The sequence below is a fragment of the Copadichromis virginalis genome, linkage group LG6 (genome assembly GCF_057382275.1).
Source record: "Copadichromis virginalis isolate Kocher_CV1m ecotype Utaka linkage group LG6, C_Virginalis_male_GT1.1, whole genome shotgun sequence".
Lineage (NCBI taxonomy): Eukaryota > Metazoa > Chordata > Actinopteri > Cichliformes > Cichlidae > Copadichromis > Copadichromis virginalis.
The window spans coordinates 79,130-151,218 of NC_140623.1; the positions used below are offsets into that span (position 1 = coordinate 79,130).

The 72,089-nt window shown below is 41.9% G+C and overlaps 3 protein-coding genes across 5 annotated transcripts; 2 read left to right on the forward strand and 1 right to left on the reverse strand.

The window, feature by feature from the left end:
• The first annotated feature begins 8,310 nt into the window (after nt 1-8,310).
• On the forward strand, nt 8,311-10,369 carry LOC146706837 (UDP-sugar transporter protein SLC35A5-like). The gene is made up of 2 exons (XM_085458132.1): nt 8,311-8,876; nt 9,500-10,369. The coding sequence occupies exons 1-2, from the start codon at nt 8,655-8,657 to the stop codon at nt 9,566-9,568; spliced, it is 291 nt and encodes a 96-aa protein (XP_085314258.1). The 5' UTR covers nt 8,311-8,654; the 3' UTR covers nt 9,569-10,369.
• Nucleotides 10,370-12,263: 1,894 nt separating this feature from the next.
• On the reverse strand, nt 12,264-22,438 carry LOC146706838 (UDP-sugar transporter protein SLC35A5-like). 2 transcript variants are annotated; one of them, XM_085458131.1, is made up of 4 exons: nt 22,399-22,438; nt 17,536-17,804; nt 16,706-16,912; nt 12,264-16,163 (listed from the first exon to the last, which is right to left on the reverse strand). In XM_085458131.1, the coding sequence occupies exons 2-3, from the start codon at nt 17,755-17,757 to the stop codon at nt 16,844-16,846; spliced, it is 291 nt and encodes a 96-aa protein (XP_085314257.1). In that variant the 5' UTR covers nt 17,758-17,804; nt 22,399-22,438; the 3' UTR covers nt 12,264-16,163; nt 16,706-16,843. The 2 variants fall into 2 exon arrangements, with proteins under 2 accessions (XP_085314257.1, XP_085314256.1); XM_085458130.1 differs by lacking the exon at nt 22,399-22,438 and having other exon boundaries at nt 17,536-18,101.
• Nucleotides 22,439-41,458: 19,020 nt separating this feature from the next.
• LOC146706839 (UDP-sugar transporter protein SLC35A5-like) lies at nt 41,459-49,658 on the forward strand. Of its 2 annotated transcripts, XM_085460819.1 has the most exons (3): nt 41,459-41,498; nt 47,897-48,165; nt 48,789-49,658. In XM_085460819.1, the coding sequence occupies exons 2-3, from the start codon at nt 47,944-47,946 to the stop codon at nt 48,855-48,857; spliced, it is 291 nt and encodes a 96-aa protein (XP_085316945.1). In that variant the 5' UTR covers nt 41,459-41,498; nt 47,897-47,943; the 3' UTR covers nt 48,858-49,658. The 2 variants fall into 2 exon arrangements, with proteins under 2 accessions (XP_085316945.1, XP_085316944.1); XM_085460818.1 differs by lacking the exon at nt 41,459-41,498 and having other exon boundaries at nt 47,600-48,165.
• Nucleotides 49,659-72,089: the final 22,431 nt, after the last annotated feature.

Here is a 72,089-nt window from a genome sequence, read left to right on the forward strand (position 1 = left end):
GAAAAAATATCGAACCGTGACACCAAAGTATCGAACCGAACCGTGAATTTTGTGTATCATTGCACCCCTAGTAACCATATATCAAAACTGTCAGTATTTTACTTATTTGGGCATCCTTCATGTTTTTATCTATGCACACAACATGCTTTCTAGAGCTCGAGGAACATTATATAAATGCAGCATACGGACAAAGAAAGAACCACCGTATTCTTCTATAGAAACTGGAAGACTTTCATTTCACCAGAGTAACAAATATGTAAAATGCAAGGTGCTAAATGTAAGTCCCTTTAACATAAACATCTGATTCCAGAGATCAAGGCTGCCTCACCAACACACAAAAACCACACAGAAACACCACAAAGTCAATAACATACCTGTAATTTGTGGACCTTTTCCAGGTGCTTGTCAAGCCGATTAAGATGTTTTGACTGACATAAGCGGACTGGACAGTCCAGATTTGTAGAAAAGCTGTAAAAATAGTAAAAAAAATTCTGAGTAGGAGGAAATAGAAATTGGATGTGTAAGATAATTGTATCAAATCAGTGGTTCTTAACCTTGTTGGAGGTACCGAACCCCACCAGCTTCATATGCGCATTCACTGAACCCCTCTTTAGTGAAAAATAAAATGTGATTTTTTTACTGGTGCACAAAATGAGCCATGCATGTCATGGCGGAGGCTCCGCCGAACCCCTGAGACCGACTCACCGAACCCCTAGGGTTCGATCGAACCCAGGTTAAAAACCACTGTATCAAATAAATGCAGTGCTTAGAACAAATGTGTAGGGACAGTAAATATAAATTTATCTTTCAGAATTTATTAAGACACTTACTGCCGATGAGAAAATTGGCTCAAAAGAGTCAGCTCAGTTTTATTTACAACCTGCTCTGTGACTCTTAGGTGCTGAACAATATCAGTATATACATGTCCACATATGGGACACTTGTGTCCATTTCTGACATAGTGATGCCTTTGAGTCTTTGAGGCGACAGCAACCTGTTGCCGTTCCTCTGTCCTCTGTGGCAACTCACTGCTCACGAACGCCCCCTGTACACAAAAAGAAGACGCATACAACTACTAAAAAAGTTTTATTTTTTGTCTTACTCTTACTTAATATTTACAAATGCCAATGAAAATAAATTATCTGCAGTACTGTTAGTAATTCTGACTACTTTTGATTTGACCTTTATATTTCTTTGAACATATATATACTGTCTTTGAATTAATCTTGTGTACGAAACCCACTACTACTCCTCCTCATGACCTCACTAAAATGGACTGGAGCTAACTCACCTCTTCCTTAAACTCATCTTTTCTCAATTGTCTTTGAATTTATCTGGTGGAGGTTTCCCATCATCTGTTCCATCCTCTTCAAATGAGCTAAGTTCTTCTCCTTCTTCTGGCTCCTCCCTTTAGGGGTCACTACAGTGGATCATCTGCCTCCATCTTATTCTATCCATAGCCGCCTCCTCGTTCATACCAACCCTATCTATATCCTCCATCACTATATCCTTGAACTCCCTCTAAGGGCTTGCTCTTTCCCTCCTGCCTGGCAGCTCCATATGGAACAATATATTCACTATGCCTCTTCTACATATGTCCAAATCATGTCAGCTTTGCCTCTCTAACTTTGTCTCCAAACCGCTCAACATGAGCTGTCTCTCTGATGCACTCATTTCTAATCTTCTCCATTCTGGTCACTCCCAAACAAAATCTTAGCATCTTGAGCCCTGCCATCCCCTGCCTGGCCTTTTGCACTGCTTGTTGCTTTGGATGCTTGACTCCAGGTATTTAAACTCATGTACCTTCAATACCTTTACTCCTTGCATATTTCATATGAGCTGACCATCTGACGCAGAAGAATACAAAGACATATTTTGTTGAATGCATTGAAACTGAGAACAAATTTTACCTTTTCCATGGCCACTTTGTGAATCATTTGTCCCAAATGTTCTGCTTCATCCTTTGAATCATCTTTAGATTCATCCTGTGTGGGTCTGCTGTCATCTGTCCCATCCTCTTCAGATGCTGCCACCATCTGTTTTAAGAGAAGACAACAATATGTTTGGCTCATTTTTGATGGATAGATTGTGGAAGCAGTGAAACTGAGGATGAATTTCACATCTCTTTGTGGCATAGGACACCCAGTTTTGTTTTTCATGGCTACCTTAGGAATCCTTTTACGTTCTTGTTCTTCCTCCTCTTCTGAATAGCCTTCAGATTCATCCTGTGTGGGTTTCCAGTCATCTGTCCCATCATCTTCAGATGAGCTCACAGACTGTTATTAGAGCAGAAAAATATATATTTTGCTCATTTTCCATGGATGTGTGGAAACAACATATTTACATCATTAACTACAGGAGAAGAAACTTTGCTGGATTTTTCTTGCCCACCTTAGGAACCCATTCTCTTGCTTCACTCTCCTCCACACCTGTCCTATCGCTTTTAGAAAAGATCACCATCTGTTTTAAGAAACGTAACAAAACAAAACATAGAAAATAAAATAATTTCCAACAGTGCATTTTGAGGTCTAAGCATCCCAGAAACTGCACAGACATATGTCAGACATAACTTAAAACCACCAGTATAGGTTCATCAAGGCCCTGAGGGGAAAAACTACGTTTCCCACGAAATATTATGTTACTTCCGGTTTTGGCAGGTAATGGCAGACATGCATCCTTTTTTTTTTTTTTAATTTTGTTTTTAAAATTTTGGTCGCCAACGGAGAGTGTTTGGTAGCGCTGTCCTCAGAAAACACCGTTTGTACTGTTTCGAATCATAACTCTGGTTTTACGTGACCTATTAACACAATTAAGAGAATATCATTTGAAGTCCGCACTTTCAACACAAGTTGAAATGGAGACTGGGGCTGTGTCCCAATTCAGAGACCGCACGCTTGAAGTACGCATTTTGAGTGTGATTACGTCACCGCCACGTGACGACTGTCCCAACTCGAAGTGTACTCCAAATGCGCCGTCGATTTCCCCAAATATCAAGCGTGGTCCGGTGCACGCTTCGTGGTCCCATATATCCCGCAATTCATAGCGCGGCCATGGGTGTGGATAATTTTGCCGCATAATACGGCAGAAGGCAGCAGCTGAAGAGTAAACTGTCAAAAGTAAGTACTGAATATTATGTCACTTATTTATGTGCGAATGTTTTATAATGAAGAACATTGAAACATTAGTGTTGGCCGCATGTCGGCAAAGTTGTGTGACATTAGTGATGTTTGTACTTTCAGCGTTAACTTGGTTTTAAAGCTTCTACTTCTAAATATATATATAGTTGACCTTAATCTTACAGAGAATGTGATGATTTGATAGATAATTAAAATCAGTCGTATATCCACAAACACAACAAGCTGAAAGTCAGTGATGCTGCTCGGTTTGCAGTCCTGAATATCACGGCACAAGCAGGATTCACTGCACTGTTAATGTTAGCTATGTTATATTGCTGCCTCTGTTCGGTGGTGTCGAGCCAAACGGACTTTAACGTGTGTTTGAACGAGCTGACGGTTCACTCGTTAAGCTGAAAGAAAGATGCTTTAATCACAGGAGTCACACATGTGTCCACTGTACCATCTGGGAACTCTTCTTGTTTAGCACTCGTAATAACACAAACACTAAATCCTCCTTCTCTGGTGCTGTTTTGTAGCAGTGTATACACCTGAGACTGTCACCTGTCTGTCTGTCCTGCACTCTCTCTCTCTGATTGTGTAATAAAAGTCTGAACATGTATTTATAAGTTACACTTGTAGAGGAGGAGGAGGAAGAGCCAGCAGCAGCTGACAGATGGAGAGAATAGACAGCCTGTTCCCTGTTTGTGGTTGACTGCTAGAAAAGTTTACAATAACTAACCGTCTGTCCTGAATCAGTCTTATTAGGTAATGTTAAAATAATTTTATAATAATTTGTGGGAGAAAGTACTCAGGGTCTTCAAGTTAAACACTGTGAAAGGCAGCAACAAGTTTAATATTCAGAAACCTAAAGTATGTATCAGCAGCAGAATGGACCTAAAAATAAATGTTTGTTTCAGTTCTATGAAGCTTTGAGTATTGAGTATGAGGATTAGATTTTTTTTTATTTTTTTTTTTAGATTTAAGTATTTATTGTCATTGTCAGGAACAATGAAATTGTGTTTGGGGCTTCCATACAACCCATAAATACAATAATGAAGAAAATAATAAATACCCCTTAAAACCCAAGTGTAAAAATTTAACCCAGTGTGACTCCAGTGCAATAAGACAATCCTTAGCAACAACATAAGAACATGACAAGTAATGTTCATAAGAAATTCAGACAAAGACCTGAGAAACATGACAAGGTACAACAATGCAACCCATTCAATATTATTGTACTGTGAGATATGATGTCAGATATGATAGTTATCTATTTAAGAAAGAGGGGGGGGGGCGCTCAACTCTTTCTCTATCTTCTTAAAAAACTTTAGAGCACTTATGGAAATATGTGATGTCTTGATGAATCAAGCAGATATTTGAAGTTTACACAGCACAATTCTCGCATGAAAATATCTTAAAAGTTTATTTTGTGACCCAGAAAGAGTAATATTTCAAACTCTGCCACTCTGTGGTCCTCCGCCACTGCCTCGTTTGAGTTTTAACTGAAATGGATTCTGGGATATTGCATTTCGTCACTTCGAGCTGATTGGAGACCAGAACAGCCAATCAGATTTTTTTGCATCCAAGTCTGTGATTGGCTGTTTTTGTGGCACAAATATAACGGTGTAGAGAAAGAGTTGAGCGCGCACAGGCAGAAATGTTGAGAGCGCCAGCAACACATTGCGAGCGAGCGCAAATGGAAAAACCGAGGGAGAGGGGCTGCTGTTGTGTGTATGGATAATAGCAAACACTGAAATACATTTTTTGCACGCATGAATGAATTTTGTTCACTCAAATTCAGCTTTTCTTCATTCAAAATAAATTTCCCCTCAAAATGCAACATTTGCACTTGCAAACCTTTTTTTCGTGCGCTCAGAAAACTGGCACAAAAATAACGCCATAAGCCTGGGTCGCTCCATCTTTTTGTTCTGACGCCTTAAATTGGTCATGTGATTTCGGGCACGTCTGTCAACCGCAGAGGTTATTGTGTTAATTCAAATTCACTAAGAACACAATGACTATGCATTCAGATCACAAGTCTGATTGCAATACCTGCCAGACAGGACAGGGTTAAAAAACAACAAAAAAAAGCAAAAGAAACAACAACCAAAAACACAAAAACAAACAAACGAAAAAAAACCCGACAAGGTACCTGTTTGTATTCATGTAACTTTTGAAGGTTAGCTTCATACCTGAGAGCTGGTACCTTCAAATTCGTCATCCATGGTGCTTCGAAACTCTCACCAGAAATATCCGCTGCCGTACTCATGATCACATGACATAGATGATTCTGATTGGCTGCTCAAATGCTCATTAGAGGCGGAGCATTTTTATAACATTAGTTACCATAGGGCTTTGGAGCGTGATGTAACGGGGTGGGCGTGGAAAGGATTTTGGCCTGATGCGCCATTTTCGTGGTCAAAATAAAGCGCAAGCGAAAAAAGCCCCCCCCCCCCCCCCCCCCCCCCACAAGAGCGGAGCGAAGGCACACACAACAGCCATGGTTCCTATTTGCTGTGTGGTCGGCTGCAATGTTCGATCGCACGACCGGCAAGAGAATAAGCTTGAAAGTGGTTTATCTTTTCATTCTTTCCCAACCTGGAAGCAACATGAGGCAGCTTGTGTATCGGATATTACCAAACGAAGGCATCTATCCTGGATAGTAGCTAGGGTTGCCAACCGTCCCTTAAAAAACGGAATCGTCCCGTATTTAGAAACAAAAGCACACGTCCCGTATTGAGCTAATAAGGGACGCACTTTGTCCCGTAATACAGTGATAATCAAAAGTAGTCTATAACTTTTAATGGAATTAACGCTTTGTTTGAAAACATAATTCCCAGCCCCTCTCCTGCTTTGTGACCAATGAGCTGACAGCACACTTATGACAATTCGAGTATGACAATTCAGATTACCGCTTATCTCATTGGTCGAGGAAAGGTCGCTTACGGAGAAAATACCGGAAGACAACAGATGACCACAACAAGAAGCATGGCCAACAGGGAAACAAACGCCGACACTGCGGTGCAAGTCTCGGACGACAGTACACCTAAAGCTGGGCAGACACTGTGCGATTTCTTCAGTCACGTTATTCAGCTCCTGCTCAAACTGCACGATTGACTCGCAGGGGTTAGAAGTTGGTAGGTCACGATGCAGAGTCTCACACTATACCGCCCGATGCTCTGATGCGACCTGAGTGCTCACACTGTGCCTCCATAACATGAAGGTTATAACAGAAAATCTGTCGCTCGCTCTCCCTCTCTGTCTTTCACTCACACAGACACACCACCACCATCAACTTTGCTAAATTGCTAATGAAAAACATGATCAGGCAGCTGTGATTGAGCAGCAGTGTAAATCCAACTATTTTCACGGTTGTTGTGGTCATGATAATTTTGTGATGCCACATCAAAAAGGCTCGGATGAGGTTTCCAAAGTTCTACAAGTTGTGCCTCCATCGCTTGTGTCCAGATCACACGCTGCACAGCCGTGCTGCTCCATTTTTTTCACCGACGTTTACGTGTTTGCGCGTGAGCAGTGTGAATAGCTACGGTGACACCCTCACGAGCGATTGATGGTCGGGAGCTGGTCGTGAGGTGTTAATCACTTCTCGTTACCCCACGTATACTACACGATGCACGATGAAGGCCAAAATCGGTTCGATCACTTAAAAAACGGCTCAAAATGGGCCTAAAACTGCACAGTGTAAGCCCAGCATTAGAGCAGCAATGTTTGTTCCCCTCAGAGAAAGGGAAGAATGGGAAAAGGAAAACACCTGGCTGGAAAAAGTTAATATGGGCATGTGCAGTGAATATCAGTGCTATGTGGCCAGAAGTGATAATATAACTTATTTTGTGTAATAAACAACTGCAAGGATAGATGATTACAACAAATAGATCACTAATACATAAAAGTAATACATATTTTAATAATGATGATGAGTTAAGATGCGTAATCATGGGAACAAGCGGGTTTACAAACGGGAGCAGCTGATTAGCATTAGAAAAGCTGAAATAATACCTCAACTGAAGCCAATTGTACTAAATGCACTAAATGTGCACTGTTACAAGAATATTTTTCTTTCTATTGTTTTCTATTATTTTAAGTTTTCTGCATTTTCATCAGCGTACGAGACTCAGCAGCAGATTAGAATAACAGTTACACATTTAATAAATCACCAAATGAATACACGCAAGAAACGAGCAAACCTGTTCAATCCGAGAATTTGAGTTTGTGTTCCCTCAGCTGCAGACTCGCTGCTGTTTAAATGTTTGAGAGGAAGATTAGATATAAAGAAAACGTCAAACATAGACTCAGTCTGCGTTCACATTTGATATGAGGCCAGGACGGATAATGGCTGTGTCCTGTTTGAAGATCATATATGTAAAATTGTTGTCTGACCTCCGTCGATCCAGCCGCTCAGAGTCCGTGGTTACCATGGTTACTGCATAAGCACCTATAATGTAAACAGCTGACACAGCGGAAACCTACCGGGAGCATGGGTGTTTATGTTTTTCATTGCAAAAGAACTGTCTGTCTATGTTTCAGTGCCCTGGTCTGCCGCAGTTTCCACCAGCCCCACTCCAGTCTCAGCAGTTTAGTGACCTGACTGTTCCATTTTTAACTTTTGGTGTTTCTGCCTATCACAAGATTGATAACTTCAGTCAGCACTGTAGTGCATCATTCTCACATCAGAGGGACATTTGAATACTGTTTTATACAGCATATGACTGGAAGATGAATATCAAGCAGGCATAAGTGTGATGTTTATTGAACTGAGATCTCCTACTGTCATTTCTGTTGCTGGAGATGTCCACTCTAATTTAATTTAATTTAATTTAATTTAATTTAATTAGTTTGCTGCTTTGAATTATATGCAAACATGTCCATGTGGATTATATAAGTTGCTTGAGGAAGAGAAAATATGTTCATCAAAAGAAGACAGTTGAGGTACTCGGGGCATCTAACCAGGATTCCTCCTGGACTCCTAGGTAGGTGAGGTGTTTTTGGCCATGTCCTACTGGGAGGAGGTCTCAGCGGGCTTGGGGAATACTGTGTCCTCCAGGATGAGCTGGAAGGCATGGCTGGGTTGAAGGAAGTCTGTCAAATTGATAAGCAGAGGAAGTGGTGCAGCACCTGGTTCTGTTTGTAGAAGCTCAGATGTAGGGGCAGCCAATCAGATGAAAGCTGGCGTAAATAGAGGAGGGGTTGGGGTGGGGGCTCCAAAAGACTGTAGCATGCAAAACCACTACTTTGTACAATTTCTGTCGTCTACAGACAAAATCATCTTAACTTGTGATCTTGTAAGCTGCTGGTACTTGAGTTGTTTTATGCCTTTGAACAGAGCCTGGTGGGTATTTGGTCCTGCTTCTGGCATCAGTGCTAAGTTACACTAATCCAGCTGCTGGGTGTAATTTGTTATTAACTGGACTAGTTCATTTATCTATCTCTAGTATGCATTTGAAGAACTCATAATCTTCTGTGTTCTCCCTAGCTGCCCTGGGCTTATCCGTGGCCTTCATCTTAAAATTCAGAGACAACATGTTCCATGTGCTGACTGGCCAGTTCACTACTGTTCTGGTCACAGGCCTCTCCCTCTTCCTCTTTGACTTCCACCCTTCGCTGGACTTCTTCCTCCAGGCACCCACGGTCCTGCTGGCCATCTTTATCTACAATGCCAGCTGGCCCAAGGACCTGGAATATAGCCTGCAGCGGGAGAAACTACGGGTCATCAACGGGGAGGTGTTTGAGAGGTCAAGAGGGGTAGGAGACAAACCACAAATCCTCAGTAGTCACGCACACAAGCCCACACACTCCTTTTCCTCACACAACTTCGCTCACCTAACCCCGATGTATATCCACTTCCTCTACTCCCGCCCACATACCAAGTGCTCTGCAGGAAACTTGGCTCTTGTTTCTCTGTAATGTCATTTCTTGAGTGCAAGAGGAAACCTGATTCCCAGCTATGAAAATAGCATCCAGGCTCATGCTGGAGCCTTACTTCATAGAATTCCTTTAGTAGTCAAGTGTTTTTTGATGGAAGAAGCTATTTAACAATACAGTAGTCTGTGGGGATACTATCCTGGAATTCTTTTCATCCCCAGCGTCCTGTTCTGTATTGAAGAAACCCTGTAAATCAGGTGAAATGCCAGGTTTCAGGTGTTTGTTTCTTTGCTAGAGCACTAACAAAAATACCCTCTCCATTGGCAGCCGTGGCTTTAAAATGCACGGTACTTCCCCGGTGTTTTTCGGGGAGTAAATACTGCCCTCCACTTTCTGAAGACAGAAAAAAGATGTGCACAGTGCCTCAATGTCTGCAGATTTGTCCACTGGATTTGATCACTTGTTCATTCATTCTGATGCCTTGTCTCTTTTTTGTGTTGCAGGACAGTGAGGAGCTCGAGCTCCTGACAAAGGCAAATGCAGACAGTGTTTCTGATGAAGAGTCCTTGTAGTAATGATAGAGCTCACTCCCAAGTATCCAGAGGATACTCTGCATCTTTCCTGCTGCTGATATCGAACTGGACAATTGACTGGATGGAACATGGTCACAGATTGTCTGTGAAAGCATTTATTTGAACAGTGATAAGCAGGTAAACGGTGAAAGATACTGTTGATAGATTATATGATAGACTCCTAGAATTAAAAACAAAGTGTTTAATAACAGAATTAGCGAAATGTGTATATTTTGGAAACGTGCCTGTCTGTGGATGACTGCTGTCATTCATATGGGGGAAAGTACCAGCAACGCTGTTTGTTGGAAAATAAGTGATACTTTTGGATTCATTATGGATTCCTTTTATGGACAGTGTATTTCTTTACATGATTCCTGTTGTACATGCTGCTATTTGACTGCTTGCTGGTGCTGGACGTCTAAGGACCAGAAACTGCAGTTTCAGGATTGTTTTGATAATAGATTTGTTTGAAATTGTGGTGATTTTGAATCTTTATCCACACTATGATGAATTCAGTTTGTATTGTACTGTGGAAGAGGCAGTTTATTTTTTTATTTGTTTATTTTCTGAGCCAGAATAAGTGGCATTGACATAATTGCCACTAATGCCTGACTTTCTGTCAGCACCACAAACTCCCTGCCTCTCTTACTTGGGGCTTGAATATTTTCTTGTTAAACTGTAAAATAACATTGTCTAAAGATTGTTGTTTGTGCCATTAAAATCCTCACGTGTGAATGCATTTTCTTGTAAAATAAATGGCAAGTTGTTTTACTTCTGTGCAAGTAATGCAATTTAATACAATTGCTGATGTCTTGTCATAAATTTGTGCATTTATTTAAATACTGAGGTTTTCTGGAGGAAGACCTAAAGGGTACTAGCTGCTCTAACTCCATGTTTTTCTTCTATTACTTTGCACATGCTTGATAGCTGTTTTAGCTCCCTATCAGTTCCTTTAAGCCAACTCTTAGATATTTTACCCACCTGCTAAGTGACTTAGCATTCAGCATGTAGTTTCTTTTGGGTTTGTCTTTGAATGCATGCTTGTCTTGTTCAGTTGGCTTTATTGCAGGCAGAGAAGTGATAGGATTACATGCAATTCTTGCTTCTTTATTCAGGAATTTGACAAAATGACTAAAATCTGGGAACATTCTGTGTTCATCTTGAAACTCTGTCACCGTTCTGTTCCACCGTGCACTTAGCCAATCAGGCAGCTTTGCAGCTATCCTCTGATTTTCCACACAGTCATGCAAAACTTGTAAACCTTGAACATAAGGTATGGCTGACTCAACACTGCTTAGAAAATCTGCAAACTCACGTAGATCTTTAGTGTCTTTGTTGTTAATTTTTGGCCACGACTGAATCTTGTCACGATATGATTTGCCTATCACAAAGGGATCTCCAAACCTGTCGTTGAGTATCTCCCAGGCAGCATGATAAGCGGTGTCTGTTCCAACCAGAAAATGTCCTTCAATAGCCTTCTTCGCTGAACCTCCAACATACTTTCTCAGGAAGAATAGCTTTTCTTGAATTGGCAGATTCTTGCGGTCGACTAATGTTTGAAAAGACAACTTCCAGTCATTATACTGCAGCGGATCACCTGTGAAGACTGGAGGCTCTGGCATTGGGATTCTGTTTGCAGTGATAGCTTCAGCGAGCATCCTTACAAGATCAGTGGAGGGCGTTTCATTTGCACTACGAATTGCTGTTTGAGGGACAGAGGCTTGGAGAGGGGCAGTTTTTTGCGGAGCTCTAACTTGAGATGGGATGAATGGTTTTGAGTTCACATTTGGAAAGCTTGGTTGCGGGAAGTTACTATCTTGTCTTACTTGAGAATGAACAGGAGATTTGTCTTCATCCTCACTGTACACACTTTCAGCATACACCTTCAGTCTTGCTTGTGCTGCATTACGCTTTTGCAATTCTCTCAAAAGTTCCACTTCCTTTCTCTTTTCATCTAACCTTGTCTTTATTGAGGTGCTCTCATTTAGAAATTGAGCTCTTTTCCTTGCATCCTCAACTTCGAGTTCTCTGATTTCTTCCTCACACTGATGCTGTGTTTTCATTATTTTAATGACTTCTTCTGTAGCTGCTACTTCAGCTGCAGCTTCTTGTCTTTGTTGTAGTGTGATCAAAGATGATTGCTTTGACATCCCAGAGATAGACCTTGACTTATATGTGATCCTTGAAGAAGCACTGGATGAACTGCTGTCATACACGGACTCTGAATCAGGCCAGGGTATACTATTTGGATCACCATCTTCTTCTAAAAGGCACCGAGCCTTTGCTCTGGCAGTTTCACTGATAGCCATGCACACATCACATCTTCTGCGGATTTCAATATCAGGACTTTGTATTTTTCTGATCTCATCATGAATGTTACAGATCTCAGTCATACTAGTGTCTATAACACTTACAGCTTCAGGTATTAACTCAATGTCTTTACTCTTCACCATTCTTTTAAATAAGTTTATGTGGTATTTCCACTTCTTGTAAACTCGCTCAAAATTGTTTGTCAAGTCATTTAACTTGGCTTCTTGTAAGGATTGTCCCTTTTCAGTGAGAGTGCGTGTGCGCTGGCTCCTGCGTAAGCTTTCTGACTGTGTGCCTTCAGTAAACATGGAGCACTGTGGGGTTTGTTGAAAACACGCAGTTCTTTGAATCTTTGGGCTGAAGGAAGGACAATACTCGGTGTATATATGCTCAATCAACAATCATTTATTTCGGTACAATTCACAATAAGAGCATTACAACGTCCGGACGGGAGAGATGCCTGCAGAGGTTCGACAGCATGTCTCAAAATGGTGGCAACTTTCACAGACTTTTATAGCTAATCCCAGCCCCCCTCTTTGTCATAAAAGCTGCATCTTCACATGTTTTTCTAATTCTTAGTGAGCCTGGCTCCTGACCTTGCCTCCCTGTCTTTCTGTGTGAAAGTGGAAGGGGGGTAAAGAATGTGGTTTTATCTCTTCTGCCCAGACACCTAGTCTCCCTCTTATGGCCTTCTTCACATGATTCAGCAGTAAAACATTCTCAAGAAAACAGTGTCAGACATTCACAGCTGATCAAGGATACAGAGTAATGCACATTTTGTCTAATGAACTACAAATGATTATGTTTCTTTTATTCAAGAGTATAATAGAGACTAAACTACATACATAGCACACCATTAGAACTAAAGGATAATATATGGCCTGCAGCTGTTAAGCTAATTTACTACCTTGACTACTGGTCATAAAATGGCATATGTTTAACTACTAGTCTTTAACATTCCCTCTTTGATCTCTTATCTTAAGAGATCACTTACAACACGCACTCCAGGGTCACAAGGTCCACGTCTCTCCATTCCTCAGGATCATCCTTTAACAGAGGCATCATTACCCCCCGGCCCTCCGGCCCTGAGGTTACGGCCCTGTCAATAAGACGAACTACTAGTGCTCTGAGGCATGGGATCAAACAACAACCACATGTGGTTAAGACAGCAGTGAAAACAGACAGTGAGACCAAGATTGACATAACAAATCCCTTCCATTGCCCAAAAACAGAAGTCATCCATTCCTCCAGCGGTATGTCGATACCTGAATGTTCATGCATATTATGGGCCAGAGTCCGTAGCCCCTCCAGTGCTCGAGTTACAGAGCCATCCGGAGCTGTATTATTGGGAATAAAAGTACAACACATTTGTCCAAACATTTCACAAACCCCTCCTTTTTCAGCCAGAACCATATCCAGCGCCATCCGGTTCTGCACTGCCATCAGAGAGGTTGGACCTACTTGTTCTGCTAAGCCCTGAATTGCATCACGGGTCAAATTTGACAGTCGGAGAACGTTATAGTGCACATAGTTAATTCTATCTACGTTTTTGTTGGGGGTGACGGGAAACAAGGCAGAAAGTACTGGAATGTTTTCAAAACCGGCTGCTATCTGATCTACTAATTTAAACTCATTTGGAACGCCACGCGGAACACCGATAGAATCTATATATGTGGGTGAATTAACAGTTAAATCAAACGACCAAGATGATCCTTTAGGCCACCCTTGACGTCTGCGCCTAGGTGGTCGTCGCGCATGTCCCTCTACCCTCTCAGAATTATCCTTACCCCCTATTATCAGCAGAGGCGCTCCTAGTCTGACCATGGCACAAACACCAACCGCTTCATTTGGTATTCGCACATGCAGACTCCCACCTCCACAATAATAGTACAAACCGGCTCGAGCCCAAGTACCCACGACCGTGGCGCCCGCACGCGCTGCCTCTCCTCTTCCTGGAAATGTGGCCTCACACCAATCAGCCGGGATCTCTCCAGCGTCATACTCCTGCTCTCCGGGATCATCTGCAGTAAAATTGAAACAAGTATAATTAGCTTTCCTAGGTGTGAATGGTCCGGGAATGGTGTTATTATCTATTGGGGGAAATAAAGCAGATAATGGAGCACATTTTCCTGAATTTACTGCTCTCCGAGTAAGTCGGAGCATGCAATCAAAACCCCAGGGGTCCTCTGGATACAGAGGTGCCGGTTCAATAAATAAACGTGGGCGTGCTGTAGCGCATGCCACACAATCAGACACCTTTTGCTCTTTTGTAGTTTCAATCAGCCAGTCCAACCACAGGTTGCTGTCCACATAGCCTGTGGCACGAGACATCAGCTGTCGGGGTTTCCACTTTGTGTAGTCCATTTTTGTTACCTTAGACACGGAAGGTGGGGCTTTGGTTGATGCGGTGTCGCTGCTAGATAAATTACAGCTTAATGTGGCGTTGTGGCTGGGTAATTTACAGGGTGGATCTTTAAAGTTTATCTTTATTACGCCCCTCGGGTCTTTCCCAAATACATCTACCCCTAACACTAAATAAAACACTTTATCTTCTTTCCGGTACCGCTGCGGTGTAACCTGCCACCCACCAATAGACATTGTAAGTGGATTTTGTGTGTTACTGAAATCACGCTGGATTGCAAACCCCTCCCAACGGCCCCGTGTATCCCATCCTGGGAGGGTGTAACCGGTCACCATGTCCCACTCCTCACACGGGGTGTACCCCGTGGCGGTGGGTTTACCTATAAGACAAGCATTTGTGAATCTTATGTCATGACATGTCCACACTTCGTACCCGCGCCAACTGGTCTGATCCTTTCCACAGTCTATCACGGAACACAGATCAAAAGTGAAGGCTGTGGTGGATCCTCTAACGTAATCCACCTCTATGCCTCCATAATACTCCAAACAAGGATCTGGTTTCTCACCTACATCACGTTCAGAGCTGGTCGCCTCAGGGTCCGCGAGAGGAAGAGGAGGTGGATGAGTTCTGTAACTGGGCAACTCACACAACAGAAAAACAGTAGTTAGCACACCAATAGTGATCATAGCTAACACTCCCATCAGTTTCCAATTCTCCAGAAGCTTCATTTTTGCATTAGACTTTTCCTCCCCCATTTTAATACTTGCTAATAACTTCTAAACTAGAGCTTTAGGCCTACGGCACTTTTTAAATTTTAATTTTGCTGTAGCTAATACTATCTTCTCGTCGGGTGATTCTCGACTTCTTTCTTCAACCTCAGGGGTGGACTACCCTTTGGTCGTTACACAGATCAGGGTATTATTCTGCCCCTTCTATACTAAGATCTGTGTTTTTTGGGGTCACAGCCGTGTCCCCCTTTTTCGCCAAGAGCCTCTCCGATCGCCTAGGCCCCTCCGCCGCTGCACACTGGCTCCAGTGGTACCAGGTGTCGCCTTTGCCCTTCAGCTGGACCGCGTGAGAGGTTCGAGTGGTCACCTCGAAAGGTCCTGTCCACCTGGGCTCCTCCCACTTTCGCTTATACACCTTCAGCCACACCCACTTCGCCTCTGGCGTGGTCACCTCCTTTCCTGTTGGATCTCCCACCTGCGTAGTGAAACTAGAGACAAGAGCTTTTAGTGCTTTAAACTGTTTCACATGTTCAGACACTTTTACTTCCTCTCTTAATTCTCTTACACCTGCTGCAGGGCCTGGAAATTGTCTTCCTGTCAGCAGCTCATATGGAGTGAACCCAGTGCGCTGATTAACGGCGCACCTTACACTCATTAAGGCTATGGGAAGAGCATCAACCCAATTCATGTTAGTCTGTGCACAGATTTTTGCCAATTTGTTTTTAAGATTTTGGTTCATTCTCTCCACTTTTCCCTGAGACTGTGGATGGTAAACTGTACCATATCTATGTTGCAACCCCAACATACATTCCACCTCAGCGAGATCTCGATTTTTAAAGTGAGTGCCATTATCTGATCTTACCTTCTCTGGGAATCCATGCCAAGGGACATAATAATTCACCAGACATTTGATCACTGTTTTGCTATCCTCTCTGCGGGTAAGCCACGCCTCTGGCCAACCAGTCAGTCCATCCACACACACCAACAGATATCTACACCCTCGAACAGCGGTTATCATGTCAGTGTAATCAATCACAATTTCCTGGCCTGGTCTTTCTGGCAAAGGAAACTTACCCATTTCTGGTTTCACGGTGGGCTTCGGATTGTGTTGTCCACAAATCAGGCAGGCTCTCACATGTTCCCCTACCAGGTTTTTCATGTAGGGATGCCACCAATGACACAAATCCCTTTCCATCTGGGCCAACAAGAAAATATTCAAGCCCCAAGTAAGAGAGGCAGGGAGTTTGTGGTGCTGACAGAAAGTCAGGCATTAGTGGCAATTATGTCAATGCCACTTATTCTGGCTCAGAAAATAAACAAATAAAAAAATAAACTGCCTCTTCCACAGTACAATACAAACTGAATTCATCATAGTGTGGATAAAGATTCAAAATCACCACAATTTCAAACAAATCTATTATCAAAACAATCCTGAAACTGCAGTTTCTGGTCCTTAGACGTCCAGCACCAGCAAGCAGTCAAATAGCAGCATGTACAACAGGAATCATGTAAAGAAATACACTGTCCATAAAAGGAATCCATAATGAATCCAAAAGTATCACTTATTTTCCAACAAACAGCGTTGCTGGTACTTTCCCCCATATGAATGACAGCAGTCATCCACAGACAGGCACGTTTCCAAAATATACACATTTCGCTAATTCTGTTATTAAACACTTTGTTTTTAATTCTAGGAGTCTATCATATAATCTATCAACAGTATCTTTCACCGTTTACCTGCTTATCACTGTTCAAATAAATGCTTTCACAGACAATCTGTGACCATGTTCCATCCAGTCAATTGTCCAGTTCGATATCAGCAGCAGGAAAGATGCAGAGTATCCTCTGGATACTTGGGAGTGAGCTCTATCATTACTACAAGGACTCTTCATCAGAAACACTGTCTGCATTTGCCTTTGTCAGGAGCTCGAGCTCCTCACTGTCCTGCAACACAAAAAAGAGACAAGGCATCAGAATGAATGAACAAGTGATCAAATCCAGTGGACAAATCTGCAGACATTGAGGCACTGTGCACATCTTTTTTCTGTCTTCAGAAAGTGGAGGGCAGTATTTACTCCCCGAAAAACACCGGGGAAGTACCGTGCATTTTAAAGCCACGGCTGCCAATGGAGAGGGTATTTTTGTTAGTGCTCTAGCAAAGAAACAAACACCTGAAACCTGGCATTTCACCTGATTTACAGGGTTTCTTCAATACAGAACAGGACGCTGGGGATGAAAAGAATTCCAGGATAGTATCCCCACAGACTACTGTATTGTTAAATAGCTTCTTCCATCAAAAAACACTTGACTACTAAAGGAATTCTATGAAGTAAGGCTCCAGCATGAGCCTGGATGCTATTTTCATAGCTGGGAATCAGGTTTCCTCTTGCACTCAAGAAATGACATTACAGAGAAACAAGAGCCAAGTTTCCTGCAGAGCACTTGGTATGTGGGCGGGAGTAGAGGAAGTGGATATACATCGGGGTTAGGTGAGCGAAGTTGTGTGAGGAAAAGGAGTGTGTGGGCTTGTGTGCGTGACTACTGAGGATTTGTGGTTTGTCTCCTACCCCTCTTGACCTCTCAAACACCTCCCCGTTGATGACCCGTAGTTTCTCCCGCTGCAGGCTATATTCCAGGTCCTTGGGCCAGCTGGCATTGTAGATAAAGATGGCCAGCAGGACCGTGGGTGCCTGGAGGAAGAAGTCCAGCGAAGGGTGGAAGTCAAAGAGGAAGAGGGAGAGGCCTGTGACCAGAACAGTAGTGAACTGGCCAGTCAGCACATGGAACATGTTGTCTCTGAATTTTAAGATGAAGGCCACGGATAAGCCCAGGGCAGCTAGGGAGAACACAGAAGATTATGAGTTCTTCAAATGCATACTAGAGATAGATAAATGAACTAGTCCAGTTAATAACAAATTACACCCAGCAGCTGGATTAGTGTAACTTAGCACTGATGCCAGAAGCAGGACCAAATACCCACCAGGCTCTGTTCAAAGGCATAAAACAACTCAAGTACCAGCAGCTTACAAGATCACAAGTTAAGATGATTTTGTCTGTAGACGACAGAAATTGTACAAAGTAGTGGTTTTGCATGCTACAGTCTTTTGGAGCCCCCACCCCAACCCCTCCTCTATTTACGCCAGCTTTCATCTGATTGGCTGCCCCTACATCTGAGCTTCTACAAACAGAACCAGGTGCTGCACCACTTCCTCTGCTTATCAATTTGACAGACTTCCTTCAACCCAGCCATGCCTTCCAGCTCATCCTGGAGGACACAGTATTCCCCAAGCCCGCTGAGACCTCCTCCCAGTAGGACATGGCCAAAAACACCTCACCTACCTAGGAGTCCAGGAGGAATCCTGGTTAGATGCCCCGAGTACCTCAACTGTCTTCTTTTGATGAACATATTTTCTCTTCCTCAAGCAACTTATATAATCCACATGGACATGTTTGCATATAATTCAAAGCAGCAAACAATTAAATTAAATTAAATTAAATTAAATTAAATTAAATTAAATTAAATTAAATTAAATTAAATTAAATTAAATTAAATTAATGAGTGGACATCTCCAGCAACAGAAATGACAGTAGGAGATCTCAGTTCAATAAACATCACACTTATGCCTGCTTGATATTCATCTTCCAGTCATATGCTGTATAAAACAGTATTCAAATGTCCCTCTGATGTGAGAATGATGCACTACAGTGCTGACTGAAGTTATCAATCTTGTGATAGGCAGAAACACCAAAAGTTAAAAATGGAACAGTCAGGTCACTAAACTGCTGAGACTGGAGTGGGGCTGGTGGAAACTGCGGCAGACCAGGGCACTGAAACATAGACAGACAGTTCTTTTGCAATGAAAAACATAAACACCCATGCTCCCGGTAGGTTTCCGCTGTGTCAGCTGTTTACATTATAGGTGCTTATGCAGTAACCATGGTAACCACGGACTCTGAGCGGCTGGATCGACGGAGGTCAGACAACAATTTTACATATATGATCTTCAAACAGGACACAGCCATTATCCGTCCTGGCCTCATATCAAATGTGAACGCAGACTGAGTCTATGTTTGACGTTTTCTTTATATCTAATCTTCCTCTCAAACATTTAAACAGCAGCGAGTCTGCAGCTGAGGGAACACAAACTCAAATTCTCGGATTGAACAGGTTTGCTCGTTTCTTGCGTGTATTCATTTGGTGATTTATTAAATGTGTAACTGTTATTCTAATCTGCTGCTGAGTCTCGTACGCTGATGAAAATGCAGAAAACACAGATCACGAACACCTGTTCAACCAATCACTTTCATTCCACTTTGATCTGCGACAAACTGACGGTTCATCTCTGTTACAGTGTTGCGTTAGACTGCTATATTTTTTTGTTCTTTATGCTGTAGATTTTCATGTCTCTGGAATAGTTGGCAGTAATAAGGATGATCTTCTGTAAAATCATATTGATATGACCCGTGACATATTCGTACATGTCAGTTAGACTAGTCAGCTGGGAAACTGTTAACTCATAGAGCTGACGATATCGTGGATATGCTGACCTCGCTCCGTGGTGTACAGGTCCGTTTACCCTCATGATTACTATTCACAATAAAAATATTAGCCAAACATCATGAAGTCTGTATGTGTTTCATAGTGTCGAACAACCTTTGTACAGTTAAAGCCAGCAGTTACTACATGACGGAAACACCAACGTTATCTCTTTTATACGTTTATACGCAGGTCACGCTGATTACTGAACAAAAACCCAAAGATCAGCTGTTAATCGAATTTATTTGCTCTCTCTCCTCCTTAAACATGTTTTTAATGTTAGTTATAATTCAGAATTGGCGACTGAAACACGTAGGACACATAAGAACATCAGGAAATAAAACCCCGATAAATATAACCTCAGTAAAAGAAGTCAGTGTCAGCGGGGGTTATTACAGCTGTGTACCAGGGCCTGCGCTTTGTCAGTGGTAATAACAACTTGATTGCTTGCGAGGCGAACGGGTCTATCCTGGGCAGACATCTCCAAAATCATCGAAGCACTTTTGCAAAGAGGCTGTATCTTGACAAACCGACCAGACATATGAAGATTAAATCACTACATTCTCGCTAAAAAAAATATTAAAACAGTATTTGGTGACACACAAACAGGGTTTTTCAAAGTTCAGTTCTGTTAGTTTCCACATGCCGGTTGTTGTGTGCTAAAAACAATGGCCACCAGGCCAAAGCAATGGTTTTGACTCGATCAGTGTTAACCCCGCCTCCTGAGTTTGATGGGTGAGGTTGACAGATAAAATTATTTCATGGTGAGACCTGAAGGAGTCAACTGTGCCAAAATGAATTAATTAAATACACAATTAAATAATTATTTAAATGTGGCAATAATTAATTAAAATGTGAAATAAATAAATAAATAAATAATTAAATGTGTCAATAATTAATTAAATGTGTCATTAATTAATTAAATGTGTCAATAATTAATTAATTAATTACATTTGTTGTAAATATTTATGTAATTAATTATTTCCGATAATTAATTAATTTGTGCATGTAAATGGAGAGTCCTCTTCACACACTGAGGTTAATTATGGAGTTCCACAGGGTTCAGTGCTAGGACCAATTCTGTTTACATTATACATGCTTCCCTTAGGCAGTATCATTAGAAGACATAGCATTCATTTTCACTGCTATGCTGATGACACCCAGCTCTATCTGTCCATGAAGCCAGATAACACACACCAATTAGTTAAACTGCAGGAATGTCTTAAAGACATAAAGACCTGGATGGCCGCTAACTTTCTGCTTCTTAATTCAGATAAAACTGAGGTTATTGTACTCGGCCCTGAAAATCTTAGAAATATGGTATCTAACCAGATTCTTACTCTGGATGGCATTACCTTGGCCTCCAGTAACGCTGTGAGGAACCTTGGAGTCATTTTTGACCAGGATATGTCCTTCAATGCACATATTAAACAAATATGTAAGACTGCGTTCTTCCATTTGCGCAACATCTCTAAAATTAGAAATATCCTGTCTCAGAGTGACGCTGAAAAACTAGTTCATGCATTTATTACTTCCAGGCTGGACTACTGTAATTCATTATTATCAGGATGTCCAAAAAACTCACTGAAAAGCCTTCAGCTAATCCAAAATGCTGCAGCAAGAGTCCTGACAGGGACTAGAAAGAGAGAGCATATTTCTCCTGTTTTGGCTTCCCTTCATTGGCTTCCTGTTAAATCCAGAATTGAATTCAAAATCCTGCTCCTCACATACAAGGTCTTAAATAATCAGGCCCCATCTTATCTTAATGACCTTGTAGTACCATATCACCCTATTAGAGCACTTCGCTCTCGCTCTGCAGGCCTACTTGTTGTTCCTAGAGTATTTAAAAGTAGAATGGGAGGCAGAGCCTTCAGTTTTCAGGCCCCTCTTCTGTGGAACCAGCTTCCAGTTTGGATTCGGGAGACAGACACTATCTCTACTTTTAAGATTAGGCTTAAAACTTTCCTTTTTGCTAAAGCATATAGTTAGGGCTGGACCAGGTGACCCTGAATCCTCCCTTAGTTATGCTGCAATAGATGTAGGCTGCCGGGGGATTCCCATGATGCATTGAGTTTTTCCTTTCCAGTCACCTTTCTCACTCACTATGTATTAATAGACCTCTCTGCATTCAATCATATCTGTTATTAACCTCTGTCTCTCTTCTACAGCATGTCTTTTATCCTGTCTTCCTTCTTTCTCCCCAACCGGTCGTGGCAGAAGGCCGCCCCTCCCTGAGCCTGGTTCTGCCGGAGGTTTCTTCCTGTTAAAAGGGAGTTTTTCCTTCCCACTGTTGCCAAAGTGCTTGCTCATAGGGGGTCATATGATTGTTGGGCTTTTCTCTGTATCTATGAAGCGCCTTGAGGTGACTTTTGTTGTGATTTGGCGCTATATAAATAAAATTGAATTGAATTGAAAATTGAATTGAATCAAGACGTGAGTGTGTGTGGTTCATTTAGGGGACATCTTTACATTTTAGAGTGAAAAAACAGCTTGACTTACATGCTTTCCAAATTCACACCGCATTAATTTAAGTATTCAACAAGTTAATTGATCTACACAGCACGGCCATTCTGTTATGGGGCTGCCCATCACATACTAGCTACTTTTGGCTGCCCCTTTATTATCAATTTTACATGCCTTGATGTGACTGTGGTCTGGCCCTATTTACCTAAACCTGAATTAAATTATTCACAAGTCACTACAACAGGTATACTTGTGTTTAATTTGGCGTATTTGATGCTCTTCCCGACACAGCTGTCAAGGGATTTTTTTTCCTCCTCCTGGTACTTAAATAGGGATCTTTCACTGTTAGGCAAATGTGCAAACCACTACACTATAGAGCCACAGCCTTCACATAATCCTCCTATATTGCTTAGAAAGAGTAAGTCTCTACCTTGACTCTCATGTCAGTGTCTGTGAGGACCATGTAGAACTCCTCGTAGGTCATGCCAAACTCTTTCCTCAGCTCTGTGATCAGATCCTGGTTTACCAGGTCTTCCTGACGAAAGCCCTTCATAGGCTTGTCATTCCCTGGAGAAATAAAGGCACATTAGAAGGATTCAATATCTACTTTCCTACTTTAAAGGGGGTACTAATTTCCCCTTTAAAGAATATCAATTAACTGTTAAAATCAAAGGAACATAACATTTATTGTATTTGGAATCTTAGTGAAATGGTCCAAAAGTCAAATGTAAATCTAATATATTGCCCGGAATATCAGATTGGGAAAATTGGGGAAAGAAGGAAAACTGCACACTATTGGTTAATCTGTCTTCTGTCATGTCTCCCTCCCCTCACTGCCAGTCGGTTGCGGCAGATGGCTGCCTCTCACTGAACCTGAGGTTTCTTCCTGTTCAAAAGGAGTTTTTTCTTTTTCTTCTTCTCACTGTCACCAAGTGATTGCTTGGTGACAGTGAGTCTTCTGAATGTTGTTTTGTTTTTTTGTTTTTTTCCTGACAATTATTCAAATGGTTATGGCTTCAAAAGGCTAGAAAAGTACAGGGCAGATACAAAAACAGCTTAAGGCATGTTACAGTCATATTTCTTAACGTAAAATGAAGAGCAATTGTTTCCCAGTTAATATGCTTACTCCTCTTTTAGTTTAGTTATCTATGCTGATTTCAAAAAACTGCTCCTTTAACAAATTTGTCTGAGAAGTTTAAGAATTAGACTCTTGAGTGAAGAGCAGAACTGAAGCATGCAGGACAAACTGGACAGACAGCAGCTGAGATCTAAAAGGGTTGGATGTCTCAGAAGTCTAATGGAGCTGGTGTTTATGCAGACCAAAGCCTTTAATCATAGCTCCTTCCGTGTGTGTGTGTATGACATACGGACCACAGAACAGTGTGTTCTTGGTGGCTGGTTTGCCCACTCTCTGCTGTGTAATGTGTATGAGCAATCAAGTCAGGAAACCCCCAGTACATGTAGGTGGCAGAAGACAGACTGCACACACAGATATGTACAGCAAACATTCTTTAATATGGTCTATATGCAAAACATACACTTGGCCAGCTAGGCTACAACCCAAAGATGAAGTCACTGTAACCAGAGGAGGGGCAATGCTGAAAGGACCAGCTGTTTGTACATGACCACCCACAGTGCGTTTCTCTCACTTCCAAGGACTCTTATGTTGACTTCCATTTACTTTCTTGAGATTCATTTACATACTGTTGCTTACCTTAACCTAAACTTAAATCAAGCCTTCATAATTAATATGAATGAAGACTTACCAACAGAGGTGGGTCACAACAATGTGACTACATAAAAACATGATGTCTGGATAAAACCTCATCTGCACATTGAGTGACAGACTTAAAAAGCTTAACAAAGAGCAGTTAACACACATCAACCGCAGCCTCTGGTTTGAGACAGCTATAAAATGTCTCAAAATAGAAGCCAAGCACAAATGACGCAGTGCGTCTCACAAAAACAGCAGCAGTTTTGTTGCATTTGAACAAGTAGGTTTTCAAGCACTGTTATAACTGCTCTCTGTGTGCATGTGGGTGTGATGAATTAAATGTCTCCAGCTTACACATCAACTCCGCAGGAGATGATGCACAGGAAAGGTATGCACTCTGGTTTGCTCTCCTGGTACATGTTATACAGACTCCTGTACTTCATAGCTGCTGAACTCATCACATTTTGGATTGGAAGCTGGAGGCATTCCTACCTCTAGCTACAAATAAAGTGTAATTACTAAAATAAGCAACGGTATTATGGTAAATGAGCCGAATCACTGAATTCAGAGGTCAACACTGTTTAGTATCACCTGCACAGAGAAGCACAAAACACTGTGGCTTTGGCAGAGTCGGTGCGCATTCTGGATGTGACTGTGGGAGCAGAGATCTCTGTTGAACACATCTAGTTTGACATAATGTGAGGAAGGTACAAGGACAGGACAGCAGACATGGCAGGAGACACTTTTCCTTGCCAGAGTCTCAGTATGGACAGCACTCACACAACAACATTTCCCTGAAAAATGGTATTTTAAGGCAAATCACATCTACTGTATTCCTAAAAACATTCAAACTTACTTACATTTATGACAGAATGCCTGAGTCTGTTTATTTCAGTACTAAGTAGAGAGCAAGCTTGAGTAGACAACGTGTTAAAGTCAAACTCTCTTGTATTGCAGGGTCTTTAGTATATAAAACAACTTGGGATGGCTGTTGTTGTAAATCGGGGCAATAAAAATAAACCTGGACTAACTGCTTTGTTGTTCTGTGTTTCTAGTTAACTTGTTTGGGTTTTTTTGTTTGTTTTTGTGTGGTGCACAGAAGTTCCCACTGTTGTGTTACTGGTTTAATATTGTTTTCCTCATAGTACATGTGAGTATTCTGTGTTTTCACAAAGTTGAACAGAAAAGCAGCAGCTCTTAAAATGACAGGAAAAGCATTTAGCTGGATCTACGATGACTCTGTCATCCTAAGGAAGATTTACTGACAGCGGAAACATGATTTTGATTTAGAATTACAACCTTTTGCTGGTTAACTGCAGTGTTTTGCTGCATGTAAGGGCTGTTTGGGAAATCCATCTTCAGTGCTGAAAACTTCAAAAATGTTTCAAAATGTTGCAGTTGAGAAATGCTGCACGTCCGGAAAACATCTGCTCCAAATTGAGAGCCACATGAGCTATTCAAAAAAAGTTCCTGGCTGAGCAACTGAAAGACTTGCTACAGTTAATAGCGATTAAGTGGCGCATACCATGTCAAAACAAGGAGCAAAAAAACAAAAATGGATTGAACCCTCTCACACTGCATATGGAACTACTTACCTATCTGATAGTGGTCGATTTTCATGGTGGAGTTGGTCAAAGAGCCAAAAATAGTTATGATAGAGACTTTCCTGATGGCCATCTCACACACAGACTCCAGGTACTCATCCCTCTGCTGAACATACATACTGTTCTCCTCACTGGGGGATGTAATCAGCTGGAGGAAGGGAGGGAGTGGAAACAGGGAGGTTAGAGTATCCTGTGTATGCTGTGACACGTGCGCGCAAATACAGTGTGCTGCAGAGGTGATGTTTACATTAACCTGCAGGCGGACGATGGGGCATATTTTCCCAGCCTGTTCACAGCACCACTGTGATAAGAATCTATACTGGCTGCAAAACAGAGCCGCACAGTCTGTTAGCTCACAGCTGTGCAGTCGGTCAAATACCTGGATGATGGTTGTGCTACCTACCCTACCACTTCACTATAAAGAAGTGACACTGTACAATAAATTGTACAGAGGTGCTTACCTGTTTGTTGACTAGTTTAAAATTAATCAACAATAAATTATTTGTCCTGATGTGAGTCTTTAGAACATTTCAGTACTCTGTCTTGGAAAACAAAGTCTTTCCTTATTGGAGCCGCACCAACTGTAGGTCACTTCCTTCTGCTCCACACTGCCAGCTGCTCAGTGATTCAGAATGGTGTAATGCTCAACTTCCCAACTCAAAACCTATCCAGTTGATCAAAATTTGAAGTCCAGAAAAAAAAAGCACTAATTTCATGTTTGACTAATGAGTTTGGCAGGCACGTCTGTTGGATCACTGATGGCTGTGTCTTTTAATTTCTCTTATAGCTGCATTCATTACTGTAGTGCTGATGTCTTTCTTTAAAGAAACTGTTTGAGATATTAGGGAATTTTGCTTATTTGCTTCCTTGCTGCAAGTTGGATGAAGAGATTGATCCCATTCTCGAGTTTGTTTGGGAAATATATTAAGTTACAGCTATTGGCCAGTTAGCTTAGCATAAAGCTGGCTGATAGTTGTATTTGACAGAAAACTCAGTTAATTACTGAGGAGATATTTAGATTATTACAGAAAGGAGGCAACATCAATTAATTACTGAGGTAATGCTAAATCAGAAATTAAATCACATATCATGCTTCATCTGTTGGAGCCATTTTTTGGCTGGGTGCAGAGAAGTCCATGCTATCTGCTTATCAGGAAGTGGCTGTGTTTGAAATATAATAGGCTAATAATCAACTGTTCCAGATGCCCATAGTCTGACATTTGAATTCATCTGTATTTTGGCAAGAAATCAAATAAGCACTTTGGCCAAAATGTTAAACCTGTCCTCACACTTAGCGATGGTGCTCTGAGTACTGACATTTCCCTCTGGCCAAAGCTCGAAGCCTGGAGTTTTGCCAGGTGAAAGAGCCTCTTATGAACTGTCAATATTATGTCATGCTATTACGTCTCACCAGCAGCCGCCTCCTGTTTTCAAAGTAATCCAGAAAGGAGGCAAGGGCACCCTTTGGTGGTGGCGTTGGCTTTTTAGTGGGCTTTGGATAGTCCACTTTGACGCCTTCTTTCCATTTTTCTTCCCCCAATCTTTCCCTCCTTTCCTGGCTTTCCTCTTCTGTCGGCTTTCTTGGCACCCTTGTCATTCGGTTTCTTCTTCTTGTCATGCTTATCGTGCTTTCCCTTCCTGGTAGGAGTGATAACAGTGATGACTTCTGACTCCTCTGGATTGCTTGCTGTTGGCTTGCTAGGCTCATACTTGTCTTCATACTCGTTAGTCAACACCAGCGCACAAAAGCAGATATTATTTTTCATTTTCTTCACTGATTCAAACATTGTGAGAATGATTTGGTCTTGAGCTGGTGTCGTGGTAAACTTTTCTTTGTACACACAAAAAATGATGGTGAAATGAGTTATGTTGGCTGCTAAACAGCTATTTCATTTGAAAAGCTCCAATGAAAAGCAATTAAAGTAATCAGCAAGAAGTGTGCTGCATATGTACTCATGGATATTATTTATAAATTTATGTAATGTATGGTTTTAGCACTAATATATACCCAGGTGTTTTGTATTCTATAAATAGCAGGAATCTGAAACCCATTAAAATACAAAGTCAATCTATTAAATCTATCTTTAAAATGAATGTTACAGATTACGTTGTCTCCACCGTTCTTCTTCTTGGTGGGTTTGGTCTTTGGGAGTCTGTGTGTGATGGGTAGCTTGCGGCTGTGTGGATCTCTGTTGAGTTTGTCAGTGCGGTTATCTCCAGCTGGGGTGGTTTTCGGTGGGTACCGTTCCCTCTCTGCGGTTGTAGTAGTATGGATCAGCGGCCTTTTTGTGGTGGGTTTTCTGGTTGTCGTTGTAGTTGCCCTGGTTGTTGTAGTAGTCGCAGTGGTGGTCGTGGGCTGGGTTGAAACCCAAGTTAGTAAAAATAAAACAAGTCATTAGTAGGATCAAGAAATTGAAAGCCAAAATTGTGTTTCTACAAGAAACTCATATGCTAGGCAGTGAGACAAATAGAATCAAACGTAGATGGCCAGGTCAAATTTTATCACCTCCTTACTCCTCCAGTTCTAGGGGCGTTATGATAATGATACACAAATCCATACCTTTTCATGTTGAGCATGTGCGTCAAGATTCTAATGGACGTTTTGTTTTTAATACTACAAGGTAACCTACTATCTACTAGACTCAATTTAATTAATACTTATGGCCCAAATGAAGATAATCCACATTTTTATAGAAATTTATTTCTTAAAATTTCAGATTTACAAGGTAAATGTATAATTGCTGGGGATTGCAATTTTCTTTGAACCCACAGAAGGATAAATCGTCAGGCATGGATAACACTTACAATAGAACACTAAAGGTGATCAAACAATTTATGAAGGAGTTCAATATAACCGACATATGGCGCGATCAAAATCCAACCAAATTACAATATTCTTGCTGGTCAGGTACACACAAAGTGTATTCCAGAATAGACTACTTTTTGGCATCAACTGAGCTGGCTCCTTATACAAAAGATATAGTATACAGTATAAGGAAATAATAATATCTGACCATGCAGCCGTTACTTTGACTTTCATAGAGTCAAAACTGATTAAAACTCGAATTGAATGGAGGTTTCAATTGAAGTGGATGCAAGACAAACAGTTTCTTGAGTTTTAGGCAAGCAAATTAATGAATACTTTGAGCACAATTCAAATCAAACATCGGCAAGTGTGAGATGGGACGCTTTCAAGGCATACTTAAGAGGGCAAATTATAAGCTATACTAGTAAGAAAACAAGAGAACGAAACCAAAAGATAAAATATCTGGAATAAAAAAATAAAAATGTTAGAAGAGACCAGCTTTCAATCAGGCCAGAATAAGGAGGACAATGTCAAAGAATTATTACTATTGAGAACGCAATATAACGAAATGACAAGCGAAAAAGCAGCTGTACATTTATTGAGATTAAAGTAATAATCCTATGACCAAGGTGAAAAACCCAGCAAACTCCTGGCTTAGCGTATAAAACAGCAGCAATCTGAAAGGGCAATTACCAAACTTGAAACTTCAAATGGAAATATCATAATAGACCCAATCAAGATAAGCAATGCATTTAAAGTTTTTTATGAAACGCTATATAATTCAGAATGCAACAATGAGGGTGCCCGCAGGATTCACCATTTGTTAGAGTATTTTAAGCTTTTATTGTCATGAAATGCAACTGAGTGATATACTGATAAGTGTTTAATATTTCTGCTTATGCCAAAACGTCTTTTTATCATGAACTCTCTGAACAATGGGCCACCACTGTTCGAGGAGATCACAAGAGATGTGTGCAAATATAACCATCCTTGCAAGAGCTCATTTCTTTAAGTATATTTTAGTTGTCAGCACATAGCAACAGAAGGTTTGCCATAGATAGCGTACAAAGCATTAACCACAATAAGTTGTGAAAACCAGCTGTTATTGTTAGATTAAGTTCCAGGAACTGCATGTTCTCCACCCACGAGTGAAGAGCGTGCAGCTAAGTTCCTGTTTTATCTGTGTGTTTCACTATGTACCATGAGTATAAATAAAGATGTAAGATCTGTGCGGGACGTGAGTCTCTCTGCTGAGCCCTCACCCGTGCACGTTAAAAACTGTTGAAGTGTCTGAGTGTCATTTCTTCACCTGAGTGTTTGATAATTGTTTAATCCCTCACACCATTATCTCCACTTTTATTCCCTTTAGCTATTGAACCTCTGGCAATAGCGGTTAGAACCAGTGGACAAATACAAGGTGTTAAGATTGGTAGAAAGGAGCATAGAATTGCGTTATTTGCTGATGATGTCATATTATTTTTAAAGCAACTAAAAACTTCTGTGTCTGCTGTAAAGGATTTAATAGACCAGTTTGGGGCCTTCTCAGGGTATAAAGTAAATGTAACAAAATCATCATTAATGTTACTTAAACAAGGGCTTTACTGTTAATTCTGAATTCACTCATCTAGGCATTAAAATAAAAGATGTGGTGGTACTTAAATATAATACAATTCTACAGAAAATTTCCAAAGATCTGGAGCGTTGGATAAGTTTACCACTATCTATAAGTGTTCTTAAAATAAATGTATTACCTAAACTCTTGTATATGTTTCAGAATGTCCCACTGGCTCCTCCTGCTGGATTGTTTACCAAACTAGCGTCATTAATCGGAGAGTTTATTTGGAACAAGAAGCATCCCCGCATTTGTTTGTCTTTGTTGTATCTTGCCTTTGATACAGGGGGGTTGAAATGCCCCAACTTTTACTGGTACTATCTGGCTATTCATCTAAGGACAATAATGTTTTATTTTTCATCCCCAAAACACCCCGTCTTGGGTGGGGATGGAAGAAAATTCTCTTAAAATGCCATTAAACTTGTACTTATACTCTGCACAGCCAAAACAATTAAAGAAAGAAACAAATAATCCTATAGTCCGAAATATGATTGAAGTTTGGTTTACAATAAAAGAAATTTTGAATATTAAGAATAATCTCTCTCATTTTAGTCCTATTTGGGGAAAATGCCTTATTTGCACCAGGAAATGTGGCAGATAAAGGTGTTAGGAAAGTGGGTGATCTTTTTTGTGATGGAATAATGGTTCCATTTGAGGATTTAGCCTGAAAATTTCAAATCCTCCAAAAACACTTCTTTAAGCATTTACAGATTAGAAGCTTCATTTCTTTCATGCAAAATCAGTCTCCCAACCTTCCCCAGTTAACTAATTTAGAGGAGTTAATGGTGGAGGGGAAAATGGTAACAAAGGCTTAATTTCAACATTCTATAACTGGATTGTCTCTGCCTCCCCAGAAACATCAGTTTCTAAGTTATAATCTTGGAGAAATGACCTAAATATTAATATTTCTGAGGAGACATGGAAGTCAATTTGCTTAAAATGACCCCAGGTATTTAAACTCATTTACCTTTAATACCTTTACTCCTTGCATATTTCAGATGAGCTGACCATCTGATGTAAAAGAATACATATTTTGGTCAAGGCATTGAAACCGAGGACAATTTTGACCTTTTCCGTGGCCACCTGGTGAATCATTTGTCCTAAATGTTCTGCTTCATCTTTTGAATCGTCTTTTGATCCATCCTGTGTGGGTTTGCTATCATTTGTCCCAGTTTGTCCCTGATGCTGTCAGATGTGTTTGATGGATAGATTGTGGAAGCAGTGAAACTGAGGATGAATTTCACCTCTCTTTGTGGCACAGGACACCCAGTTTTGTTTTTCATGGCTACCTTAGGAATCCTTTTACGTTCTTGTTCTTCCTCCTCTTCTGAATAGCCTTCAGATTCATCCTGTGTGGGTTTCCAGTCATATATATATATATATATATATATATATATATATACATACATATACAGTTGTGGTCAAAAGTTTACATACACTTGTAAACAATATAATATAATGGCTCTACCGAGTGTCCCGTTATTTCTAAAACTCTGATTTTTCTCTGATAGAGTGATTGGAACAGATACTTCTTTGTCACAAAAAACATTCATGAAGTTTGGTTCTTTAATGACTCTATTATGGGTTAACAGAAAAAAGTGATCACATCTGCTGGGTCAAAAATATACATACAGCAACATGAATTAGCAATTTTGGTGACTTAGAAAGTTGTCAGTGAACTGAGCTTCATAGCATGGCCTCTTAACTTCTTGTGAGTGATTATGAGTGACGACAGCTGGTGACTTCTCTTAGACCAGTTAAATAGGGCTCATTGGATACAAACGCCCACAAATGCTACAATGGGAAAGTCAAAGGAGCTCAGCATGGATCTGAAAAAGTGAATTATTGACTTGAACAAGTCAGGAAAGTCACTTGGGGCCATTTCAAAGCAGCTGCATGTCCCAAGAGCAACAGTGCAAACAATTGTTTGTAAGTATAAAGTGCATGGCACTGTTTCGTCACTGCCAAGATCAGGAAGAGAACGCAAGCTATCACCTGCTGCTGAGAGAAAATTGGTCAGGAGGGTAAAGAGTCAACCAAGAATCACCAAAAGGCAGATCTGCCAAGAATTAGAAGCTGCTGGAACACAGGTGTCATTGTCCACAGTTAAACGTGTTTTGCGTCTCCATGGACTGAGAGGCTGCCGTGCAAGAAGGAAGCCCTTGCTCCAAAAGCGGCACCTTAAGGCTCGACTGAAGTTTGCTGCTGATCACATGGACAAAGATAAGACCTTCTGGAGGAAAGTTCTGTGGTCAGACTAAACAAAAATCGAGCTTTTTGGCCACAATGCCCAGCGATATGTTTGGAGGAGAAAAGGTGAGGCCTTTGACCCCAAGAACACCATGCCTACAATAAAGCATGGTGGTGGGAGTATTATGCTGTGGGGCTGTTTTGCTGCCAATGGAACTGGTGCTTTACAGAGAGTAAATGGGACAATGAAGAAGGAGGATTACCTTCACATTCTTCAACATAGCCTAAAATCATCAGCATGAAGGTTGGGTCTTGGGCGCAGTTGGGTGTTCCAACAGGACAATGACCCCAAACACACATCAAAAGTGGTAAAGAAATGGCTAAATCAGGCTAGAATAAGGGTTTTAGAATGGCCTTCCCAAAGTCCTGACTTAAACCCCATTGAAAACACGTGGACAATGCTGAAGAAACAAGTCCATGTCAGAAAGCCATCAAATTTAACTGAACTGCACCAATTCTGTCAAGAGGAGTGGTCAAAGATTCAACCAGAAGCTTGTGGATGGCTACCAAAAGCGCCTAATTGAAGTGAAAATGGCTAAGGGACATGTAACCAAATATTAGCACTGCTGTATGTATATTTTTGACCCAGCAGATGTGATCACTTTTTTCTGTTAACCCATAATAAAGTCATTAAAGAACCAAACTTCATGAATGTTTTTTGTGACAAAGAAGTATCTGTTCCAATCACTCTATCAGAGAAAAATCAGAGTTTTAGAAATAACGGGACACTCGGTAGAGCCATTATATTATATTGTTTACAAGTGTATGTAAACTTTTGACCACAACTGTATATGTATGTATGTATATATATGTATATATATATATATATATATATATATATATATATATATATATATATATATATATATATGACTGGAAACCCACACAGGATGAATCTGAAGGCTATTCAGAAGAGGAGGAAGAACAAGAACGTAAAAGGATTCCTAAGGTAGCCATGAAAAACAAAACTGGGTGTCCTGTGCCACAAAGAGAGGTGAAATTCATCCTCAGTTTCACTGCTTCCACAATCTATCCATCAAACACATCTGACAGCATCAGGGACAAACTGGGACAAATGATAGCAAACCCACACAGGATGGATCAAAAGACGATTCAAAAGATGAAGCAGAACATTTAGGACAAATGATTCACCAGGTGGCCACGGAAAAGGTCAAAATTGTCCTCGGTTTCAATGCCTTGACCAAAATATGTATTCTTTTACATCAGATGGTCAGCTCATCTGAAATATGCAAGGAGTAAAGGTATTAAAGGTAAATGAGTTTAAATACCTGGGGTCATTTTAAGCAAATTGACTTCCATGTCTCCTCAGAAATATTAATATTTAGGTCATTTCTCCAAGATTATAACTTAGAAACTGATGTTTCTGGGGAGGCAGAGACAATCCAGTTATAGAATGTTGAAATTAAGCCTTTGTTACCATTTTCCCCTCCACCATTAACTCCTCTAAATTAGTTAACTGGGGAAGGTTGGGAGACTGATTTTGCATGAAAGAAATGAAGCTTCTAATCTGTAAATGCTTAAAGAAGTGTTTTTGGAGGATTTGAAATTTTCAGGCTAAATCCTCAAATGGAACCATTATTCCATCACAAAAAAGATCACCCACTTTCCTAACACCTTTATCTGCCACATTTCCTGGTGCAAATAAGGCATTTTCCCCAAATAGGACTAAAATGAGAGAGATTATTCTTAATATTCAAAATTTCTTTTATTGTAAACCAAACTTCAATCATATTTCGGACTATAGGATTATTTGTTTCTTTCTTTAATTGTTTTGGCTGTGCAGAGTATAAGTACAAGTTTAATGGCATTTTAAGAGAATTTTCTTCCATCCCCACCCAAGACGGGGTGTTTTGGGGATGAAAAATAAAACATTATTGTCCTTAGATGAATAGCCAGATAGTACCAGTAAAAGTTGGGGCATTTCAACCCCCCTGTATCAAAGGCAAGATACAACAAAGACAAACAAATGCGGGGATGCTTCTTGTTCCAAATAAACTCTCCGATTAATGACGCTAGTTTGGTAAACAATCCAGCAGGAGGAGCCAGTGGGACATTCTGAAACATATACAAGAGTTTAGGTAATACATTTATTTTAAGAACACTTATAGATAGTGGTAAACTTATCCAACGCTCCAGATCTTTGGAAATTTTCTGTAGAATTGTATTATATTTAAGTACCACCACATCTTTTATTTTAATGCCTAGATGAGTGAATTCAGAATTAACAGTAAAGCCCTTGTTTAAGTAACATTAATGATGATTTTGTTACATTTACTTTATACCCTGAGAAGGCCCCAAACTGGTCTATTAAATCCTTTACAGCAGACACAGAAGTTTTTAGTTGCTTTAAAAATAATATGACATCATCAGCAAATAACGCAATTCTATGCTCCTTTCTACCAATCTTAACACCTTGTATTTGTCCACTGGTTCTAACCGCTATTGCCAGAGGTTCAATAGCTAAAGGGAATAAAAGTGGAGATAATGGTGTGAGGGATTAAACAATTATCAAACACTCAGGTGAAGAAATGACACTCAGACACTTCAACAGTTTTTAACGTGCACGGGTGAGGGCTCAGCAGAGAGACTCACGTCCCGCACAGATCTTACATCTTTATTTATACTCATGGTACATAGTGAAACACACAGATAAAACAGGAACTTAGCTGCACGCTCTTCACTCGTGGGTGGAGAACATGCAGTTCCTGGAACTTAATCTAACAATAACAGCTGGTTTTCACAACTTATTGTGGTTAATGCTTTGTACGCTATCTATGGCAAACCTTCTGTTGCTATGTGCTGACAACTAAAATATACTTAAAGAAATGAGCTCTTGCAAGGATGGTTATATTTGCACACATCTCTTGTGATCTCCTCGAACAGTGGTGGCCCATTGTTCAGAGAGTTCATGATAAAAAGACGTTTTGGCATAAGCAGAAATATTAAACACTTATCAGTATATCACTCAGTTGCATTTCATGACAATAAAAGCTTAAAATACTCTAACAAATGGTGAATCCTGCGGGCACCCTCATTGTTGCATTCTGAATTATATAGCGTTTCATAAAAAACTTTAAATGCATTGCTTATCTTGATTGGGTCTATTATGATATTTCCATTTGAAGTTTCAAGTTTGGTAATTGCCCTTTCAGATTGCTGCTGTTTTATACGCTAAGCCAGGAGTTTGCTGGGTTTTTCACCTTGGTCATAGGATTGTTACTTTAATCTCAATAAATGTACAGCTGCTTTTTCGCTTGTCATTTCGTTATATTGCGTTCTCAATAGTAATAATTCTTTGACATTGTCCTCCTTATTCTGGCCTGATTGAAAGCTGGTCTCTTCTAACATTTTTATTTTTTTATTCCAGATATTTTATCTTTTGGTTTCGTTCTCTTGTTTTCTTACTAGTATAGCTTATAATTTGCCCTCTTAAGTATGCCTTGAAAGCGTCCCATCTCACACTTGCCGATGTTTGATTTGAATTGTGCTCAAAGTATTCATTAATTTGCTTGCCTAAAACTCAAGAAACTGTTTGTCTTGCATCCACTTCAATTGAAACCTCCATTCAATTCGAGTTTTAATCAGTTTTGACTCTATGAAAGTCAAAGTAACGGCTGCATGGTCAGATATTATTATTTCCTTATACTGTATACTATATCTTTTGTATAAGGAGCCAGCTCAGTTGATGCCAAAAAGTAGTCTATTCTGGAATACACTTTGTGTGTACCTGACCAGCAAGAATATTGTAATTTGGTTGGATTTTGATCGCGCCATATGTCGGTTATATTGAACTCCTTCATAAATTGTTTGATCACCTTTAGTGTTCTATTGTAAGTGTTATCCATGCCTGACGATTTATCCTTCTGTGGGTTCAAAGAAAATTGCAATCCCCAGCAATTATACATTTACCTTGTAAATCTGAAATTTTAAGAAATAAATTTCTATAAAAATGTGGATTATCTTCATTTGGGCCATAAGTATTAATTAAATTGAGTCTAGTAGATAGTAGGTTACCTTGTAGTATTAAAAACAAAACGTCCATTAGAATCTTGACGCACATGCTCAACATGAAAAGGTATGGATTTGTGTATCATTATCATAACGCCCCTAGAACTGGAGGAGTAAGGAGGTGATAAAATTTGACCTGGCCATCTACGTTTGATTCTATTTGTCTCACTGCCTAGCATATGAGTTTCTTGTAGAAACACAATTTTGGCTTTCAATTTCTTGATCCTACTAATGACTTGTTTTATTTTTACTAACTTGGGTTTCAACCCAGCCCACGACCACCACTGCGACTACTACAACAACCAGGGCAACTACAACGACAACCAGAAAACCCACCACAAAAAGGCCGCTGATCCATACTACTACAACCGCAGAGAGGGAACGGTACCCACCGAAAACCACCCCAGCTGGAGATAACCGCACTGACAAACTCAACAGAGATCCACACAGCCGCAAGCTACCCATCACACACAGACTCCCAAAGACCAAACCCACCAAGAAGAAGAACGGTGGAGACAACGTAATCTGTAACATTCATTTTAAAGATAGATTTAATAGATTGACTTTGTATTTTAATGGGTTTCAGATTCCTGCTATTTATAGAATACAAAACACCTGGCTATATATTAGTGCTAAAACCATACATTACATAAATTTATAAATAATATCCATGAGTACATATGCAGCACACTTCTTGCTGATTACTTTAATTGCTTTTCATTGGAGCTTTTCAAATGAAATAGCTGTTTAGCAGCCAACATAACTCATTTCACCATCATTTTTTGTGTGTACAAAGAAAAGTTTACCACGACACCAGCTCAAGACCAAATCATTCTCACAATGTTTGAATCAGTGAAGAAAATGAAAAATAATATCTGCTTTTGTGCGCTGGTGTTGACTAACGAGTATGAAGACAAGTATGAGCCTAGCAAGCCAACAGCAAGCAATCCAGAGGAGTCAGAAGTCATCACTGTTATCACTCCTACCAGGAAGGGAAAGCACGATAAGCATGACAAGAAGAAGAAACAGAATGACAAGGGTGCCAAGAAAGCCGACAGAAGAGGAAAGCCAGGAAAGGAGGGAAAGATTGGGGGAAGAAAAATGGAAAGAAGGCGTCAAAGTGGACTATCCAAAGCCCACTAAAAAGCCAACGCCACCACCAAAGGGTGCCCTTGCCTCCTTTCTGGATTACTTTGAAAACAGGAGGCGGCTGCTGGTGAGACGTAATAGCATGACATAATATTGACAGTTCATAAGAGGCTCTTTCACCTGGCAAAACTCCAGGCTTCGAGCTTTGGCCAGAGGGAAATGTCAGTACTCAGAGCACCATCGCTAAGTGTGAGGACAGGTTTAACATTTTGGCCAAAGTGCTTATTTGATTTCTTGCCAAAATACAGATGAATTCAAATGTCAGACTATGGGCATCTGGAACAGTTGATTATTAGCCTATTATATTTCAAACACAGCCACTTCCTGATAAGCAGATAGCATGGACTTCTCTGCACCCAGCCAAAAAATGGCTCCAACAGATGAAGCATGATATGTGATTTAATTTCTGATTTAGCATTACCTCAGTAATTAATTGATGTTGCCTCCTTTCTGTAATAATCTAAATATCTCCTCAGTAATTAACTGAGTTTTCTGTCAAATACAACTATCAGCCAGCTTTATGCTAAGCTAACTGGCCAATAGCTGTAACTTAATATATTTCCCAAACAAACTCGAGAATGGGATCAATCTCTTCATCCAACTTGCAGCAAGGAAGCAAATAAGCAAAATTCCCTAATATCTCAAACAGTTTCTTTAAAGAAAGACATCAGCACTACAGTAATGAATGCAGCTATAAGAGAAATTAAAAGACACAGCCATCAGTGATCCAACAGACGTGCCTGCCAAACTCATTAGTCAAACATGAAATTAGTGCTTTTTTTTTCTGGACTTCAAATTTTGATCAACTGGATAGGTTTTGAGTTGGGAAGTTGAGCATTACACCATTCTGAATCACTGAGCAGCTGGCAGTGTGGAGCAGAAGGAAGTGACCTACAGTTGGTGCGGCTCCAATAAGGAAAGACTTTGTTTTCCAAGACAGAGTACTGAAATGTTCTAAAGACTCACATCAGGACAAATAATTTATTGTTGATTAATTTTAAACTAGTCAACAAACAGGTAAGCACCTCTGTACAATTTATTGTACAGTGTCACTTCTTTATAGTGAAGTGGTAGGGTAGGTAGCACAACCATCATCCAGGTATTTGACCGACTGCACAGCTGTGAGCTAACAGACTGTGCGGCTCTGTTTTGCAGCCAGTATAGATTCTTATCACAGTGGTGCTGTGAACAGGCTGGGAAAATATGCCCCATCGTCCGCCTGCAGGTTAATGTAAACATCACCTCTGCAGCACACTGTATTTGCGCGCACGTGTCACAGCATACACAGGATACTCTAACCTCCCTGTTTCCACTCCCTCCCTTCCTCCAGCTGATTACATCCCCCAGTGAGGAGAACAGTATGTATGTTCAGCAGAGGGATGAGTACCTGGAGTCTGTGTGTGAGATGGCCATCAGGAAAGTCTCTATCATAACTATTTTTGGCTCTTTGACCAACTCCACCATGAAAATCGACCACTATCAGATAGGTAAGTAGTTCCATATGCAGTGTGAGAGGGTTCAATCCATTTTTGTTTTTTTGCTCCTTGTTTTGACATGGTATGCGCCACTTAATCGCTATTAACTGTAGCAAGTCTTTCAGTTGCTCAGCCAGGAACTTTTTTTGAATAGCTCATGTGGCTCTCAATTTGGAGCAGATGTTTTCCGGACGTGCAGCATTTCTCAACTGCAACATTTTGAAACATTTTTGAAGTTTTCAGCACTGAAGATGGATTTCCCAAACAGCCCTTACATGCAGCAAAACACTGCAGTTAACCAGCAAAAGGTTGTAATTCTAAATCAAAATCATGTTTCCGCTGTCAGTAAATCTTCCTTAGGATGACAGAGTCATCGTAGATCCAGCTAAATGCTTTTCCTGTCATTTTAAGAGCTGCTGCTTTTCTGTTCAACTTTGTGAAAACACAGAATACTCACATGTACTATGAGGAAAACAATATTAAACCAGTAACACAACAGTGGGAACTTCTGTGCACCACACAAAAACAAACAAAAAAACCCAAACAAGTTAACTAGAAACACAGAACAACAAAGCAGTTAGTCCAGGTTTATTTTTATTGCCCCGATTTACAACAACAGCCATCCCAAGTTGTTTTATATACTAAAGACCCTGCAATACAAGAGAGTTTGACTTTAACACATTGTCTACTCAAGCTTGCTCTCTACTTAGTACTGAAATAAACAGACTCAGGCATTCTGTCATAAATGTAAGTAAGTTTGAATGTTTTTAGGAATACAGTAGATGTGATTTGCCTTAAAATACCATTTTTCAGGGAAATGTTGTTGTGTGAGTGCTGTCCATACTGAGACTCTGGCAAGGAAAAGTGTCTCCTGCCATGTCTGCTGTCCTGTCCTTGTACCTTCCTCACATTATGTCAAACTAGATGTGTTCAACAGAGATCTCTGCTCCCACAGTCACATCCAGAATGCGCACCGACTCTGCCAAAGCCACAGTGTTTTGTGCTTCTCTGTGCAGGTGATACTAAACAGTGTTGACCTCTGAATTCAGTGATTCGGCTCATTTACCATAATACCGTTGCTTATTTTAGTAATTACACTTTATTTGTAGCTAGAGGTAGGAATGCCTCCAGCTTCCAATCCAAAATGTGATGAGTTCAGCAGCTATGAAGTACAGGAGTCTGTATAACATGTACCAGGAGAGCAAACCAGAGTGCATACCTTTCCTGTGCATCATCTCCTGCGGAGTTGATGTGTAAGCTGGAGACATTTAATTCATCACACCCACATGCACACAGAGAGCAGTTATAACAGTGCTTGAAAACCTACTTGTTCAAATGCAACAAAACTGCTGCTGTTTTTGTGAGACGCACTGCGTCATTTGTGCTTGGCTTCTATTTTGAGACATTTTATAGCTGTCTCAAACCAGAGGCTGCGGTTGATGTGTGTTAACTGCTCTTTGTTAAGCTTTTTAAGTCTGTCACTCAATGTGCAGATGAGGTTTTATCCAGACATCATGTTTTTATGTAGTCACATTGTTGTGACCCACCTCTGTTGGTAAGTCTTCATTCATATTAATTATGAAGGCTTGATTTAAGTTTAGGTTAAGGTAAGCAACAGTATGTAAATGAATCTCAAGAAAGTAAATGGAAGTCAACATAAGAGTCCTTGGAAGTGAGAGAAACGCACTGTGGGTGGTCATGTACAAACAGCTGGTCCTTTCAGCATTGCCCCTCCTCTGGTTACAGTGACTTCATCTTTGGGTTGTAGCCTAGCTGGCCAAGTGTATGTTTTGCATATAGACCATATTAAAGAATGTTTGCTGTACATATCTGTGTGTGCAGTCTGTCTTCTGCCACCTACATGTACTGGGGGTTTCCTGACTTGATTGCTCATACACATTACACAGCAGAGAGTGGGCAAACCAGCCACCAAGAACACACTGTTCTGTGGTCCGTATGTCATACACACACACACGGAAGGAGCTATGATTAAAGGCTTTGGTCTGCATAAACACCAGCTCCATTAGACTTCTGAGACATCCAACCCTTTTAGATCTCAGCTGCTGTCTGTCCAGTTTGTCCTGCATGCTTCAGTTCTGCTCTTCACTCAAGAGTCTAATTCTTAAACTTCTCAGACAAATTTGTTAAAGGAGCAGTTTTTTGAAATCAGCATAGATAACTAAACTAAAAGAGGAGTAAGCATATTAACTGGGAAACAATTGCTCTTCATTTTACGTTAAGAAATATGACTGTAACATGCCTTAAGCTGTTTTTGTATCTGCCCTGTACTTTTCTAGCCTTTTGAAGCCATAACCATTTGAATAATTGTCAGGAAAAAAACAAAAAAACAAAACAACATTCAGAAGACTCACTGTCACCAAGCAATCACTTGGTGACAGTGAGAAGAAGAAAAAGAAAAAACTCCTTTTGAACAGGAAGAAACCTCAGGTTCAGTGAGAGGCAGCCATCTGCCGCAACCGACTGGCAGTGAGGGGAGGGAGACATGACAGAAGACAGATTAACCAATAGTGTGCAGTTTTCCTTCTTTCCCCAATTTTCCCAATCTGATATTCCGGGCAATATATTAGATTTACATTTGACTTTTGGACCATTTCACTAAGATTCCAAATACAATAAATGTTATGTTCCTTTGATTTTAACAGTTAATTGATATTCTTTAAAGGGGAAATTAGTACCCCCTTTAAAGTAGGAAAGTAGATATTGAATCCTTCTAATGTGCCTTTATTTCTCCAGGGAATGACAAGCCTATGAAGGGCTTTCGTCAGGAAGACCTGGTAAACCAGGATCTGATCACAGAGCTGAGGAAAGAGTTTGGCATGACCTACGAGGAGTTCTACATGGTCCTCACAGACACTGACATGAGAGTCAAGGTAGAGACTTACTCTTTCTAAGCAATATAGGAGGATTATGTGAAGGCTGTGGCTCTATAGTGTAGTGGTTTGCACATTTGCCTAACAGTGAAAGATCCCTATTTAAGTACCAGGAGGAGGAAAAAAAATCCCTTGACAGCTGTGTCGGGAAGAGCATCAAATACGCCAAATTAAACACAAGTATACCTGTTGTAGTGACTTGTGAATAATTTAATTCAGGTTTAGGTAAATAGGGCCAGACCACAGTCACATCAAGGCATGTAAAATTGATAATAAAGGGGCAGCCAAAAGTAGCTAGTATGTGATGGGCAGCCCCATAACAGAATGGCCGTGCTGTGTAGATCAATTAACTTGTTGAATACTTAAATTAATGCGGTGTGAATTTGGAAAGCATGTAAGTCAAGCTGTTTTTTCACTCTAAAATGTAAAGATGTCCCCTAAATGAACCACACACACTCACGTCTTGATTCAATTCAATTTTCAATTCAATTCAATTTTATTTATATAGCGCCAAATCACAACAAAAGTCACCTCAAGGCGCTTCATAGATACAGAGAAAAGCCCAACAATCATATGACCCCCTATGAGCAAGCACTTTGGCAACAGTGGGAAGGAAAAACTCCCTTTTAACAGGAAGAAACCTCCGGCAGAACCAGGCTCAGGGAGGGGCGGCCTTCTGCCACGACCGGTTGGGGAGAAAGAAGGAAGACAGGATAAAAGACATGCTGTAGAAGAGAGACAGAGGTTAATAACAGATATGATTGAATGCAGAGAGGTCTATTAATACATAGTGAGTGAGAAAGGTGACTGGAAAGGAAAAACTCAATGCATCATGGGAATCCCCCGGCAGCCTACATCTATTGCAGCATAACTAAGGGAGGATTCAGGGTCACCTGGTCCAGCCCTAACTATATGCTTTAGCAAAAAGGAAAGTTTTAAGCCTAATCTTAAAAGTAGAGATAGTGTCTGTCTCCCGAATCCAAACTGGAAGCTGGTTCCACAGAAGAGGGGCCTGAAAACTGAAGGCTCTGCCTCCCATTCTACTTTTAAATACTCTAGGAACAACAAGTAGGCCTGCAGAGCGAGAGCGAAGTGCTCTAATAGGGTGATATGGTACTACAAGGTCATTAAGATAAGATGGGGCCTGATTATTTAAGACCTTGTATGTGAGGAGCAGGATTTTGAATTCAATTCTGGATTTAACAGGAAGCCAATGAAGGGAAGCCAAAACAGGAGAAATATGCTCTCTCTTTCTAGTCCCTGTCAGGACTCTTGCTGCAGCATTTTGGATTAGCTGAAGGCTTTTCAGTGAGTTTTTTGGACATCCTGATAATAATGAATTACAGTAGTCCAGCCTGGAAGTAATAAATGCATGAACTAGTTTTTCAGCGTCACTCTGAGACAGGATATTTCTAATTTTAGAGATGTTGCGCAAATGGAAGAACGCAGTCTTACATATTTGTTTAATATGTGCATTGAAGGACATATCCTGGTCAAAAATGACTCCAAGGTTCCTCACAGCGTTACTGGAGGCCAAGGTAATGCCATCCAGAGTAAGAATCTGGTTAGATACCATATTTCTAAGATTTTCAGGGCCGAGTACAATAACCTCAGTTTTATCTGAATTAAGAAGCAGAAAGTTAGCGGCCATCCAGGTCTTTATGTCTTTAAGACATTCCTGCAGTTTAACTAATTGGTGTGTGTTATCTGGCTTCATGGACAGATAGAGCTGGGTGTCATCAGCATAGCAGTGAAAATGAATGCTATGTCTTCTAATGATACTGCCTAAGGGAAGCATGTATAATGTAAACAGAATTGGTCCTAGCACTGAACCCTGTGGAACTCTATAATTAACCTCAGTGTGTGAAGAGGACTCTCCATTTACATGCACAAATTAATTAATTATCGGAAATAATTAATTACATAAATATTTACAACAAATGTAATTAATTAATTAATTATTGACACATTTAATTAATTAATGACACATTTAATTAATTATTGACACATTTAATTATTTATTTATTTATTTATTTCACATTTTAATTAATTATTGCCACATTTAAATAATTATTTAATTGTGTATTTAATTAATTCATTTTGGCACAGTTGACTCCTTCAGGTCTCACCATGAAATAATTTTATCTGTCAACCTCACCCATCAAACTCAGGAGGCGGGGTTAACACTGATCGAGTCAAAACCATTGCTTTGGCCTGGTGGCCATTGTTTTTAGCACACAACAACCGGCATGTGGAAACTAACAGAACTGAACTTTGAAAAACCCTGTTTGTGTGTCACCAAATACTGTTTTAATATTTTTTTTAGCGAGAATGTAGTGATTTAATCTTCATATGTCTGGTCGGTTTGTCAAGATACAGCCTCTTTGCAAAAGTGCTTCGATGATTTTGGAGATGTCTGCCCAGGATAGACCCGTTCGCCTCGCAAGCAATCAAGTTATTACCACTGACAAAGCGCAGGCCCTGGTACACAGCTGTAATAACCCCCGCTGACACTGACTTCTTTTACTGAGGTTATATTTATCGGGGTTTTATTTCCTGATGTTCTTATGTGTCCTACGTGTTTCAGTCGCCAATTCTGAATTATAACTAACATTAAAAACATGTTTAAGGAGGAGAGAGAGCAAATAAATTCGATTAACAGCTGATCTTTGGGTTTTTGTTCAGTAATCAGCGTGACCTGCGTATAAACGTATAAAAGAGATAACGTTGGTGTTTCCGTCATGTAGTAACTGCTGGCTTTAACTGTACAAAGGTTGTTCGACACTATGAAACACATACAGACTTCATGATGTTCGGCTAATATTTTTATTGTGAATAGTAATCATGAGGGTAAACGGCCCTGTACACCACGGAGCGAGGTCAGCATATCCACGATATCGTCAGCTCTATGAGTTAACAGTTTCCCAGCTGACTAGTCTAACTGACATGTACGAATATGTCACGGGTCATATCAATATGATTTTACAGAAGATCATCCTTATTACTGCCAACTATTCCAGAGACATGAAAATCTACAGCATAAAGAACAAAAAAATATAGCAGTCTAATGCAACACTGTAACAGAGATGAACCGTCAGTTTGTCGCAGATCAAAGTGGAATGAAAGTGATTGGTTGAACAGGTGTTCGTGATCTGTGTTTTCTGCATTTTCATCAGCGTACGAGACTCAGCAGCAGATTAGAATAACAGTTACACATTTAATAAATCACCAAATGAATACACGCAAGAAACGAGCAAACCTGTTCAATCCGAGAATTTGAGTTTGTGTTCCCTCAGCTGCAGACTCGCTGCTGTTTAAATGTTTGAGAGGAAGATTAGATATAAAGAAAACGTCAAACATAGACTCAGTCTGCGTTCACATTTGATATGAGGCCAGGACGGATAATGGCTGTGTCCTGTTTGAAGATCATATATGTAAAATTGTTGTCTGACCTCCGTCGATCCAGCCGCTCAGAGTCCGTGGTTACCATGGTTACTGCATAAGCACCTATAATGTAAACAGCTGACACAGCGGAAACCTACCGGGAGCATGGGTGTTTATGTTTTTCATTGCAAAAGAACTGTCTGTCTATGTTTCAGTGCCCTGGTCTGCCACAGTTTCCACCAGCCCCACTCCAGTCTCAGCAGTTTAGTGACCTGACTGTTCCATTTTTAACTTTTGGTGTTTCTGCCTATCACAAGATTGATAACTTCAGTCAGCACTGTAGTGCATCATTCTCACATCAGAGGGACATTTGAATACTGTTTTATACAGCATATGACTGAAAGATGAATATCAAGCAGGCATAAGTGTGATGTTTATTGAACTGAGATCTCCTACTGTCATTTCTTACGGAGAAAATACCGGAAGACAACAGATGACCACAACAAGAAGCATGGCCAACAGGGAAACAAACGCCGACACTGCGGTGCAAGTCTCGGACGACAGTACACCTAAAGCTGGGCAGACACTGTGCGATTTCTTCAGTCACGTTATTCAGCTCCTGCTCAAACTGCACGATTGACTCGCAGGGGTTAGAAGTTGGTAGGTCACGATGCAGAGTCTCACACTATACCGCCCGATGCTCTGATGCGACCTGAGTGCTCACACTGTGCCTCCATAACATGAAGGTTATAACAGAAAATCTGTCGCTCGCTCTCCCTCTCTGTCTTTCACTCACACAGACACACCACCACCATCAACTTTGCTAAATTGCTAATGAAAAACATGATCAGGCAGCTGTGATTGAGCAGCAGTGTAAATCCAACTGTTTTCACGGTTGTTGTGGTCATGATAATTTTGTGATGCCACATCAAAAAGGCTCGGATGAGGTTTCCAAAGTTCTACAAGTTGTGCCTCCATCGCTTGTGTCCAGATCACACGCTGCACAGCCGTGCTGCTCCATTTTTTTCACCGACGTTTACGTGTTTGCGCGTGAGCAGTGTGAATAGCTACGGTGACACCCTCACGAGCGATTGATGGTCGGGAGCTGGTCGTGAGGTGTTAATCACTTCTCGTTACCCCACGTATACTACACGATGCACGATGAAGGCCAAAATCGGTTCGATCACTTAAAAAACGGCTCAAAATGGGCCTAAAACTGCACAGTGTAAGCCCAGCATTAGAGCAGCAATGTTTGTTCCCCTCAGAGAAAGGGAAGAATGGGAAAAGGAAAACACCTGGCTGGAAAAAGTTAATATGGGCATGTGCAGTGAATATCAGTGCTATGTGGCCAGAAGTGATAATATAACTTATTTTGTGTAATAAACAACTGCAAGGATAGATGATTACAACAAATAGATCACTAATACATAAAAGTAATACATATTTTAATAATGATGATGAGTTAAGATGCGTAATCATGGGAACAAGCGGGTTTACAAACGGGAGCAGCTGATTAGCATTAGAAAAGCTGAAATAATACCTCAACTGAAGCCAATTGTACTAAATGCACTAAATGTGCACTGTTACAAGAATATTTTTCTTTCTATTGTTTTCTATTATTTTAAGTTTTCTGCATTTTCATCAGCGTACGAGACTCAGCAGCAGATTAGAATAACAGTTACACATTTAATAAATCACCAAATGAATACACGCAAGAAACGAGCAAACCTGTTCAATCCGAGAATTTGAGTTTGTGTTCCCTCAGCTGCAGACTCGCTGCTGTTTAAATGTTTGAGAGGAAGATTAGATATAAAGCAAACGTCAAACATAGACTCAGTCTGCGTTCACATTTGATATGAGGCCAGGACGGATAATGGCTGTGTCCTGTTTGAAGATCATATATGTAAAATTGTTGTCTGACCTCCGTCGATCCAGCCGCTCAGAGTCCGTGGTTACCATGGTTACTGCATAAGCACCTATAATGTAAACAGCTGACACAGCGGAAACCTACCGGGAGCATGGGTGTTTATGTTTTTCATTGCAAAAGAACTGTCTGTCTATGTTTCAGTGCCCTGGTCTGCCGCAGTTTCCACCAGCCCCACTCCAGTCTCAGCAGTTTAGTGACCTGACTGTTCCATTTTTAACTTTTGGTGTTTCTGCCTATCACAAGATTGATAACTTCAGTCAGCACTGTAGTGCATCATTCTCACATCAGAGGGACATTTGAATACTGTTTTATACAGCATATGACTGGAAGATGAATATCAAGCAGGCATAAGTGTGATGTTTATTGAACTGAGATCTCCTACTGTCATTTCTGTTGCTGGAGATGTCCACTCTAATTTAATTTAATTTAATTTAATTTAATTTAATTAGTTTGCTGCTTTGAATTATATGCAAACATGTCCATGTGGATTATATAAGTTGCTTGAGGAAGAGAAAATATGTTCATCAAAAGAAGACAGTTGAGGTACTCGGGGCATCTAACCAGGATTCCTCCTGGACTCCTAGGTAGGTGAGGTGTTTTTGGCCATGTCCTACTGGGAGGAGGTCTCAGCGGGCTTGGGGAATACTGTGTCCTCCAGGATGAGCTGGAAGGCATGGCTGGGTTGAAGGAAGTCTGTCAAATTGATAAGCAGAGGAAGTGGTGCAGCACCTGGTTCTGTTTGTAGAAGCTCAGATGTAGGGGCAGCCAATCAGATGAAAGCTGGCGTAAATAGAGGAGGGGTTGGGGTGGGGGCTCCAAAAGACTGTAGCATGCAAAACCACTACTTTGTACAATTTCTGTCGTCTACAGACAAAATCATCTTAACTTGTGATCTTGTAAGCTGCTGGTACTTGAGTTGTTTTATGCCTTTGAACAGAGCCTGGTGGGTATTTGGTCCTGCTTCTGGCATCAGTGCTAAGTTACACTAATCCAGCTGCTGGGTGTAATTTGTTATTAACTGGACTAGTTCATTTATCTATCTCTAGTATGCATTTGAAGAACTCATAATCTTCTGTGTTCTCCCTAGCTGCCCTGGGCTTATCCGTGGCCTTCATCTTAAAATTCAGAGACAACATGTTCCATGTGCTGACTGGCCAGTTCACTACTGTTCTGGTCACAGGCCTCTCCCTCTTCCTCTTTGACTTCCACCCTTCGCTGGACTTCTTCCTCCAGGCACCCACGGTCCTGCTGGCCATCTTTATCTACAATGCCAGCTGGCCCAAGGACCTGGAATATAGCCTGCAGCGGGAGAAACTACGGGTCATCAACGGGGAGGTGTTTGAGAGGTCAAGAGGGGTAGGAGACAAACCACAAATCCTCAGTAGTCACGCACACAAGCCCACACACTCCTTTTCCTCACACAACTTCGCTCACCTAACCCCGATGTATATCCACTTCCTCTACTCCCGCCCACATACCAAGTGCTCTGCAGGAAACTTGGCTCTTGTTTCTCTGTAATGTCATTTCTTGAGTGCAAGAGGAAACCTGATTCCCAGCTATGAAAATAGCATCCAGGCTCATGCTGGAGCCTTACTTCATAGAATTCCTTTAGTAGTCAAGTGTTTTTTGATGGAAGAAGCTATTTAACAATACAGTAGTCTGTGGGGATACTATCCTGGAATTCTTTTCATCCCCAGCGTCCTGTTCTGTATTGAAGAAACCCTGTAAATCAGGTGAAATGCCAGGTTTCAGGTGTTTGTTTCTTTGCTAGAGCACTAACAAAAATACCCTCTCCATTGGCAGCCGTGGCTTTAAAATGCACGGTACTTCCCCGGTGTTTTTCGGGGAGTAAATACTGCCCTCCACTTTCTGAAAACAGAAAAAAGATGTGCACAGTGCCTCAATGTCTGCAGATTTGTCCACTGGATTTGATCACTTGTTCATTCATTCTGATGCCTTGTCTCTTTTTTGTGTTGCAGGACAGTGAGGAGCTCGAGCTCCTGACAAAGGCAAATGCAGACAGTGTTTCTGATGAAGAGTCCTTGTAGTAATGATAGAGCTCACTCCCAAGTATCCAGAGGATACTCTGCATCTTTCCTGCTGCTGATATCGAACTGGACAATTGACTGGATGGAACATGGTCACAGATTGTCTGTGAAAGCATTTATTTGAACAGTGATAAGCAGGTAAACGGTGAAAGATACTGTTGATAGATTATATGATAGACTCCTAGAATTAAAAACAAAGTGTTTAATAACAGAATTAGCGAAATGTGTATATTTTGGAAACGTGCCTGTCTGTGGATGACTGCTGTCATTCATATGGGGGAAAGTACCAGCAACGCTGTTTGTTGGAAAATAAGTGATACTTTTGGATTCATTATGGATTCCTTTTATGGACAGTGTATTTCTTTACATGATTCCTGTTGTACATGCTGCTATTTGACTGCTTGCTGGTGCTGGACGTCTAAGGACCAGAAACTGCAGTTTCAGGATTGTTTTGATAATAGATTTGTTTGAAATTGTGGTGATTTTGAATCTTTATCCACACTATGATGAATTCAGTTTGTATTGTACTGTGGAAGAGGCAGTTTATTTTTTTATTTGTTTATTTTCTGAGCCAGAATAAGTGGCATTGACATAATTGCCACTAATGCCTGACTTTCTGTCAGCACCACAAACTCCCTGCCTCTCTTACTTGGGGCTTGAATATTTTCTTGTTAAACTGTAAAATAACATTGTCTAAAGATTGTTGTTTGTGCCATTAAAATCCTCACGTGTGAATGCATTTTCTTGTAAAATAAATGGCAAGTTGTTTTACTTCTGTGCAAGTAATGCAATTTAATACAATCGCTGATGTCTTGTCATAAATTTGTGCATTTATTTAAATACTGAGGTTTTCTGGAGGAAGACCTAAAGGGTACTAGCTGCTCTAACTCCATGTTTTTCTTCTATTACTTTGCACATGCTTGATAGCTGTTTTAGCTCCCTATCAGTTCCTTTAAGCCAACTCTTAGATAGTTTACCCACCTGCTGAATAACAGTGTTCCACACCCACTAACATTATACAGATCCAAGAGAAAAGAGACTGTAACGCAGTCTGATGTCTAAGCTTTAAATGAACAAGACTCACTTGTACATACACTTTGGCCATGTTTAATACAAACTCTGTCTCTTGCTCTATGGCAGCTGAGAGATGCTCCAGCCTCCCCATGCCCTTAATTGGATAAGTGGAAGAAAATGGGTAGGTGGATTCAAGCCCTTCTTACTCGCAAAGTGTTTTTGCAAATGTGATTGCATTGAGGGGACAGTAAGTTGAGAAGGTCTAAAACTACTGTAGATATTACAAGTACGGCAGGTTGTTTCAATCATTACATGACCACTAAAATATACTTGGAAATATTTTTCCAGTTTTGCCACTAGGGGGAGGTGTTGCTCAAAAGATTATTGCAGCGCATTGGCACTGAAAGTGAGACAAATAATTTAAAGGACCTGGTAGTAAACAAATGTTTATTTTCATATAGCCATATAGAAACAAAGAATAAATAGAAACAATGTATAGCAACAGAAACTTTACAAAAGAGAAATAATGTGATGCTTTTAATAATATTATTGGTAACTGCACTTCAAATGCAACAGATGTCCAATAAAAATGTTCTATTATCTACAAAATCAACGTGTGTGCTGAAACTATGTAAGTCTGATCTAAAAAAGCCTGTTAGAGATGACACACGATGCAATAATGTTTTAAGTTGAAATAAACAAAAAAAAACAAACCCGGCAAAAACTAAAGTACGCAATCCATTTCTGAACCTTCAGGTTCATCCATAAATTTACTGACTAACCAGATCTGACGCTGCTAAGTATAAAGCAGCGTACTATGCTATATAGGGAATGTTAAAGAACTGGATATGTGAAAGCATTTTTCTTCCCTTCACTAAGTGCTACAAAATAGTCGTCTGTGCCAACTGCCCGGTGGGAGATGGGAAAGACACACAAAGGTTTTGGGCCAAAGGAAGGTAGCACCAAGGACCAGCTGCAGGCCAGTGTGCATCATTGGAATGCACGCACCTTTTATCACCATACCCCTGGTGATAGCCATCCTGATAACCGTGTTCGTTGATGGTAACCATAGCCACCATATTAGTCTTCAGGGCAGCGCATGCGAAGCCACTGCTGGATGGCCATCTCCTGTCTGCGGAGCTGCATAGCAGGCACGTGCAGAGGGGGGGGGGGGGCTAGAGGGGCTTGAGCACCCGCCCCTTTCCTGATGGGTGCCCAAAGTGCCCTTTTGTTGAGGCAACTTTTTAAAAAAATATATATATATTTTTTTTTTTAATGTGTGTGTGCGGAGTCCTGTCTGTGCCCCTCAACAATAATATTTAACTATTAATCACAGTTTTGCTAAATAAAAGGATCTGGCTTGCATCAGTCACATGATCACATTTAACCAATGATCGCCCTTGACGGCAGAACGCGCTGGTTACGAGCCGGGAACGAGCTCACAAAGAGCACGCGCATTTTTAGCGGTCCGGAGCTGTAGGAGAAACACAAGTTAACTCAGAGACACAGACTGATGCGACACAACCAGTAAGTAGGTGTACAGCGTGCACTGTAGTGTGTAGCACACAGGAGTATTAGCTTATTAGCTTAAATGCATATACTATTATACGAAATGCATATACTATTATATATTGTACATATATTTATTAGTTTCAGATGTAGCCATTCTTGTATTTTGCTTGTTTACATTATTGTATTTTGCACAACTCTGTTGCTTGTGAAGCTCGCACACAAGAATTTCACTCACATGTGCTTTACCAGTGTACCTGCACATGTGATGTGACAATAAAAGTGATTTGATTTGATTTGATTTTTGATTTATTACGTACACGTTGGTAAGCTGTCTTGTTGCAACTGACGAACTGAAACAAACGAGCGTGCTGTGTGTGCAACAGCGCGACAAACATTACCTGTCCTTTTATTAACTGCACATGTAGTGCTGGTCACAGCTGCTGGCTACCTGTGTAAGGCTGTCATGGGTCTGTAGCTCTGTCACCGTTTTAGGGAACATATTTAGTTTTAAAGTAAGTTTCCGGGCTTTTCCTGCCTTTCTGGAGGGATTATATTTCACTAAAAAACAATTTAATATGCATGTCCACATAATTATGCATTATTATAATTATAATATATTAAAAACACACGCTGTATTTTAAAGAACATACATTAAGAAGCAGATTATATTAGATTTATATTTTAAATAAGACAAAAGTTGGATTTTACAGCAGTAAAATTATTGTATCTCTACAGTTTAAACATGTAATAAGCTTTGCCCTGCACAGAGTGGATAGTGAAACAAATGGAATCATCATAATGACATTATTTCATATTTATTACTTCCCCCTCCTCATTGCTTTATTATTGTAACTCTAGTAATAAATAATAATGTAAGGATTCTGGATCAGCACCATGATGCCCATAGTATATACAGTATTCTGAAGAAGGACATGAGGAGGAAACAGCAGGAGCTGTGTGAAGCTACTAAAGGCAGTGCTATAACATTTTTCTGTCATCATTTTATTATAGATTAAGTGCAAGAGTTGTTAGGTGTGGATGATTAGATTATAGTTTATTGCAATAGCAAGTTGTGCCTTGTTCTCACATAGCAAGTGGAGAGTGATATATGAAATGATGGAAGGAAGAAGAAGGAAGAGTGATTCACAGGCAGAGCCTAAATGATTTCTCACAGTTTTTTGTTGCCTTATGGTTCCAAGCGCTGTCACCAATCTTTGCATTTTGTTATTATCTCATGACACTTGTTTAATCAGCTACCATCTCTCCTCTGGACTTTTTAATGTCTACAGTCTCAGATCAACACAGCCCTGCCCTTCCCATATTAGATTCTTGATGAATGTGTGTTGTTGTTATTCAGCCTGGTTCAATGTGCCCCTTTTTAACTTTGAGCACCCGCCCCTTTAAACCTCTCTGCACGGCCCTGCTGCATAGAGTCTACAAGGTCATAGATAATGGCCATGGACCACATGGGTGAGGGGTACCAGCACTTAACATTGCCGTCCTTCCCCACCAGCAGCATGGAGAAGTATTCTGGGCTGATTTGGAAGTAGTTTCTCATGTCCTTCACGAGGGTAGCTGAGAGCCCTTCACGCTCCACGGTAGCACTCCCTGGATGGACCAGAGGATCAGGTTAGGAACAACCTATTAAAGAGTGAATTTCACAATAGATGTAGCACATCGACATTTTCCTCTTCCTCTAAACTTATCACACTGAACTCAGATACCAAAAAAGTAGAGACCTTAGCTTTCAGAAAATATATCTGTTCACTATTTTGTATTAAAAATTCTTACCATTGATAGGATAGAGCTCCAAGACTCCGCCCATATCTGGCAACTGTGTGCCAACCAGCTTCAGAATGGCGATGTGCCTCATGCCTGTGTAACCATGGCAACCTTTTTTTGAAAAGACATCAGAATGAGGCAAACAATTTTTAGACAACAGCATGACTTCAAATGAGAACAGCAGTATGCTATCAAAGTTTACCTTGGACTATGACCCTGACTGACATGACCAGAAGAGCCTCGGCAAGCAGATTTACAGATGCTGGGAGGAAGTCATACTTGTTTTCTGCAAACAGAACAAAATGTGAAGACACGTACTGAGCAAGCTGCCAACACATCACTGTAATGCACGCCAGAAAAATTAACACTGTTTTTTAAATCTATTTATCCAGATGTGAAAAATAAAAGTTGTGTGCATGTGTTTACTGTCAGGTAATCACCGGCACTGGCAGACATTTTCAGAAGTAGGATGCGGCTGGTCCCCAATGTTACAAAGCCTAGCCTGAGAGCAAGAATGTAGGCTGATGAGCCGGAGCACAGCCTGGGGCACAAGGGCACATGGCTGCGACTGGAAATGGATCCAGCCAAACCTGCTGGAATACATACAAACATGCACGCACACATGTTTATCAGACTTCCCCTTTACATTATGATTATTATACTGCCAAAGAATTTTTTAAAACTGTTGTGTGTGTCTCAGAAAGGTTTTAAAAAGACAACATTGACAGGATGTAAGTGTGAACTAAAACTTGCAGAAATAATGATCAAATACAAGACACTAAAAATAACACTGCGGGTTAATTTGGTTAAAAGAATATCACTCTGATTATGTTGTGTGAGCCGTTTAGAGATATGTGGTGGCTTTTCCTTTAATGGCTCATCTGTGAAACAGCTTATGAGGAGAAACAACTCAGTATAATGCAATACAAAGATGACCGTGTCATTGAGACTATATACCCCTTATCTTGTATATCAATATTCAGTAAGATGACCTTTATATTCCAAGAAATCTATGTATCAGGCAAGCTTTCAGGTCAATTCTTTAAGTAATCCAAGAGTTTTATGTGGATGTTGGCTGTTTTTGTTTATTCTCTGTCAAACTATGACTCAATAAGCACTGTTGCAACAGGGCTCACAGGGATTTTCAGTCTGGTTATTGTGTCATTTGGCATACCATAACATTTTCTTCCAATTTCTCTTCCTTAACAGTAATTTTTTGACAGCCACCCTCACAATGACACCATTTCTGATGTGGCTTCAGTAAGCAGTATATGGATCAACTGCAAGCCCAGATGCATCTCTCAGGTCCTGTGTCAGGTCTTTGCTGCATTTTTTCACCCTGATTTTTCACACTTCAAAAGCTTCAGGAGGTTTTTGCTCAGCGCAGCATCAGCACCACGGAAATACACGGATAAACTGAGCAGATATTTGAAGTTTACACAGCTACATTCTCGCCTGAAAATATGTTAAACGTTTATTTTGTGACCCAGAAAGAATAATAAGGGTAACATTAAAATTAACTAGCTGCCGCCATTGTTGGAAACTGAGCAGGGCTGCGCTACGAATTCTGGGACAAGGCTTCCTCTTCTTCAAGGTTTAACGGCAGCTGGCATCCTTGTACATGCACTGCTGCCATCTTCTGCTTCAGTCCGTTATTACACCCTTAAATACTACTACTTATTCCTGCGTCTTTTGGGATCTTACAAAGCTTCAAACGACACATCAACTATTAAATTAGTCGTCGACGATTTTGATAGTCGACTAATCGTGGCAGCCCTAGTCCAAATCAGTCTTCCAGCATGATGATGACCTAAAACATACCGGCCAAAGAAGTAGTACATTAAGGTCATTGAGTGGTCTAGTCAGTTTCCAGACCTCAATTGTATAGAAAACCTGTGGAGGGAGCTTAAGCTTTGAGTTCCCAAGTGGCAACTGAGAAACCTAAAGGACTTAGTTTCTGTAAAAAGGACCGGGCCAAAATCACTCCAGAGATGTGTGCAAACCTGGTGACAGACTATACGGCTGTACTGGCCAAGAGTTCCTTCACAAAGTACCCACTTGTGTTTTACTTTTGTATCAAATACTTTTTTCACTCAGTGACATGTGAATCCATTCATAACTCTGATATAATGTTTTTTTTTCTATATTTGTTAAAATAAAACTGCCATTAAAAATTAGACTTCATTTCTGTGTAAGTGAGCAAACGTATAAATTCAGCAGGATCAAATAATTTTCCCCGACTGTGTAAATGTCACTGACTTTGGCATTGTGTTGGTCATGCCTGATTGTTTTTCTTTGTGCTTTAGGGGATCATCAGAGTGCCTGCTCCCTGCCAGTACGCCCACAAGTTGGCTTTCCTTGTGGGTCAGAGCATCCACAAAGAGCCCAATATGAAACTGGATGACCAGCTTTTCTACCTTTAAAGATAAAAAGGCCCAGTTTGCATAGGAAATCTTATTTACTCATTTTTGTTGTTTGAGCTTAGTTGTTGTTGTTGTTTTGGAGGCAAATTGAATGCAATCAGTTATACTTTGAGGATCTGTTTGGGTTTAAGTGATGGGAAAAGTCTGTATTTGTTGAGTATCTATAATCTTTGGTTTTGTTATATTTGAGACTTTTATTGTCATCATTTGCAGCACAAGATTTAGACCTAGATGCTGTCTCTCACTTTCTGCATTCAATTAATCAATAAATCTGAGTTTGTAATTCCTGGCATTTCAAAGCAAGTCAGTCCAATATTACATTACAAAATATCAAATTTTGTTTGTTTTTTTTTATATAAAAGATTGCACATGCACACCCACACAATAATTTGTAACCATCAATATAGGCTGATAATTCTTATCATAAAGCTAGCACACAGTTGCAGACTTTTAAACAATATGGTCTTCAAGACACCATGGGGAAAGCTTAAACTGTTTGATTATAAATTGCCAGAGAGATACTCCCTACAGTATGTGACAAAATTTAATCGATTTGATTGATGGCCCTAATCATGACCTTTTGACCTCCCCCCTCCCCCCGGAAGTGTGTAATAAGCGTGACGAATTGCATCCGGAGAAGGGAGGGGTGGGAAACCCCCGGCATCCGGAGAAGGGAGGGGAAACCTGTTGTTGGAAAAAAAAGAAAAAAGTTTTTAGAGGGAGGGAGGGTCTGCAGCATGGGAGCGGAATAAAAGCAGAGCGGTGATGCAGCAGCTGATTCTGTGCTGTATAGAGAGACAGAGCGGCAGTTAGTTTTCCACAAACTCATAGTTTGAATTCTGTTTCAATATTTTGTCAATTTTCTCTGTATTTTTTTTTTTTTTTTTTTTTTTTTTACAATAGCGGATGTAATTTTACTTTCTTAAGCTGCACCGGCGCGTGTAATGGGAAAAAAGAGTGACTTCTTATTGCCTGTAGAGAACCGTTTCTTTCAATAGTATTTTATTTTCCTATAATACAGACGCAGTAAAAAACCTTTAAGATACACCATAGCTTGTGATGAAAAGAAGAACTTTCTATCCGTTTGTAACCTACAGGCTGCCTACCTCGTATGTGTAAAAATGAATAAATATCCCTTAGTGAATACTACTTTTCCTTTTGATAGTCCCTTTTACAAGTGACTGAAAAACAAACCATAATTGCCGTGACAGGCGATCTTGTTACACACACACACACACACACACACACACACACCCCGCGGGTCAAGGAGGAATGAGACAGCAGATATCAGTTTTTTCTCAATGCTTATAACCTATATTGCGCCCCCCAAAAAAAATATTATTATTATTATTAAAACATCTATATGAGGTAGGTTTTGCGCAGCCTGCTCCTTGGTAGAGTTTTTTTCTTCATTACTTTTAGCTACTTTTACAATGGGTTTTCTCAATAGACAGAAAATGATGACACTGAGGAGTCAACAGCCGATATTATCATTGCTTGTAACCCGGTAAATAATTTCGTACATCTCCTCCCCTAAAATAAGCCTTAGTGGAAAAAAGCTCATATTCGAATAAGTTTATTAAAGCACCCCCTCTGTGGGAAAGAGTTTTTTTTCTCAGAGTCAAGTTTAAACCATGAGGCGAGTTTTGTCAACAGGAGGCGAACAAGAACAACTGTTGCCCATAAGGTAAAACAAATATCCGCCTCTAAGTCGTATTTTACCGTTGCAGAATGCGGAAAACAGACAGCCCTCACAAGAAGGTATTCAAAAAAAGGAAATTGGATACCTCAACTCTCCCGACTGCACACACACACACACACACACACACACACACACACACACACAGAGAGAGAGAGAGAGACCCGAAGGATGAGGAAAAAAAAAAAACCCTCTCTAACTGACAATATTGTCAAGAGAAAGATGCGAAAAAACAGATGCCTCGCTAGACGAGGATAAAATGAGAGAAGAAACGGGAGGGGAGTCAAAAGAGCCGATATCTGCTCGGCCCCTACTATGAAAGTTCTACCAATCGCGAGGAAGAATCCGTGAATATTATGTCAGCATCCCGTTCAAACAACGCCGCCGATCAGAGCGCCAGGGCCATCTCGCCAGATCTGTTCGTACCTCACCCCGGTAAGTTTTTTTTTTTTTTTTTTTCTTTACGACTTTAAATTATATATCAACAGAGATGTCAATAATTTGATTACTTTCTTTTAGATTTCTACATCAATGATTTCACGCAAGTGGACTACGGTACGATTAAATAAGTATATATCATTTTTTTAAATAAGTTTAGATAGACTTGTTTTATCAAAAAATCTGATACTTACAGAAGCTATCGATAGTGCGGAGAGTAGCAGCATAAATCCGGCCGTTTTCCGTGCCGAATTAGACGCCATACTACCCGCAGAACCTCCACTGCCGCCGCGGGGAAAAGAAGAACAAGAAGACGACGTTATTTTCGTCTCCGCATACCGGGAGAACTGCGGAGAAATAAGTTTTAAAACCGAAGGTAAACAATATGTTGCATTATCCGCCATTTTTTGAATAACAGGATGTGACGGAGTAATCCAAGTGTGTTATACCGCCCCTCCCGACCCGGAGCAGATTTTTAAAAGTTTGTTTTATTTCTCGACAGCGGTAATCGAGAATATACAGACCCCGCCGCCGGGCTGTTGTTGCTGACATAGGTAGTTGCTTTATTTTGTCACAAAGCTCTTCTTTTTGTTTACCCTCAAGTAATGTTTCTGCTACTGCACTCATGCACTCTTTGACAACACCTGCATCTGCAAAGGGCTTTTTGTGTTGACCTAAAATCCAAGCAACTCTGAGGGAACATTCATGAGCATGTTGTTGGGCGGTGAAAGAACTGGTTAAGATCCTTGTGGATTGATCATATTGGGCTCTGAGACTGCTAATTTTCTGGGACCTGAGTTCAGACTGGGGTGGGTATAATTGTTCAAAAGCTTTGTGCTTTGTCTCATAGTGGCGTTTGACATTGCCACTTTTAATCAGTGCCACGGTTTCTGAACATATGAGACACACTGGTTTGCTGCTTGCGGCCGGAAGAATGAACATATTGTGGCGGACCACCAGGTGGCTCCACTCACACCCAAGTTGAAGGGAAGTGTTGGGGTGGAGATTTTGGCACTTACTATATGTGAAGTTCTGAGAGTCAGTTAATAAAGTTGGAGTGAGACACTGAGACCTCTCCTGTCGTTATTACATACCTCCACATTGGTGACCCCTGTAGCGAACATGCTAAGGCTCGACGACGAAGCCAGCTCCGGCCTGGAAGCATCGGACCGCCGGACTTTCACCTCCGCCAATGGCTGCGTTTGCTGTGGCGCTTAAATTGCCGGATTTTTGGCTTCACGATCCTCCTTCATGGTTCGTGCACGTAGAAGCTCAGTTTGCTCTTCGTGGAGTTTCAGCCGACGATACTAAATACCACCATGTGGTGGCCTCACTTGACCCGCTGTCAACCCGCCGCGTGATGACTCTCGTCCGGGACTCCCCAGCCCAAGGCAAGTATGCCGCCCTCAAGGCGCTGCTGCTGCGGCGTTACTCCCTCTCTGATGCTGAGCGGGCCGAGAAACTCCTTTCCCTCACGGGCCTGGGCGACGGCACCGCTCTCGAGCTCATGGAGAGCATGCTGTCCTTGCTGGGCGCGGATGACGGAGGATTTCTCTTCACCCACCTCTTTCTCCGACAGCTGCCGGCTCCAATGCGCGCTGGCCTTGCCAACTCCCCGCTATTGGCCACGAAGGATTACCGCTCCCTTGCGGAAGAGGCGGATCGCATCCTCCTGGCTACCAGGACTTTCGGCGTCCAGGCGATTGTTCAGAACTCACCAGCGTTTTCCCCCGCCCCCTCACCGATGCCCCAGGGGCCCTCCGAGTCGGAGGGAGCATTCCGGAGCATTCCGGGAGCATTCCGGCCACCGTGGACGAGTCGTCCACGGTGGCCGGAATCGCTGCACAGCGGCACCGCGGAAAAGGGCTTTGTTTTTATCACCAGCGTTTTGGAGCGAAGGCACGGCGCTGTCTCCCGCCTTGCAGTTTCCAGACCCAGGGAAACGGGCATGTCAGCGCTCTGTAGCAGCCGCGACCGCTGGCAAGGAAAGGCTGCTTTTCTTAGAGGGCTCATGCTCGGGGAGGCGTTTCCTGGTGGACTCCGGCTCACAGAAGAGCCTTCTTCCCCCGGCTGGCTCGGACAGGCTAGCTGAGGGCTGCGGGCCATTGCTAACAGCGGATAATGGCTCTCCCATCAAAACCTTTCGGTGAAAGGTTGGTGACTGTTTGCTTTCATGACCGTGACTTTCAGTGGAACTTTGTTGTTGCTGCTATAATAGGCGCTGATTTTCTTTGTGCTCACGGACTGCTGGTTGATGTTGCTAACAGATGTTTAATTGATGCTGTGTTATTTTCCTCATTACCTGTTTGACTCAGGGTGCTCAGCCCGTGGTACATGCTAACTCAGTAGATTTGGGTGACGTTTTTCAGTGTTTGCTTTCTGAGTTTCCCTCACTCACTGTCCCCACTTTCTCGAGCACGGTGACGAAGCATGGGTGGAGCATTACATAACTACAGTAGGGCCCCTGGTGTTCGCGCGCGCGCGCCGCCTCAACCCTGCCAAACTGGCTGTCGCTCGGGAAGAATTTGCCACCATGGAGCGCCTGGGCATCGTGCAGCATTCGAACAGTGCCTGGGCTTCTCCGTTACACATGGTGCCTAAATCTGATGGTCGGTGGCGACCTTGTGGGGATTTCCGCCGTCTTAATAATGTCACAGAGAACGATCGTTATCCCATTCCCCACATCCAAGATTTTTCCGCCCATCTTGCGGGGACCTCGGTTTTTTCGAAGATCGATTTGGTACGGGGATATCACCAGGTTCCCGGGCGCGGGGAGGATGTCCCCAAAACCGCCGTAATTACACCTTTCGGCCTTTTCGAGTTTCTGCGCATGCCGTTTGGCCTGAAAGGTGCCACCCAAACCTTCCAGCGGTTGATGGACTCGGTCTTGCGCGGGCTGCCCTTTGTTTTTGTATATCTTGATGATATACTGGTGGCCAGCAGCTCGAAGGAGCAGCACATGTTCCATCTGCGTCAGGTTTTTCAGCGTTTGGCGGAGCATGGACTGATTATTAATCCGTCTAAATGCCAGTTTGGGTTGCCCGTTCTCGATTTCCTTGGGCACCGTGTTTCCGCCGAGGGCGCGGTTCCGTTGCCTGACAACGTCCAAGCTGTTTCGGAATTTCCGCATCCCACGAATGTTAAGGCACTGCAGGAATTTTTGGGGATGGTGAATTTTTACAACCGTTTTCTCCCCAGAGCGGCACATCTGCTGAAGCCCCTTTATGGCGCGTTAAAAGGTAAGAAAGCTAATGACTCCGTTGACTGGTTTCCGGAAAGAATCCAAGCGTTTTCTGATGCTAAGTCAGCGTTAGCTGATGCTGCCCTTCTGGCCCACCCATCCCCCTCAGCGCCGATTGCGTTGACCACCGATGCGTCGGACATAGCGGTGGGTGCGGTGCTGGAACAGCGAATCTTGGGTGTCTGGCAACCGCTCGCCTTTTTCAGCCGTACGCTACGTGACAGCGAACGCAATTACAGCGTTTTTGACAGGGAGCTACTGGCGCTCCACCTGGCGACTCGTCATTTCCGTTTTTTTCTCGAGGATCGTCACTTTACCGCATACGTGGACCAGAAACCCTTGACGTTTGCCATGTCCAAGGTTTCTGATCCATGGAGTGCACGCCAGCAGCGCCAGTTGGCAGCCATTTCTGAGTTTACCACGGACATTCGGCACGTGGCTGGTAAACCCAATCATGTGGCTGACTGTTTGTCCCGTGCGCTGGTTTCTCCCGTCTTTCTCGGCATAGACTACTCCGCCATGGCTGCCGATCAGAGCGGTGACATCCTCGCGCTTAAATCCACCCAGACGGGCCTCATACTAGAGGACAGAACCATGCAGGACGGTGGTCCCCTCCTCGTCTGTGACGTTTCCACCGGCCGCCTTCGCCCAGTGGTTCCCGCTTCCTGGCGTCGTCAAGTTTTTGACTCGGTACATGCTCTCTCTCATCCAGGGGTCCGGGCCTCTGTTAAACTGGTCAGCTCTAAATTTGTTTGGCCAGGCCTTTGCAAATCTGTTAAGGAATGGGCGTCGGCGTGCATTCCCTGCCAGCGCGCGAAGGTTCATAAACACACCAAGGCACCCCTGGAGCCGTTCTTCATACCCGGCAAACGTTTCGATCATGTGTATGTTGATCTGGTGGGTCCTCTGCCGCAGTCACAAGGTTTTACGCACCTTTTGACTGTTGTTGACCGGACCACCAGGTGGCCGGAGGCGGTCCCCCTGGCGTCCACTACCGCAGAAGTGGTGGCCAAGGTGTTTTTGTCAACCTGGGTCTCGTGTTTTGGCCCACCCGCGGACATTGCGTCAGACAGAGGCCCCCAGTTCATTTCCGAGCTTTGGTTGGCCATGGCTGATGGACTGGGGGCTAAAGTCCACCGCACAACCGCATACAACCCGCAAGCTAATGGGATGTGTGAACGGTTACACCGGTCGCTTAAGGCTGCTTTTCACACCTCCTTAAAGGATGGCAATTGGGTTGACCGCCTCCCGTGGGTTTTGCTTGGGCTGCGCTCTGCGGTTAAGGAGCTTCCCCAGCTGAGCTAGTGTTTGGTCAGCCCCTCCGCATGCCTGGAGAATTCTTGCCCGAAAATCCTCCTCCCTGCTTCGATCCATCGGTGCTATCTCTCAACCCGCGTTTGCACTCGCTTCGGGTTCCTGGTCCGGTGCGCCATTGCGTGCCTGACACCTTTGTTCCAAAGACTTTAGAGACTGCTAAGTTTGTTTTTGTCAGGCACGATGCCCACAGGACAATGCTGCGGCCGCTGTATGACGGCCCATTCAGGGTTATTGAACCGGGCCAGAAACATTTTGTTTTGGATTTTGGGGGTCGAAGGGAGACTGTGTGTGTTGACAGACTTAAACCTGCACATGTTCTTCCGGACAGTAATGTAGTGCCGGCCCAGGCCCCTCGCCGTGGCCGTCCTCCTTCGATGGGGTTGACAGACTCTGGTTTTCCCCCCAGGACTACCCCCGGACCACCGGCGTTTGAGCCTCCTCCTGCCTTTCCTGCTCGCCTTCACCAGCCTCGTTCACAGGATGGACCTTCCTCTGCCTGTTCTCTCCCTCCCAGGTTCAGTCGTTTGGGTCGTTTGCTTAGACCCAGGGTCCTGGACTGAATAGAGACCTAACTGTGTGTTCAGGGGGGGGGGGGGGGGGGGGGGTATGTGTGGCGGACCACCAGGTGGCTCCACTCACACCCAAGTTGAAGGGAAGTGTTGGGGTGGAGATTTTGGCGCTTACTATATGTGAAGTTCTGAGAGTCAGTTAATAAAGTTGGAGTGAGACACTGAGACCTCTCCTGTCGTTATTACATACCTGTCGGTCCATTCAGTCTTGAAAGTTCTATTTTCAATGTCTACTTTTCTCTTTTTTGAAAGCGCCATGGTTGTTTTACCTCTTGTGACTCCCACTCACATCTTGTCTCACTGTATCGTTAATCGTCTCGCTTGTCATTCGCCTCTCACCGTCTCTTTCCTCTGTCTGTCTGTGTCTGCACTCAGCGTTGCGATCGCCTTGAATGCGCAGATGTGATTGGCTAAGTAGTGTCACGTGGGTGGCTTAACTCGCACACCATTGGTTTGTATGTTCCCTGGTCTAATACAATGTAACGTTACCGCTTAAAATTGAATCGCCGGTCAAAATTAAATATAATTTAATATTTTGTTAACTATAGGTCCGGGTCCATATAGGATGGCGACTGGGTCCTGACCGCGTGAGGCATCCAGAAGACGTTTCAACAATCAGCTCATCTTTGGGTCTGCTGATGTCCAGAACATAGTTGAGCTAAAAAAACAGAGTTGTCATAGACTGTGGATGACAAAATCAGATAAGCACTAAAAGTTGCACTTTGCGACATCTGAAAACTTTAACATACAAGCTACAAGCTACAACATACACCATGATGAACGGCTGGCCAAAATGTTCTCAGGCTTTGTCAGAGCTTCGCACGGTGGTCCACACACGTCAGGAAAAGTTGCATCTGTTGACCTTCTATAGGGAGTGCAGAATTATTAGGCAAGTTGTATTTTTGAGGACTAATTTTATTATTGAACAACAACCATGTTCTCAATGAACCCAAAAAACTCATTAATATCAAAGCTGAATGTTTTTGGAAGTAGTTTTTAGTTTGTTTTTAGTTTTAGCTATTTTAGGGGGATATCTGTGTGTGCAGGTGACTATTACTGTGCATAATTATTAGGCAACTTAACAAAAAACAAATATATACCCATTTCAATTATTTATTTTTACCAGTGAAACCAATATAACATTTCCACATTCACAAATACACATTTCTGACATTCAAAAACAAAACATAAACAAATCAGCGACCAATATAGCCACCTTTCTTTGCAAGGACACTCAAAAGCCTGCCATCCATGGATTCTGTCAGTGTTTTGATCTGTTCACCATCAACATTGCGTGCAGCAGCAACCACAGCCTCCCAGACACTGTTCAGAGAGGTGTACTGTTTTCCCTCCTTGTAAATCTCACATTTGATGATGGACCACAGGTTCTCAATGGGGTTCAGATCAGGTGAACAAGGTGGCCATGTCATTAGTTTTTCTTCTTTTATACCCTTTCTTGCCAGCCACGCTGTGGAGTACTTGGACGCGTGTGATGGAGCATTGTCCTGCATGAAAATCATGTTTTTCTTGAAGGATGCAGACTTCTTCCTGTACCACTGCTTGAAGATGGTGTCTTCCAGAAACTGGCAGTAGGACTGGGAGTTGAGCTTGACTCCATCCTCAACCCGAAAAGGCCCCACAAGCTCATCTTTGATGATACCAGCCCAAACCAGTACTCCACCTCCACCTTGCTGGTGTGATACCCACTAATGTGTGATCACATTTATGTGAATTAATTTAAGTAATTTCACTTTCAATGTAAGTGATATTTCCATTTGGAAATGCCCTAAATAACTACAGTAATTGTAACAGGAAACTTGGTAACTACCCTGGGATGTTTGTAGCGGACGCTTCATTTTTATACCAATAGGTGGCAGTGTGAGACCATGGTTTGGCCTGTTGTTAGCAGCCTGAAGCGCATGGTCCGCGCTGTTTTCTCATAATGGCGGAGTATTCAGGAAACGGCAAGCCAAGTCTCTCTGTCTGATCATTTCTTTCCTGTTTACAGGACACATATATAGCTGTCTACAGGTGCTGCCACCCGGTACCTGTAACAGTTTTCTGGGGGCTCGTCCGGGATCAGTCCTGCCTTTGAGGCTGGGAGCTGATCCAGTAATACCGGTACTTTGGGCCAAGAGTGGCAAGAAAACACCAACAACTCCAGTCTGCTGGTTGTTACCGACACCTCCTGCTGCTGCCTGATGGAGAATAGATGCTACTAATTGTGCAGGAAATGCATTGGCCATGTGTCACAACTAGCACAATGGACAAGAAGTAAGGAAAAAGACAAATAAGGACTGCTTGGTGCTGCTTGGTGCTCGGACCATCGCCCATCAAGGCAAAAACTGTACGAAAGCTGACATTGTGTGACCCACTGCAAGGGATAGGGAAGCAACCATAGCGGAAGGTGAGAGGAGGAGCTTGGTGTGGGCCATCAAGAAAGACCTTCTCGCCCTCTCTGCTGATGAACTGTTCCAGATTGCCAAATCTCTGGGTCCAGTGCCAGGAGTGGATCAGTCTTGCCTTAAGTCAGGGGATGAAGACAGTTGCTTCGAGTACATCAGTGGTTTCATGTGCAGTAAGGCTTTATTAGAGTCAGAAGATCAGGGCATGTCACACTTATTGTCACTGAAAGATGTTGTTGATGCTGTTACCCAGGGTCATGTTTCTGATTTGCAGATACAGGCTGCCACTGGTAATGATTCATGTGATCTATGTCCAAATGCTCAGCCTCATGATGTCAGTGTTGAAGTGAGTCCAACTAATGCAATGTTTTTAGAAGATGGTCATAATAGTGGTACAGAAGTAACTGACAGTGTGACCCAGAATACCAGCTCTACTGCTGTTTCCCAACGTGATATAGAACTGCAAAAAATACTCTTCAGTTACGAAGAGCTCTCTAAGAAAATTAAGCAGTACATGCCCACATCAGGCTCAAAGAGGAAAACAGATTCGGACAGGTTCATGGCAGGTGAGACTGGACACTTAACCCAAATCACCTGACCCGCTGGAATGAGGGTGTCATACCTGCCAGTCCGCAGACGTCCACATTGTGCAGGGGCTTCATCAGCCTTGATGAGGTTTACCAGGAGCTCTGCCTTTTTTGTTGGTATTGACATGGCATTGCAAAGCAGGGTGACGAGAGTTGGCATGAACCGTCCTGGTTGTTCCTGCACAAGTTCCTCCATCACATTGAAACCCAGCAGCGGTCTCTCCAAAACAAAACTGCTTACAAGAAAAGGCACAGTTATTGACAAATTAGGGTCTTCATTCCCTCTCAAATTAACTGTGATTGGCACCCAGCCATCAAATGGGAGAGTGTCACCATTCACAGCACGGACTTTTAACTCTTCTTCAGTATCAATGACTTCATCAAGTGACCTTACAGGTGTATCTGGTAGATATTTATTTATCACTCTCTTTCAATCATGCTCACTTGAGCTCCCGTGTCCAACAAAGCACTAACTGCTAAACCATTTAGATGGCACTGGGTGAGAGCTTTTTTTCCAATTAGTTTGGCTAATTTTTCACTTTTACTGTTGGTTGAACTGCCAAGAAGTATAGCAGATTTATTTTCTTGGTTATTCTGTCTCTGGGTTGGCACTACATTATGTTTGGTGTCAGCGTCACATTTTGCCAAACTTACAGCAACAGTCTCACTAGTACTACATAGGTCAGATTGGGACGGAGCGTGGGACACGGTTTGTCCCGTGACAGGGACCGGCTCCCGTTTCCCTGACGTATTGTTTTCTTCATGCAGCCAACTGCGCGGTGGCCTTCCTGGGGAAAACCTACTCATCCATCCCTAAGCCACTTTTTAAAGAGGTTAAAGAGTACATACAAGAACTTTTGGTAAAAGGCTGGATAGTAAAGTCTCAGTCCCCGTACGCCGCCCCAGTCGTCTGTGTCAGAAAGAAAGATGGCAGTTTACGCTTATGCATAGACTATCGCCTTCTGAACAAAAAGACTGTTCCCGATCGACACCCACTGCCCAGGATACAGGATCTGATTGATACTCTGGGTGGGTACTCGTGGTTTAGCATCTTAGACCAAGGAAAAGCTTACCACCAGGGCTTTGTAGCTGAGGGCTCTCGCCACCTCACTGCCTTCGTAACACCATGGGGTCTTTATGAATGGGTTCGCATCCCATTTGGTCTCACAAATGCCCCAGCTGCTTTTCAGCGGCGCATGGAAGAGATGCTTGGCTCTCTTAGAGATGAATGTTGCGTCCCATACCTCGACGATGTACTTTGCTATGCAAAAACATTTGACGACCATGTTGAGACTAGAGATGGACCGATCCGATATTACGTATCCGTATCGGTCCGATACTGATCTAAATTACTGGATCGGATATCGGAGAAAAATAAAAAATGTAATCCGATCCATTAAATATCACGAAAGCACCTCACAAAACTTGCAACACGCCGTAACTCACCTCAGAACGTTAGCACGTCGGAGCAGTATGTCTCATGTGATAGAGCGGCTGTGGCATGCGGGACCTGTCGGTGGTCTGGATAGCATTTGGAGCTTAGCTAGCAACCTCCGACAAAGTTATCCCCGAGAGAAGTACAGCAAGTGTGTAAGTCCATCTCTGAATGTTTGTAAAGCATTCCCGCGTTAAGCTTAACAAGCGACTGCCTCTTCTTGCTGCTACTTTAATCATGAAACTGCTTAATGATCAGCTGATCGGCTTTTCTGTCGTGAGTCCGTCTCTCTGGTTTGTTTTTGGCCCACTTTGCACCAGAAAGAGGAAACCAGCGGCTGAACAACAGCAGCACGTTTAAGCTTGATAAGCTGTTGTTAGAATGTATTTAACATTACTTTCTACACCAGGATCTTTTTCTACGTAGCTGACGCTGGTAACTGTGCAGGGGCGGATCTAGCAAAGTTTAGCCAGGGGGGCCGATAGGGCATTAACAGGGAAAAGGGGCACAAAGACCTACTTTTCTTTCTTATTCTCATTTAAAATGTCTAGCTTTTAATAAATAATTATCTGACACCCAAAGTTTTAATTTGATGTAAAAGGAATAGAAGTCAATTACTGTATATAGTGACTATTAAGTCTAATATATATACCCTAGTAAGCTATAGTACTTTTTCCTTTGGGAAGGTACCATCTGTGCAGTCTGCAATTTTGTTGAAGAAAGATGTTGAATCTATTTAATATTTCTTGAAAAATAATTGATTTCTGTGCATTTTATTTCACACTGCATCAAAGTAAGGTTGATTACGTCGATTAAGCATCATGAGGTGGAGCATGAGGGGTGGTTCCCTATTTTTTATTTATTTATTTTTGTTGTTGCTGGGAGTTGGAACCCTATTAGTTAGGTTGCTTAATATTTCTGCTAAGTACTCTTTAAAATACCAGAATAGGGAGGATGGTGTAGGTTTAAGTTTATTAGATTGATCAGTATTGCTGAACTATGAAATATTTTTTTTTGCATACAGGTATAACAGAATAGCTTTAGTGTAGTTGTTGTTTTAAACTTGAGTATGAACTTATACAAAATGCAGCAAGATATTTAAAAAAAACAGTTTTGTTGATTAAAAAACACTATATCGGATTCATATCGGTATCGGCAGATATCCAAATTTATGATATCGGTATCGGACATAAAAAAGTGGTATCGTGCCATCTCTAGTTGAGACCCTCCGCAAGGTTCTCCAGGCACTCCAAGAACATGGAGTAAAATTGAGGCCGGAGAAATGTGACCTCTTCAAACAAGAAGTCCGATATGTGGGTCGGCTTGTGTCTGCTGAAGGAGTCAAAATAGACCCGGCAGACCTGGAGGCTGTCAAAACCCTGACATCTAAGACACCTCAAACAGTTGGTGATGTGAGGAAGCTGGCAGGCTTTCTAAGCTACTACCGCTCGTATATCCAGGATTTTTCCCGAATAGCTAAACCAATCTATGAACTCCTTCAGACCAAGCCAGGCAAAACTCAGTGTCCGAAATCTGTGAGAAACAGCAAACACCCACAGCTGTCCTCTCGAGAGCACGTTGAGTGGACCCTGAAACACCAGAGAGCGTTAGAACAGTTGGCGACCCTCCTCACCAACCCCCCTGTTCTGACATATCCCGATTTTAGCCTGCCTTTCACATTGCATACAGATGCATCTGACCAGGGCTTAGGAGCTGTCCTGTATCAGCGTCAACATGGGAAATTGAGAGTAATTGGCTATGGATCTAGGACTCTGACACAAGCAGAACGCAACTACCACCTGCATAGTGGAAAATTAGAGTTCCTTGCGTTGAAATGGGCTGTATGTGAAAAATTCCGTGACTACCTGTACTATGCCCCACACTTCACAGTTTATACAGATAACAACCCCCTAACCTATGTAATGAGTACCGCAAAGTTAAACGCAGTGGGACATAGGTGGGTTGGAGAGCTCTCGGATTTCCGGTTCGACATCAGATACAGGCCAGGAAAGTCAAATGTAGACGCAGACACTCTTTCGCGTCTCCCCTTGGATATAGAGAAATATGAAACTGCTTGCACAGAGGGATTTCCAGATGAGGCAGTGCAGGCAGTCTGGGATGGAAGCCAGGTGGCCAGACAGAAAGATGTTGCTTGGGTAGCTGTTACAGGAAAAATGATTGTTTCTTTACCTTCTTTTAAATGTACAAAGCATTGTTTGGATGCCCTTCGTCTATGGTTAGATTAGTTTAGAATTATCCTTTTAGACTTTCTCAGCAAAGACATACTGTTTTGGGACATATTGTTTTAGATTGTTTTATCTCTCACAGCTTTCTCCCAGCTCTCTGCTGACGAGACTAGCGCCACATATGGAGTTGTTTATTTTATCTGTTTTGTATTTTCTTATCCTGTTCTCACTGTCTTTCCTATAAAAAGTGCCAAGCCTCTGTACACGGTGTGAGTTGTTCTGAACAGCTTACCCGTGTGCACGTTAAAGCATAAAAAGTGATCTTGTCTCATTGTGTCTTTATTTCTCCTGGGTCTTTTACAGAGTTTTCCCCCAACAGTAGCCATGCTCAATATCTCTTCTCTGGACCCCCATCAGCAGCCTCATATCAACTCGCTGAGCATCAGCCATGATGATCTGGTTAAAGCTCAAAGAGAGGATCCAGCCATTGGCCAAATCCTCAAGCTGAAACTAGATGGAGCAAAACTGACAGATGAAATACGCAAGATGGTAAGAGGAACTGCCCATAAACTCCTCCATGAGTGGGGTAAGTTACATCTTGAAAATGACCTCTTGTATAGATGTACCAGTGACAGAAGACAATTAGTGCTTCCTGCCAAGTACAGGACTTTAGCATTAAGACATTTACATGACACGATGGGTCATGTTGGGACAGACCGAGTGCTACATCTCGCAAGGGACAGATTCTATTGGCCCTTTATGGCTAAGGACATTGAAGCCTATGTGACCCAGAAGTGTCCCTGTATCATGTCCAAGAAACCAGTAACACACGTCAGGGCTCCCATGGGTAGTATAAGATCGGACTACCCTTTAGAACTGGTGTGTATTGACTTTTTGCATTTGGAAGCCAGCCGTGGAGGGTATGAGTATATTCTCGTGGTAATTGACCATTTCACTAGATTTGCTCAAGCATACCCCACAAGGAACAAGAGTGGGAAAACAGCTGCTGAACGGATTTTCCAGGATTTCATACCCAGATTTGGATACCCATCCAAACTACATCACGACCAGGGTCGTGAATTTGAGAATGAACTGTTCAGGACACTACAGAAATTATCTGGTGTCGGACATTCCAGAACATCACCTTACCATCCTCAAAGTAACCCTTCAGAACGTCTCAACAGGACAATACTCCAAATGTTGAGAACATTAACAGAAAAGGAAAAAGTACAGTGGAAAGACCACCTCCCACATCTTGTACATGCGTACAACTGTACTCGACATGAGTCCACCGGCTACTCACCATTCTATCTCCTCTATGGACGACACCCGCATCTACCAGTCGATCTGCTGTTTGGATTGAAGGGGGAAAATGAAACATACTCACCTACAGGATATGCCAAGAAATGGGCCGAACGAATGTCGGAAGCTTATCGGATTGCTAGTGAAAATAGCAAGAAGTCTAGTGCAAGAGGCAAAATAACATATGATAAAAAGGCAAAAGGAGTCATGCTTCAGCCAGGAGACAGAGTTCTGGTCAGAAACCTCAGTGAGCAGGGAGGACCTGGCAAGTTGAGATCATATTGGGAGAGGACTATTTATATAGTAAAAGAGCAGCTAGCAGATAGCCCAGTTTACGTAGTCCATCCTGAAGCTGGAGACCCAAAAAGAACCCGAACATTGCATCGCAATCTACTGTTACTTGTAAATGACTTACCTGTTCAAGTCACTCCCCCCCTGGCAAAGCCTGCAATTGGAAAGACAACACGCAACAGACGAAGGATGGAAAGATCGGCAGATGCACAAAGACAAACAGACATGTGGGATATCTCTGACAGCGGTTCTGAGAGTGATTGCTCGGGGTACTGGCTAAGAGCACCTGTTGAAAGGACTGTGAGAAAGAACCTGGACCATGAGCAACACCCTGCATCTCAGTCATACCAGACCAAAGAACCTATTAGAGTGACAACAAACACAAAAAATGGACATTCACCTGTGCAGACGATGGAAGACATACTGACTATGCCTGAGCATTCACCATCCGTCAGCATTGAACAATTCGAAGAGGAAACTGGGAGAGAATGCTCACACCTGCCATGTTCTCTGAGAGAGGAGATGGAAGAAATGGAAGTGGGTAGTGACAACCTATCTGAATCCAGAGGGTCTGGTGAGGAGTGTGAAACTCATTTGCAGTCTAACGTACAGGTTCAACCACCGGGACATACTTGTACGGACATTAGAAGAGCTACCCGTCACAGGAAGCCACGACAGTTTCTGACTTATGAATCACTGGGTAAACCCTCAGTGCAGTCACATGCGGCAGTTAATCTAGTTGGGGAACGCACAGCACCACAGTTACCTGCCACAACCATACCATCATACACTGTATTTCCATACCCACCATTGGCAATTGTGCCGCCCGTGTGTATGTCACAGTCACCAATGTACTGCACCCCAATACCATACTCACCATACCAGTATCACGCATCACTGAACCCATCTGCATACACACCACCCCCACTGCTTGTTTCATAACTAGTTCTTGGACTGATTAGAGTTAATAAGAATTTGAGAAGCAAAAGTTAAAAATGTCATGATTTTGTGAATGTTGGGAGCCATTTTGT

What these genes read in the sequence shown, in the direction of transcription:
- LOC146706837 (XM_085458132.1), top strand. Translation starts at nt 8,655, where the DNA reads ATGTTCCATGTGCTGACTGGCCAGTTCACTACTGTTCTGGTCACAGGC. An exon ending in TGTTTGAGAGGTCAAGAGGG is followed by an intron (nt 8,877 to 9,499) that starts GTAGGAGACAAA and finishes TTTGTGTTGCAG; the next exon opens with GACAGTGAGGAGCTCGAGCT.
- LOC146706838 (XM_085458131.1), bottom strand. Translation starts at nt 17,757, where the DNA reads ATGTTCCATGTGCTGACTGGCCAGTTCACTACTGTTCTGGTCACAGGC. An exon ending in TGTTTGAGAGGTCAAGAGGG is followed by an intron (nt 16,913 to 17,535) that starts GTAGGAGACAAA and finishes TTTGTGTTGCAG; the next exon opens with GACAGTGAGGAGCTCGAGCT.
- LOC146706839 (XM_085460819.1), top strand. Translation starts at nt 47,944, where the DNA reads ATGTTCCATGTGCTGACTGGCCAGTTCACTACTGTTCTGGTCACAGGC. An exon ending in TGTTTGAGAGGTCAAGAGGG is followed by an intron (nt 48,166 to 48,788) that starts GTAGGAGACAAA and finishes TTTGTGTTGCAG; the next exon opens with GACAGTGAGGAGCTCGAGCT.